The sequence below is a fragment of the Melanaphis sacchari genome, unplaced genomic scaffold, assembly GCF_002803265.2.
Source record: "Melanaphis sacchari strain LSU unplaced genomic scaffold, SCAv2.0 Contig43_pilon_pilon, whole genome shotgun sequence".
Classification (NCBI taxonomy): Eukaryota; Metazoa; Arthropoda; class Insecta; order Hemiptera; family Aphididae; genus Melanaphis; species Melanaphis sacchari.
This window is the reverse complement of record NW_020271284.1, coordinates 839,651-911,739: the sequence shown is the minus strand read 5'-3', so window position 1 is coordinate 911,739 and position 72,089 is coordinate 839,651. Positions and strand designations below refer to the sequence as shown.

The 72,089-nt window shown below is 26.7% G+C and overlaps 4 protein-coding genes across 4 annotated transcripts in view; 2 read left to right on the top strand and 2 right to left on the bottom strand.

Annotated features, from left to right (window-relative positions):
* Window positions 1-4,451, bottom strand: part of LOC112597846 (protein PFF0380w-like) — a 5,560-nt gene extending 1,109 nt beyond the window's left edge. The window contains exons 1-7 of the mRNA XM_025344076.1: window positions 3,892-4,451; window positions 3,212-3,815; window positions 2,991-3,040; window positions 2,819-2,897; window positions 2,329-2,412; window positions 1,890-2,065; window positions 1,025-1,149 (exon numbers count right to left, since the gene is read on the bottom strand). Coding sequence (XP_025199861.1) covers window positions 1,025-1,149; window positions 1,890-2,065; window positions 2,329-2,412; window positions 2,819-2,897; window positions 2,991-3,040; window positions 3,212-3,815; window positions 3,892-3,910 — 1,137 coding nt within the window. The 5' untranslated portion in view covers window positions 3,911-4,451. The remainder of the gene's footprint in view (window positions 1-1,024; window positions 1,150-1,889; window positions 2,066-2,328; window positions 2,413-2,818; window positions 2,898-2,990; window positions 3,041-3,211; window positions 3,816-3,891) is intronic.
* Window positions 4,452-6,305: 1,854 nt separating this feature from the next.
* On the top strand, window positions 6,306-20,610 carry LOC112597845 (yemanuclein-like). Its single transcript, XM_025344075.1, has 20 exons — window positions 6,306-6,671; window positions 8,990-9,082; window positions 9,721-9,831; window positions 10,128-10,259; window positions 10,372-10,467; window positions 10,537-10,756; window positions 10,952-11,074; window positions 11,144-11,357; window positions 13,314-13,466; window positions 13,543-13,623; window positions 15,157-15,246; window positions 16,203-16,385; window positions 16,540-17,038; window positions 19,121-19,270; window positions 19,353-19,514; window positions 19,583-19,909; window positions 19,985-20,124; window positions 20,184-20,238; window positions 20,326-20,410; window positions 20,469-20,610. The coding sequence occupies exons 1-20, from the start codon at window positions 6,429-6,431 to the stop codon at window positions 20,480-20,482; spliced, it is 3,171 nt and encodes a 1,056-aa protein (XP_025199860.1). The 5' UTR covers window positions 6,306-6,428; the 3' UTR covers window positions 20,483-20,610.
* A 74-nt stretch (window positions 20,611-20,684) lies between these two features.
* On the bottom strand, window positions 20,685-29,075 carry LOC112597844 (gamma-tubulin complex component 2-like). The gene is made up of 16 exons (XM_025344074.1): window positions 28,870-29,075; window positions 28,628-28,789; window positions 28,367-28,517; window positions 27,624-27,780; window positions 27,415-27,543; window positions 26,956-27,110; window positions 26,167-26,295; window positions 25,923-26,099; window positions 25,678-25,837; window positions 24,974-25,151; window positions 24,657-24,910; window positions 24,096-24,267; window positions 23,155-23,332; window positions 22,957-23,100; window positions 20,909-21,066; window positions 20,685-20,789 (listed from the first exon to the last, which is right to left on the bottom strand). Exons 1-16 carry the CDS (start codon window positions 28,914-28,916, stop codon window positions 20,726-20,728), a joined length of 2,415 nt encoding a protein of 804 aa, XP_025199859.1. The 5' UTR covers window positions 28,917-29,075; the 3' UTR covers window positions 20,685-20,725.
* Window positions 29,076-38,635: 9,560 nt separating this feature from the next.
* On the top strand, window positions 38,636-63,989 carry LOC112597674 (GAS2-like protein pickled eggs). The gene is made up of 9 exons (XM_025343822.1): window positions 38,636-39,186; window positions 44,277-44,447; window positions 50,436-50,714; window positions 50,785-51,009; window positions 53,756-53,863; window positions 53,982-54,075; window positions 54,477-54,567; window positions 57,140-58,119; window positions 63,056-63,989. The coding sequence occupies exons 2-9, from the start codon at window positions 44,277-44,279 to the stop codon at window positions 63,529-63,531; spliced, it is 2,424 nt and encodes an 807-aa protein (XP_025199607.1). The 5' UTR covers window positions 38,636-39,186; the 3' UTR covers window positions 63,532-63,989.
* Window positions 63,990-72,089: the final 8,100 nt, after the last annotated feature.

Here is a 72,089-nt window from a genome sequence, read left to right as displayed (position 1 = left end):
AAAACAAATTAATTAATTCTCAATAGTCAAGGTAAAGAGATATATACATGTGCTTTAAAAGTGCTTTACAAATATGAAATATAATTTCATATTACTTACAAAATATGTTTATCAAGGTCAGCTATTTTTTTAATTTTTAGTTAATAGTTAATCCTGCAGTTAACTGGAAATAAAATCAAAAATAACCAAAATCAGATTGACTTTTTAAAAAATTAATAAAAGCCTAGATTTTTGGATGACATATTCTTATTTCATATAGAATCATCTATTATAGTTTATAAAAGGCAATGAGTATAGGATTTAAGATATGATAAAGCAGTTTGATCTAACATAATATCAATGTATGCATGGTGAACTTAGGAATTTGAAGTAAAATTATTAGAATGTACACAATTTTGTGGCTATAGCAAAATGTTCTCTTTGCATAACAATTTATCCTATTTCATATTTTATAAGCAAAAAATAATAATTTAAATTTATATATTACATAATATTTTATGCAAAAACTATTTTAATTAATGCTTCAGATATATTAAAAATATGTTGTAAATAATTATCATATGGATTCTACTTCACATTTTATATTATTAATAAGACTGATAACTCTACACGGGATACATATAAATTTAAAATACCCATAAAAAAAAATCCTGACTATACACCTGACATTTTGGTAAAAATCTTAAATAACAATTAAGGCAATATAAAAGAACTATAGGTACTTAATTAAAATCAGTTTGATCAACAAATAATTTTTTACTGAAAAACCTCCAAATAAACATATTCTGTATTTTAATCAATATGAGAAAAAAATTTGTAACATTATATACTCATTTAAACAATGAATGTGGTCACAGTATTTATAATGCTGTATTGATGGTAAATCACTTAATATGAGCTTCTTGGAGTAAATGTATCCATTAAGTTTCATTCTCATATTAAATATACACTATATAACTATGTCAAAATTAGATGAATGGTAAAGATTTAAGTAATAACTAATTAAAACTTAAAATTGATTTACCTTATCATCAAATACTTCTTTGTTGAATAATTTAAATAATACTGATACTAAATCATCTTTATTTTTTTTAAACTTTAGTTTATACTTCATAGCTTCAGGATCACATTTCATAGAACCAGTAAAACCTGAAATATTATACTAAATTAGAAAAAAATGATATTATACATTCATTAAATAAAATAAAGTTTTTCTATGTGATAATATTGTTACCAAAAGTATAAATTTTCATCTAAACAAAGCATATACCTAATTAGGTCTAGAATGAAAAATTATTCTATTAATTATAATATCTTTACTAATATTAGGTATTTATTATTTTTATAACATCAATTGTTGATTTAAACTTTTAATATTTAACTAAGTTTTCCTTATTGGTAATAATAAAAATTAAAAAATTAATGTTATCTTCTGTTTTAAAATAATAAATATATAATTTCTTTATTGTACTTCTACTTTAAGATTAAAAAGTCGGGAAAACATAACAATAAAAATGCTTTAGCAACTTACTTAAAATATGAAAAGAACAAAAATAATTCAGTTATATTCACAGTGATGATCACTTTTTTAAACATTCAAATTAACTGAACTAAAATCAAATTAAAATATTCATTATCATAAAAAAAAAAAAACCAAAAGTTGAATTTAGACTGCCTTATATAATTTAATGTACATTGATTGATAAACTCACATTGATAATCTATATTAAAATAATAAATGAAATATAGATCTCTTTATTGATATATAAGATATAATTTTACATTTTTATAATCTTAGATAGTAAATTAATTTTAACATCTAACGATTATTATTTTTATTTTTAATGTATAATTAAAATTATATGGTTAAATTTTCCAGAAATACTTACACGATAGAGAACTCAAAAATGATAGTGTTGCTTCTATATTAGATTTAATTGGTATTTTAGATTGTAGATTTTGGTAAGCATCATTTTTTTTTGTATTACTATTTTCTTTGAATGTTTTTCCTTTAATAATTTTGAAATTATTCAATTGTTTTTTATCTGCACAAGGTTTTAAAATCCTACAAAAGGAAAAAAAAATATTCAATTATTTTATAGAAACCCTATTTAGTCTTCATTTATTATTATTCTTAATTTTATAAAATGAAATAATTGATTTATAGATCAATGATTACAATTTTATTTTTAAATTTAAAATAGGCTTATTTAAATTTCTATATTCAAGATTTAATAATTTTCTTATAATGGTTAAAGCTTTAGCTCCTACTTATAAGAATAATAATATTAATTAGCATCTACCTATTTAATAATATTATTTACTTACTTATCATTTATTCGACTTGTAGAGGGATTGATAATATTTAATTGATCAGGTACTTCATTTATATCATTGGATAAACTGAAATTTCTATAAAAAACACAGTATATTATATTTAAATATATTCATATCATAAAATTAAATTTTTTAAAGAAGTTATTTTCAGTATATTAATGTAAAAATAATAATACAAATTTGCAAAATAAAAAACACAATAAATATTAGGTTAGATAAAATTCTTGGGGTATTTTAGTTGTTTTTTTTTTTTTTAAATTTCAAATAAAGTGTATAATTAATTTAAATGTACTTGGAAGATTCTAATCTAGTAAATGATAAACAAGTATTAAAAAAATATTTTCAGACTAGAAAAAGGGAATTTTATTAATGAATAGTTTTGTATAACATATTCTTGTTACATTAGACTCATTCTGCAAGAATCTATACAATTCTAAGTTCTAATACATAAAATATACGCATAATATTAAATGAAACATACTCTAATATTATTGAAGCATCATCCACTTTATTTTGAATATTGTATTCTTGATGTTTTTTCAGAACGCCAAAAGGTGATGCTAAAATGAATATATACGATAAGTATAAAATAAATATAGTCAGAATATTTTTAAATTGTAATATCTAATAAAATAAAAACCATTATTACTTACAATAATTAATTTCATTGAAATTTTTGCTTGAGATATTTTTACTGAGAGATCTAAAATAATTTATTTTTTATGTAATAGATAGTTTAAATAATAATCATGTATAATTTTACAAACTATTTTAAATTGAAAAATGTTATTTTTGGTTTGATTTTAATTTGTTAGTTTTGTGAAATAAACTATAGTATAAGGTAATTACATTAATCAAATTGTATAACACTTACTGATTAAGATCATCATCGATTTCATTGTTCAAATACTTTGTTTTTGAATTCTTAAGTACACCATCAATGCATCGCCATTCTTTACCATATATGCGGTCTAATAGTTTAGCAGATTCTGAGAGATGATTGCTTTGAATATGGTTTTTTACTGGTGTAATATAATTATTTTTAAATTTATACAAATTATCATGTATGTCATTTCTATTTTTGCATTTAAATGTAGTAACACTATCTTCTGTACCAGATAAATTATCTTCAACGGGATTAGAATGTAAACTTGTGAATGATTTAAAACTATCATTTGAACTAGAACTGATATTATAAACAGATAAATCATAATTTATACATTTTTTTAATTCTATGTTTGATTCTTTCGAAATATCAATGTGATCAATATAAATATTATGATCGATTTTTTGATTAGAATTAATTTTTGTTTTAGATCTGGGTTGAAATGTATCAAATAATTCTAAACTAGAATCAGAAAAATTATCATTTTCTTTGTCAGACATATTTTTTATTGATGTCTTAATTCCACTCGAGTTTTCATTAACTAATTTATCTTCTTTTTTTTTATTCAATTTTGGCTTGGTGTTTAATCGTACTGGAGAAAGAAATTAAAGAATTATTTAAAACATACAAACAATTATTTTAGTAGAGCATGTAGAGCAGGTACTTACTTTTAGCAGATTTTTCCATGTTGAAATATTTTGTAAGACTAGGCAAGTTGGTTTCTTTTATGACTATTACAAATTAATCAGATTTAAATGTTATGACTAAAAATTACTACAAGATACTATAAAAAATATAGTTATTAAGTACTTTAAAAATAAAAAAATTTAAATTGAATAGCTAATAGTATTGATTATATTTTCTCATTATTAAGCATTAAGGATAATTAAATGGCTTCTTAGTCATGCATTGATTTAAAGAAAATAATTTTTAAAACCAGTCGAGTATCAAGTGTCAACTAATTAAAACTAAGAACTAAGAAGTCAAGACTGAAGACAGACAAGATAGTAGAGATACAAGTGTTGTATACGTTTTGTAGTATACTACAATACCTCAATACTATATTTAGCAAGCAAAAGCAAATAAATTTGCCCGTAGGTACTATAGGATTATAGTGAAATTAGTGAACAGTGAAAACTGAATACTGGATAATAGATATTATAGTGAAGTGAATACTGAATAAGTGAGTATAGTATACTATAAGTGATTGACCTAATCTGTACTTTTATTATAAAAAAAAAAAACCGTTAAAAATATTCATATTCCATGTTAATGTTGGTTACACTGCGTTAACAGTCACACATAAAACTACGTTGTATTATCACAGAATATTCTGTGATATTATTTATATTGTAATAATTTTGTACAATTTACTAACAATTTACTTGTTATCTATACTCTATAGTGTTATCATACACGATACATAATATGAGTATAAGACTATTAAGACTTGAGAATTTGAGATTGTACAATTAACTGTTCATTTTTATTTTTTATAACAGATTACAGTTTTGTGTTTAAAAAAATGAAAAATATTAAATGCGGACTACTGTAATAATGTCTGTTAGATGAATAGCAGGATTACTAAATTCTAAAACTGCAGGCTGTTGTTATTAGTTAATATTTATTATATTGGTGAGTGGTGGTAGATAATACTATAATATTGTTCTTATATTCTAAGCTTTACGTCTAAATACCTATTGTATATGCCAAAAAATATAAATTATAATATTTAAACTTATAGATAGAACTCTATCTAAAATTATGCTAATGTTTGATGCCAAGGCTTCAGAAAACAGAATAAATAAAATAGACGCGGGGTTTGTAAAATAGATTAATGTATTTATCTGTCTTATAAATTCACAGGACAGATGATGCTATTGTTGTCAATAGGTCTGAGTTATAATCACAGTCTTATAGATTCTAATATTCTTTGATATTTCATATAGTTGTTTATTTCGATCCATATAAAATTTTAAATTACAGTCTTCAAATGGCACAGTATAGATTTAAAAATATACAAAAAATATTTCTTGATTAAGTATTGTAATTATAGGTATCTACATTAATTATAATTACACTAGGCAGTGGCCTATTTACGGAAGGAGATGAGAAATATATCTCCCCCCTTGATTTTTTTTTAGTATTTTTTAGTTTTTTAAATGATAAATAAATAAATGATTCATTATTTAATATATTATATGATAAAATTATAAGGTTTATGTACCTACTATGTTTAGATATAATATATATTATGTGTGTAGTTATAATAAATTGATAGTATCTTCATGTATTTCGAGTGAAGAGAGAAAAAATATTTCAGTCATATCCCCCCCTTTAAATAAATCCTAAATACGTCACTGATACTAGGTATATAATGTTAGTGCAGAGCTATACTTTCAGGGACGCTGTTTGATTGATTTAGAAATTAAAAGTAAACGTATACCTAGGTACGTTATAATTTTAAATTACTTATAAAGTCATAAAATAGAACATTTATTAAATTAAATCTAATAAGCTTTTGAATAGCTAAAAATGTAAATATTCATTTGGCTTAAATCCTGAATACTTATATATATCAATATAATAAAGTGATCAACATCGTTGAATATATTCATTCTGAAAGTTAGGTAAAATATCTCACCACAAATTGCAATTTATTTTAATATTATGCTCATCAATTGTTAATGTTTATTTTTCGCGGATTTTTTTTAGTTTCTAGCTATATCTATAATTTAGTTCAATATTATTATTTTAATTGATACTTAAAGATTTAGAAATTAATATCTTTTAGTCTTTTCTAAAATTATATACTATATTAGATATAAATAATGATCCAAATGTATTGATGCCCAACAGCCATTTTTTAAAACCATTTGGCTATGTTTTATAGATACTATGTGAATATTGAAAAGCGATTGAATGATCTATAATCTCGTAGGAGCTTACGATTATTTTATTAAAATTGTTCATAATGTTTAGTATAAGTTTTAAATTTTAAATACGTATAATGCATAACATAGGTAATATAAATTATAATGCACCCTGTTCTCTTAAAGGTTTGAAAAATCACAAAAGCGCGGGGTTGTGTGATCGGTCGGACTATAGAACTCGAACTGGACATTTGGTGTCACTGGTTACGGTTCATACCGTTGCTCCGTGTCCGTATTCCCCGTTTTCAGTTTGTGATTGTCGCCGATCATGTATGGTAGTTTTGCGCTTTCGTGAAACATGTGCTGTTCGCTTAACGTTGGCCGACCGTCAATGTTGTTATTATTGTGCATCCGTCTATCTGATTATAATGTCAAATACGCTTACTGTTGAGAAAAAATCGGAAACCAAATCCAATCCTCAGGACTCGCCCACTATCCGGATACAAGTCGAATTGTTCGAACCCACTGACAACAGATATCCTGTGTTCAATTATCAGAAGTTACTCGTTGAAGAGGTAAGTACAACGAAGTCAAGACTATACGTGTTAACAATACACACATATATATTCCACACACATTGATACACACACACACACACGCGTAAGTACACGCACTAACATTTGCGTATCATCAGCGTATGTTTGCAAATTGAAATAACGAGTCGATTATGTGTTTATGAGTGCACTAATAATTATTGCATTATTATCACACGATAATAATAAATCACGACATGCATTAGCATACACATGTATTAATTACAATACTGGGATTACCGATTTATCAATCGGACTTGCGATTGTATTAATGTTTGTCGGCCCCTATTGTCACGATAATGGAGAAGCGTCTTTATATCCTCTATTTACAATTATGAAGCCGATGTACCCATGAATTACTGATTTTACACATTAGTCAACTTTTTGATCAGTAGTTGGTAATGTCTATGCATCATGTAGGTATCTTGTACTTGAATCCCTGTTCTCAAAGTCCTCATATTTATATAATGCTATTACAAGTTTTGGAAAAAGTTGTACCTACTTTGAGGTAGCCGTGATATTTTCTCTTCTTTTAGAATGTACATTTATTTCTTAATAATATTGATCTGTATATTGAATAGAATTTAAATTGACTACCAAAATGTCTAAATTTTTTTTTTATTCAGAACTTCCAAAAAAAAAAAAACGTCTAAATCAAAGCATCACTTTATCATCTATTGTCTTTAAATGTTTTATTTATTGTTAATATTGTATTTTTGTCTTTGATATTTGATGTATTTCTGAAATTTCTATTTGGTATTATAAAGAAAAAACTAAAAACAATAATGTTTTGCCAATGATAATAATATACTATTTTATTTTTAATATTATACTTAAATATTTATTATTTAAATTTTTTTTTTTTAAATTTTGAAGAATTAAATAAATTATTTGTGTTTATAAGATTTATTTTTGCTCTTAAACATTGAATAAAAATATATTTTTATTCATTTTAAGAAAATATAAACAATAAAGCAGAAACGGCTTAGCTCACTGTAATATTGGAAAATTTGAGTGATTTGATTTTTATCATTATAATTATCCTTTCTCAAATTGTGTTTACAATAACTTACAAATACAAATTTTTGTCAGCCTTGAAGTATTTTTCTAGCCAATATCTGAATGGCAGAATGGATTCCTTTAAAAACAATGTCATGGGATTGTATACTTATTACCTATCTAAGGGCAGAAAGCAGATTTGCATAAAATATTTAATGTAAATTGATACTTATAGAATGTATCTAGGTAATTATGTAGTATCATGTTAATAAAATGATCATTAAAAATATTAATGGCATATAGAAAATTACTATTTAAACTAAATTTGCACTAGAAATAAAAATAATAGAATTTTAGTAACATTTTCGATTAATATTAATTGTTTCTGAGACTTGGGTAATAAATTCTTCCTAGATTCTTAAACTTAAAACTGTTGTATTATATATTATTATTTTAATTTTTATACTTATTGATACCCAATACAAAATATAACTGCCTTAGATTATACTCCCATATCATAACTAAAGATTATGAAGTACCTAATTATGTTCAAGATAATTTTTTGCATTAATTTCATTGATTATGTGCTTTATGTAAATTCATAGTTAGGTAAATTTCAACTTTTTAATTTATATGTTAATCTTTATTGGATATCTACATATATTTTATATTTATGTATCATAATATATTTTATATTATTTAATAATTTAATTAATAATCCTTAAAATTTAACAAATTTAACTATTTTTAATAGCCTATTGTTTACAAATAAAATGATAAATAAATTAATAATTTAATAATTAATAATAAATGAATTACAGTGATTTTATTTACATAGATTTCAGATGTATACTAATATATTTATTTTGTTATTAATTGTTAGGGCAATTTTCTTCTGTCTATCAGTGTGGCCACGCATTCAAATGATTAATAAAAATATTTAATCATTAAATGATTTGGTAGTGGTTATGATATTATTCAACCCTACATGATACGGTATGGTGAGAATTTAGCTTGATGGTAATGTGTGTAATTTAAATTTACATTTAATAAACTGCAAAATTAAAGTAAATAATGGTTTTAAACTTATTTTGATACCTTATTTCATATTATAAAGCTAATAACAATATTAATAGACTGCAGTGTAAACAATAAATTATTTAAATATATTGGAAAATGACATGTGCAATGCAATGTGAACAATTAGAAAGTTACATAACATAGTAAAAACAATATCCTGTGTTATTGTTTATTATTAGTAGTATAAATATTTTATAGTTTTTCCTTGTATTTTGTTACAGAATAAACGTCGAAAAAGGGATCAGCAATCTTATACTCTTGAAGAAAATGACGAATCTATAAAACAATTGGCTGACAGTTATGAACAAAAATATGTAGGTTCCTATAATTGAATGTTTTGTTAAATATTAAATTATAACTTATAAATAATTAATAGTTAAATTTCAGTTTTTAATTACTAGGGTTGCCAGATTTTAAAATCATCAAATTGGAACATCATAATATTGAATAACCTTAATTTTTTCTTTTTTTTATTTCTTTTTTTTTTTTTAGTCTCAAAAAAATGTCAATAAAATTTAGATAATGGTATTATATATACATTATTATTCTATACTTTGTTATTAAATAATACAATATTAAAGTTATTTTTTCTTGGCTCTCATTAACCGGGACAAAAATTATTAACCGGCTAAGACACCAAAACGAATGACAAAAAATAAAACAAATTTAAGATCATTAGCTTAAACATTAATATCATTAAAACTATTTTACTTCTGTATATGCTTTATATTAGTTACCTTTATTTTCCTATAGTAACATTTTGATTCATTATACAGTAAAAAAGTATTAATGAGTTTTGAAAATATTTTCAATGATTATTACTACCAATACAATCTTTAAATAAATAATGAAAAAAAATCTGATAATATTTATTGTAATTTATATTGAAATTCATTATAATTTTAACAAATTATGTTTGTAACGATAATTATGTTTATTTTATCTTTAACAGGGGTTTAGTGGTGTTAAGAAAAAGAAAAAGAAAAAAACTGCCTTCTATAACTATTCTGAACTTGCAACTGGTTATGATGAAAATGATTCATTTATTGATAATGATGAAATTGTAAGTATCATAATATATACCAAATAAAATATTTTTATTATAAATAAACATAATATTAGGTACATTAATAATACTTATATTTGTTTGAAACACCTATCAAAAAGATAATTAATAATTTTACCTTCGATATAATAATTGTGTAATTAATTATTATTTTTATTAAATCATACACTATTTAACACAAACCATTTGAGTAATAAAATTAGAGTATAATTTTATAATCTATTAAAGTAATTGATTTACATTTTATTGATGTATTTTTTTTTTTTTAATATATAACTTATTTATAAATATAGTTTGATGAAGTCATGCCAAAAGATATTGAAACAGAACATGGTGGTTATTATGTAAATTCTGGTTCTTTAGAATTAAAGAAAGTTTGTATGTCTGAAGATTCTGAAGAAATAAAATCTAGTCAACCTCGTAAGGTATAGTATAGTAGTATATTGCAAGTACATTCTATAATTATTGTTATGTTATTTAAAAAAGGTTTTATATTTTGAGAGTTGAAGTATAAATTTTGTTTTTAAATATTTTTAGCATTTTATAAATACTGTATTAGAAGATAGTGATGAAAAATTGCCAAATTTTGCTGTTTCAAGTAATTCAGAAAAAAATTCGCTAACTGAAACTAAGGTATTTTTATGAATTATTATTTGTTTATTGTAAAAATTAATCTTAATATTTCAATATTATATTTTAAAGATTTCTGATACATCTGATGATTCGTCTTGTTCTGACAAAGAAAAAAAATCTACAAAACCTGTATGTATACCGAAACATCCAGTGAATGGTAAAGTCAAACGAAGACAGTCAATTGATTCTGATAGTGCTGGTTCTATTATTCCAACTAAAAAGAAGAAGATCAGTACAGTTAAATCATTGATACAAGAAAAAAAAATTCAGATACCAGAGTGCAAACCAAGTATTTTATTTTTTATAACCATCAGATATTTTAAAATAGTATATTCTTGTTACCTTATATCATTTCATTTTATAAAATGTGTTACATTAATTATTAGTTATATTATAATTTATAAATATCAGATTAGAAGAATACACAGAATAATGTAAAATTAGTTTCAATTACTTTTAAACCTTTTTAATCATTTTTTTTTAGGCTGTTCAAAAGATACTCTACCTTTATCTTCTGACGAAGCACCTGTTACAGAAAATAATAGTTCTATTCATGATACAATTGAATCTGTCATACACGCTTGTTCCAAACCTTCAAATGTACCATGTCAGTATATATAAATATTTATATTTGTTTATTTTAACAATTAAATAATTTAAATATTATCAATTTCAGTGAGTTTAGAAAATGATACTGTTAAAAGTACTCGGAATGTAATAAATTCACCTATCAGTATTGATGTACCAGTATCTAATGGTATTAATAATGCCGTAGAAGAACTTCCTAAAATTATACTTGAAATTATTGAATCAATTAAGACTGAAGCTCAAATAGCAATTCGAAATAATTTAAACGGTTTTTCAGAAAAAATTAATTTAGATCTATTAAGGTATAATAAATTTACTATTTATTTTTTTAGTTTAACAAATTAAGTTATTAAATTATTTAGGAGTTGGTTTGAAATGTAGATTAAAAATAAAGATATATATTCGTTAAGTTATTAGTGACTATTAAACAATTAGTACATTATTTGGACTATATAAAAATGCTTACTTTATCTTTAATATTACAACATTGGAATTTAATTAAAATAGCATAAACTTTTACACATACTATATCACACTATTACTGCACGAATAACAAAAAATGCATATATTATGTTACATATGATAATAATAATCTTTTTATATAATTTCTTCAATTCTTTAATCATAAGAATAATTTTTATATCTTAAAAGTTAAAATTAATTTATAAATAACTTGTAAAATTTGCAGATACAAGTATTTCATATTATTATAGTTAGTGTTACTAAATTGTCAGTAAACATTGCATCATTTTAAAGTTGAAAATTTAATAGTAGCAATTTTTTTTTCATTTTTTTTTTTAGCTTAAGTTATAAAATTCTATTACAGACAATTATGTTTTGACCCGCCTTTATATTACTTAGTCAAGGCAAAAAAGTATTTTAATGAATTGTCCAAAAACAATGCAGTGTGCATAGACTGGTTTAGTTATCACATTGCCATATTGTCTGTATTGCCTGTGATAAAAACATTTTTAATTGGTTTTTGATTTTTATGTACTACACTTTTAAATGTTATCACAAGCTTTTTGATGAGGTATGTCTGGTTTACAATTTAAAACCTTACCTTTCTCAACTGATTACTTGCTAATCAAATCTTATCTCTCCAATCGTTACTTCCATGTTAAAGTTGGTTTGTTATACTCGGGTATATTAAGATTAGTGCAGGTGTTCTACAGGGGAGTTTCTTCTTTCCTATATTAAACAATATCTATGCTGCCAATCAATCCACCTCACCAATCACAACAGTTGTTGAGTTTACAGACAACAAGGTTATTATTTATATTTGTAAAAAATTGTTATATCACCTCCTTTAAACTTCAAAACCAATTTGTTTACTTCATCGTTTAGTTCAAAAATCAACCAGTTCAAATCACTTTACACTACATTCCCTCTTTGTATTTGTCCCTATCCTGTAATGTATCTAGATAATATTCAAATTCCTACATTTTAATTGACTAAATACTTAGTATAATAATTATGGACCACTGGCTCATTTGATTATACCACATAAAAACATTAATGTTGAAAATTCAAATGTTTCAAAATAATATCTTTCGTAAAATCACCAATTTATTACCTTATATCTTAAACTTAAAATAACTTACCAATCTAAAAATCAAAACTGCCCATGAAGAAGCAGTACCCTTTATAAAAGATTTCATTCCAGACTCCAATCTCATATCAACTACCTCATGTCTAATCTTGCCACTCTCACAATTTCTGGGAATCCTTCAAGATAGTTTAAAAGGTACCGAGTAGGTTGAGACCTACTGAAAGTTTAATGATTAAAAATTTAAATTAATAAAAAGTAAATAAATAACATTGGGATAGTGTTATTACATGTTCTTATTGTTCCTTAAGGAACAGATTGCTTATATCTTATATAAATAATAATAATAAAAACTTAAATAAAAAATTTTTTTTACAATAATACATTTTATTATTTTTTTACTATAAATTATATATCAAGCAATTTTCATAACAAAATTAAATTGATTTATTAAAATTTTTTAATATTATTTAATATGCTACTAATGCATAATATAGTTATTTTTTACTTTTATAATACATTTCAGTTATATTTTTTATATTAGGATGAATTTATCAATTTTAAAATTTAAATGTAAGAATATTATGTAGGGCCCTCAGTTTATATATGTATAATAATTAAAGTAAGTTGTGGAAATTTTTAAATTATGAAGAAAAAAAATATTCTAAAATTGGACATAATTAAATCATTTTTTATTGATGTGTTTTAGTCTTGAATGTCATAAAGAAATAATCTCATTTAATACACAACCTATTTATGCAACCTTAGCTGAGCATATGTTATGTGATAAAGAAAAAGTTATAAAACAAGTAAATCAGTTGGTTGAATTTGAGGAAGAAAAAATTACTGAGCCAATTAAAAGGTAAGTATTCAGAATATTTGTATATTTTTAAAATAATTTTAGATTATTTCATATAAATTATACTTGACATGTTTAGGTTAAAGGATGCAATTAAAAAAATAATACCATCAGTTATTGAACAATATGATCTTGATTGTAATAAAATTTTAGGTCAAAGGTATGTACATTTTTTTCAATTTTATTAAATATTTTAAGTTTTAATAAATCATAAGAAGTAATGTTAATATCTATTGGATTGTTGTAAAAAGCAAAAGTTTACTAAAAAATGAACTTTTTCCACACAAACAAATACTTTAATCTATCTGATGGTTATAGTGTTAAAAAAGTTTGAAATTATATGTATGAATGTATCAATACTATTTGCCTAATATATAAAATATTAGCTGGTAGGGGGTTTACTCCTGTGTTGTCTTATAAAACAATTTGGTAAATCTTATTAACGAAAATGGTAAGAACAGTTCATTAATGATGAGTGATCATTAGTCACTTTCAGTTACTAATACCCCATACCCTTTGTTACATCATATGGCATAAACATTTTTAAATTAAGATGTTCTTGCATTTACAATATATTGGATAATATATGCTATCGAAGCAAAGATCTATCATGATAATGTTGCTAATTAATATTTCAGTAGTAATATAGATAAGAGGCATGGACAAAAAATAATGTATTTTGATATGACTGGCATGAATGTAATTTCAGATTTAAGAAAAATGTGGTCCTTGACAACAGCTTGTATGGCACAAACTGAAATAGCTTTTGTTACACCCTTTTCACACTAAACTATTTCTGTATTATTGAAATAATAAAAAGTATTATGATTCAGAACACTTTAGAAAACCAAACATCTTGTGTTAAATTATTTTAATGTTTTTTTGATATAAAATTTCTTTTTCACTTTTAATTATATGTGTATTATAATTTGATATTTTCAAAACGTTTTTATATTAATTATAAATAAAATTCATTTTGTAGAATTAATTTCTTTAAATTTGAAACAATTTTACTCGTGATTAAATAAATTTTCATAATATAAATATCTAAAACGGGCTGGTTCTCATTAATGTATAGTTAAAAACTTTATTAAAATATATTAATAACTACACTGTTATTTTATGTATAACATTTTGTTGATTATCTAAAGTTACAACTAATAATGCAGAATGCTATTCAGCAAATTTTCTGTTGGAAATGTGACTAAGTACCTTATACTATATTACATTTAACACAGTAAATTTAAATAGCCAAATATTATTTGTTATTATTTTATTTTTATGAATTTTTTTTTTTTTTTTTTTTGCTATTTATTTCAATGTTTTATTTATAGTATAAGTATAATTTATAATAATTAATTTAATAAAAGCATAAAATAAATTTTAAATTCATTAATTTTTGATATTAGTTATTGGTTTCTCATTCAATATCTTTTTATAGTTAATATGTTATAAATTAATGCATTACTATAAATTACTATCAAAAAGCTTTATTAAATTAGTTTTAATATTATAGTTTGCTGTGTGTTAAATTCTTATTGTAAGATAATTTAAGATTGAATATAAAATAAAATATTACAATATTTTATAGCTTTATTATGAGACATAATTTTTTTTTTTTTCTTAATCATTTATTTTATGTATTATATATTATAAAATTATATTAAATTTGCTTTTATTCTAAATTTTTCAGGACTGTTAATGGAACTTCTAATGATGGATTAAAATCAAAACCTGGACCTAAACGACCACGTCGTAAATTTCCTTGGAATGAAGAGTTTAGGTAATTTTTATGTTATTATAATATTAATATCATAGATAATTTTTTATCATTTTTGATATCGATATTGAATTTATATATTGAGACATCAGCAATAACTTATGAATGATTGTGTTATTGAAAATATAATTAAAATTATTTTTATTTTTTCTATCAAGTATATTAATAAATACTTTAAAAATCAGTAAAGTTCTAGTGAAAATAACCATTTTTTAAGAACCTAAATATTTAATTTTAATCATACAACATGTAAACAATATGGTTTTTATGTCAAAGTAATTAGAATTGTTTGTGTATTTAACTTTTAAATAAAATGTGTGATAAATTAGTGCCTTTTTTGGTATAAGAAATAATATATAATGAAACTCTAGTAACAAAAGTTTTATTTTTTCAATGTCAATGTTCTGTTACATACCAAAAATATTAAAATAATATTGATATTAAAAATTTATTCACACTTATTAATAATTTATTTATTTCTAATAATCATTTTTAATATGTTACTCACTTAAACTTATTGACTTCTTGATAGCTATAAATAAACTTTAATGTTTTACGTGATATTTTTTAAACCATATTTTCTGTTACGACACCATTGTGTAGTTATATAAATCATTACTTTAGTATTGTCAGTACCTAAAATATATAAATTTAGACATGTGTTAGCCCACGGGCTAATTCCCCAAAATAATTAATTAGCCGTTGTTTAACTAAAAGTCATTGAACCAGAATTATATTTTTGGCCGTAGAATAGACTTGTTTGTATCTATTAATTAAGCTCTAAATTTTCAATTAAATAGTAAATTATAAAAGAAAAATGTGTACAGAAATTTAGACTCTCAATTAGATATTCTTTGGTTGTAATAATATATCTAATTAATACATAAAAATTATGAATACTTATTAATTATTTATACTATGTCAATTTATTAACAATATTATTTAATTAATTAATTTAGATCATTAGTGAGAGAAATAATTAATATCCGAAAAACTACCTATTCTAAAATCAGAAGATCCCATTCAATAGATGATTTTATTTCTCAATTCATAAATAATCAAATAAAACCATTATGGCCGATTGGGTGGATGAAGTCTACCAATATTTTAAAAGAACTCAAAGTAAAAGAAAAGGACTCTAGGTAATGTTTTAATTTTTTATTCATACTTTTGATAATATAATATTTGTATCTTTTTGTTCTTTATTTTATCTATTTACTTAATTTATTTTTTAATTTTAAATTTAGTAATTAAATTATGAAAAGTAATTTGAAAAAAAAAATAATTTTTTTGCAGACCTAAATTACCAAAAAAACAACCATTACATAATAGTCCAATTAAATTACTAAGTGCTATTAAATTGGCTTCTGAACATAAAGTTTCTAATTCTGCCATGAACAAATTACATAAATGGAATAAACAAAAATCTTCAAAAATAACCAACTTTAAAACAGAAACAACTACTAAATCAACTAGTCAAACTCCATCTTCAACGCCATCTACAACATCTGCTTTAAAACAATTTTATAGTCCTCCTCACACAGTAGCTATTAGTACTTTAAGTAATGATGCATGTCCTTATCAAGCTACCATTACAACTACATCTATTAATGGCTGTAAACAAAAAGAATCTGAAAACAACAGTGTTATTGTAGAAACAAAAGCATCTAATGGAGATGTATTAGATTTATCACCAATTAAATCCAGTCCAATGTCATATGCATCTAATAAATTAAAAGATGTTTCTGAGATGTGCAATAACACTTCACAAGATAATAACAGCCCTACAAAAACGGTAAGAATGAATAATGTTTGAATATGTTAAAGTTTTTTATCCGCTGAAACAAAAATATTATTTTAAATAAAATTTCTATTTTTTATTTTTTTTATTTTTTTTTTTATATATATAATTTATATTTATATTTTTTGATACATTTGTTATGGCTTAATAAAATAATATGTTCAAATTACAATTAATTTTATAAATTTTAAATTAATCAATAGTATTACATTTTTGTTTTATGAATGCTTTTGATCAATTTACAAAACTATTAATATAATAATGTACATATTGGCTATAGTTATTTTCCTTATTTCACACTTATTTATTATATTCTGTTTTATGCATGTAACAGGCTATAAATAGTCACATAGTAACACATGGTTTTTTATTGACTTGGTTTTGCACTACAAGGTGTTTGTTAATGGTTTGTTATTAATATTTTGTACTATGTTAACATTCATATTTTTTATACAGTTTTCTGGTGATTATAATTTTTTATTAATAATCCATGGTTGTAAAAATGAAGGATTGATTTTATCTGTGTTTATTAAGTATATTTTATTGATTGTAATGAAAATAGTAACATGATAATCTGAGTTACTTATATAACTAACATTTATTGAGTCTATTAAGTAAAATGAAAAGAGACAATTTAAGTTTGATTACGAGTATAAGTGTTTATTAATATTTCAATGTATTTTGGTTAACACATTATTAATTATTTTTAAATTACTTGATAACTTACCTCTTTATTATCTCAGAAAGCCTACTTATAATTTACACTAAGAAAGGGGCAATGCACAATTTCCCTCGAAAGATAATAAAAGTAGAAGTAATCAAAGGTTAAAAAAATAGGTTCAAAAATGTATACCACTGAGGTCATCCCTATACAAAATAACTTAATGTATATAACTTGTTCACTTAAACAATTTTTATACAAATATATAAAACATTGTTATGTTATACATGTAATAAAATTAATTTTTATAAAAAAGTAATTAATAGACTGGATTTATTCTCTACTTTTAATTAACGAGGTTGATTGATTCATACATGGTTAGTAGATAATATATAAGTATCTTTAATGTTACCTATGCTCCTATCTCTAATCTATTATTTAATATTATTCAGTTATAATTATAGGAAAAAAATGTGACAGTAACCCTTTTGACAGCAATCAATTCAAATATATGTAAAGTATCACCTAAAGTCAAAATATACTTTTTGCAGAAAGGTTGAAAATAAATTTATTTAAGTAAACACAATATAGTGAATTATATAGTTAATTTTATTGATATCATTTTTGATAAAGTTAAATCAAAATATAATTAGATGAATTAAAGAGAGGTTCATTGTTATATACTTTAATGAGGTATATTTTATGAAGTATATTGACTTAAATTTATTATATTATAAATTTGGTAAATGGCACTTGATTTTTATTTGATGCTTAATGATTAATAATTAATAAATGATATAGATATGGATTGTTTAATCTAATATTTTGATGGTAATGGTATTATGGCTTTTTCCTGGTTTGTGTTCAAATTAGTTATATCTATAAATTATATTTCCATTGATAACTTAAAAATAATTATTTAAATTGACTTACGCATTATGGTAAACTATTATTTTATACTAGAATGATCTTTATCTATGATAGCTGTTAATGCAATATTAATGAATTTGTCATATCAATTCCTAAGCTCTTAAATGTTGATATTTTATAACTGCAGTGTTATATATTGCCAATGGCACCCACAGTTAGAATTTTAGATGGTAATAGATTGGCTTATTAGTTATTTGAACTAGTATAATTAAGGAGTTGTTTATAGACATTCGTGGGTATTAAATAATAAGAAAATTATAAATTGAAATAACATAACTATAATTCTTATATTTATTTTAAATTTACAAATAATGTTAAATTAACAAAATAATATATACTGAAGATAGATTTTTTTTTTATAATAAATATGAATATTTTAGTCTATTATATCTAGTGACTTGCAATTTTTAAGTAAACTTCACTTAGTTTTTTATATAATATTCAAATAAAATCAAGTTTGGTCAATACTTTGAACATGTTTGCAGGATTTGCAAATTAATCCAAAGCACATGATTCATCAGCCAATTTCACGAAAACAAAGATTGCTGCAGGAATTGCATAATAAACCTTCGCCTGACCAACAAAGGTTATCAACCCATAATTTTACTGTTGATCGACAGAGCACAAAACCAAAAGTTGGTTTGCATACACATATATTGTATATTATGTGTTAATTAAACAAAAAAATTAATTTTTATTATGTATTTTTTAATTAAGGATGACAATTCAATTTCGTCAACAAATAAATTAGACTGTATAAAAGTTGATGATAAGTCAACTGCTAAGGATATGTTAAGTCAAATAATCAATGAATCTTTAATGGACAATACATCACCTTTACCCTCACAATTTACAACTAATAGTAGTTTTTATAAAATTGTATGTAAATAATAGTTAATTTTCTTACTATTATTTTGATAATTAATTTATCGTACTTTGGTATTCAGAAAGATGAGACTAAATCGTCAACCTCAGTCGTAGTTAAACAAGATATCAAAAATGATTATTCAGATTGGCCACATAGTGACCGAAACACAGCATCTAAAACTCCATCAAGCCATCGATCATCCAGTGCTGAACTTGCAGAAAAAGAAGCACAAGAAGTTATTAGAGACTTGTTAGTTTTAAATCAACTATCTTGTTCATCACGGACTACTAGTGATAATACTTTTAAAAAACATTCATCTATGTATACTTCTCATTCACCGAACACACTGGTTAGTTCACCAATAGGAGTCATCCATCATCCAGCTTTTAGAAATTCATACACTACAGTATGTATTGGTTAATTTGCATAATTCAAAAATGATTTCGGTTTAAGTAAAAAAATGTGCATTGTTTTTTCTTAGTCAAGCAGTACAACGAGTAAATCAACTTATGGGACAACAATAGGCATTCCAAAAATGAATATTGGTCTAAAAGATGAATTTCTTAAGCACATGGTGAAAACTGAAGAACCCACTTCGCGATTAACTACAGAAAGTTTTCAGTAATTAATTATTGTTATTAGTCATAGGAAGTTTGTTTTTTAATTGATCGCTTTTACAGAAAACATGGTATACCACACTATGGTCTTATACAAAGTAATGCTCAAATGTCCGATGTAAGTCGATTTATTATTGACATATTTAATTACACATCTAAAACTCCAATAAGCTAAGTTAATGTTTATAAATATAAATCATTTCAGAACTTATTTCAGCAACAATTCTTTTCAACATTGAATACAAAATCGAATAAAGATAATATGAGTCATAATTCAATAACGTACAATAGTAAGTTATTTAGTATGAGTAATAATTAATTTGCACTAATTAAAATATTAAATTTCAGGTAAAAACGAATAAAGTAAATATATTTTATATGTACTAATATAGTACAATACTATAAAGATATTTGATACAGTCATAAATATCTTGAGTTCACTATCTAAGATTAATATTTTTGTTTTTATTTAAATAATTAGTATTATATTAAACTAGTAGTATTATAATTATTGAGGATAGACCTCGTGATTAATGTAAAAAAAATAATAATAATAATAATATGTATTTTAAAATGTACATTAGGTATATTTAAAAAATAAATGTTCATGTATATAATATTGTATCATCCATATTTATTTGCTCAGTGTACATTCCATTAAAGTCCATCCTAAACATAATAAGGACAAAATAATGTTAGTACATTTTTGTTAACTATATTTTATAACCTATTTTTATATATATATATAGGTCTTGTCATAAGTTAAATTTTTTATTGTATTTTCTTACCTGTACAAAAAATTGTAAATAATATTACCGCTATCTAAACGGCTCATTTTTCTTATACATTTTAAGAGGTCTATCATTGCAGCTGTAAATTTGTTTTCTAATATTTGTATACTTTTTTCAAAATCGAGTTTCAGGTGATTAAGATGACTTTTGGATAACTAAACAATATAAATTAATTATTTAAATTTTAAACATGTTTGATATAAAACAATTAATGATTAATAATTAACATAAAACACCAAGCTAAATTTAAGTACAAAAATAATAATAAATAAATAAATTAAAGATGATTTTATTACAAATTTATCACAGTTCAAAAGTTTTATATATAACAATAAATGTTAAGATTCTTGAATAACAATTAGTTTATATTTAAATAACAGTAATAGCCTTTAACATAAAAATGTTAGAAATAAGTAATCACATCTATATGTAAAAGTGATTGATAGTGTTGAGACATTTTTTTATCCGAGAAGTTTTTATGAGTTATAAAGTTACTAAATAATTAAAAATAATAAAATGTAAGCTTAAAAATATACTTTAATGTATGTAGAAAGAAATAAAAATTGATAAAGTATTAATAAATTTTTTTTTTACACTAATAAAGAACTCATTCTTAAAAGTATTAATTAGACAACTTATTTCTGTAACTGTTCAACGACTAAACAGACATTGAGTATTGTTAAAACATATTCTAACAACCACAAATTTATTTTAGCTCGATATGGTACAACTAAGAAATGATGCTTTTGTTATTTGTATATATATATTATGCCATACGGGTATTATAACTTGCTATAAAATTGTATAATTAACTAAGTCTGTATCTATCAAGCTGGTAACTAACGAGATTTAAATAAAATCTATCACAAATGCATAGTATGTAGTACTAATTTTTAAAGGAATGTTTCCTGGTAAGACTTAAGACATAATAGTAGTGTTAAGACATAGGTAGTGCAATGGTAAAGACATGGCAATAAATCTGTGCATGGCAACATTTTTAAAGATATAATTATAGGTAATTTCTATAAAAATATATAAGTAAATAATTATAAAACTGAATTCCAAAAGTAATCACAAATCTACAAATCTAATTTATTTTGCTTTGAAAAAATGTTGTAATTTAACATTAATTGTTAACAATTTTAGTGACGACTAATTATAAAAGTAATGGATTTTAGTTTTACTGATAAGATGCAATTATTATAAAAATGGCCTATACTGAGATTAATACAATATTTGCAATTTTTTAACATGGAAAAAAAATGATAAAGAAATTTTAAATGAAAAGGCTAAAAAACAAAATGGTAGTAATTGGTACAATGAAGATTTAGAACCTGATTTTGAAATCAATGAATATTTTCCATAAAAAGATAAAAATATCTTTAATTCCTATATAAAGCATTAACAAGAACAAAATTGAAAAATATATTTCCAAGTGTTAAAATAGGATTGAAGCTTCTTGTTTTAATACAATACTTAAATGCTATTGGAAATTATTTGTTTTCATTTCAAAGAAAGTGAAATACTAAATAGGAAAATTACAATATCTAATTAAAAATTTCATTGTAGGAATTTATGGCTATAAAAAATTTTATTTTACAAAAATAAATAAATATTGTCAATGTATAATAATTATTATTATGTAATAATTTAATGATAGGTGAAAGGGCATAAGTGTGACTAGAACTTAAATTATTTAAGCTTTTATATTCAAAATTAACTTTAATAGATTAAAAAAGGTTAGTTCTCATTTTGAAAAATAAGTTAGTACTGCAGAACATTCCTTAAGTAAAAATCTAAGCATTTGTTAAATTTTTGAAATAATTTAGGAACATACTTGTACTTAGTCAATTGGAAAAATAATTTTCATGAATTAATATCCAACATATATATAAAGGAGGTTAAGCTTTCCTAAATTTCTACCTAGTTGTACTTATGTAAAAGGATAGTAATGAGCAACTGAAAAATTTCCCTCAGGTATATTCTTTAACACAGTACTGATAATAATACAGAGTTGCCAATGATCAATATAAAATTTAACTTACTAAAATATAATCACTGAATTCGGTACATAGTTCCAATAAATATCGACTACTTTTCATTAGGTCTGGATTGGTAACCATACAATTTTTTAAACAAAGGTTTAAAAATTTTTGTTGTTCATCTAATAACTCGTCAACATTTTTCACCTAGATAAACAACACTATTAATATATAGTAAACAGTTTTATGAAACATAAGTACTTTATATTGAATAGCAGATGTAAAAGCTTGCCACTGTGTTTCAATTACTTCTTCAAACATATAATATTCAAGGTTTTGAACAAATAACAACATGTTTTGCCTCAAGTTAAAAGCTTTCTTGTAGGTTGTTGCTGAAGTACTGGGTATCTTTTTTAAATGTTTGTCACATAACCATACTCTATATTGTCGAAAAAATATTAATTAACAAAGATTTGGCTTTATTGATGCAAAACCCAGACTTGTCACCCCAGCACATGCAAGAATGAAAAAATAAATTATAATACAAATTAAGATAAAAGACCACAGATGTGAAGCTTCTGATATTATACAGGTATATAATTATATAAATTAAAAATTCTGAAGCATACGTTTAATTAATTCTTCAGAAATGACTGCAGGGAAGTATTCCATAAGTTTATCAAGCACAATATAATTAAAACAGTTTTATTATTTATTATTACTATTGGTTTAAAAAAAAATTTTTGTTTTTTATAAAATAACTTAAAATACATGTTAACTGCTTAAGAAAATTATGACAATTTTACATATTTAACCATTTTTCTTAGCAGTTTACTCAATGTGCAAAGTACCCTCCACGTGTTAAAATTTTTTTGACTTTTTTAAACAAATATTTACTATACACAATACGTACATTCAAATTCTTATCGATTTCCTTTAAACATTAAATTAAAAACTGAAAAAATAAGTTATGACACTTGTTATTAAATATGCAATAAATAATTGCATTAAAATTATTCGTTTTGAATAAACATTACAAAACATATTAGGATAATGAATTTTCATCATTCATTCAGCATCAAAAATAAATTTTACCAGAAATTGACTATGCAAACATTAAAAACTTCAATTTTTTCTTAGTCAATTTATAAACCTATAATATGACATCAATATTCTGTATTAAATATTAATAATTCACTTACTTAAGTAGTTGCCGTTCAACATTTTTGCATAACAATAACAATCTAAATAATATTTGATAATTTGATATAACTGTTTCATTAAATATTAGAGAAACTGGCCATTGTGTTGTTAATCCCAAACAGAATGATTGTATTCCCAATAAATTTGAAGATGGTTGAAAATTTGTATAATCTATTCAAAATATAAATACAAATAAATGTATATTACATTTTGTAATTATTTATTGAATATAATATGAAAGTATTCAGCTAGTTTGTTTCCAATAATAAATTATTTTCTAGAATTTTAGCTACAAATTATTTTGGATTTATTTTTGAAAATTACATTTTAATAAACAATATTTATTTTAACTTAAACTAAATAAAAGATAAATATCCTATATTGTATGCATAATTTTTATAAAAATTAAATATAATTAATTTTCATTCAAGATTAGGTTAAGTTAGGTTTAAAAAATTAGAAATTTATAATGAAATTAGATATTTTACATTTTTTAACTATTTAGAACCTACCTTAATGATTACACATATTAATATATAAACAAATATTTTTTATTTTACCTTTTTCTTTTTCAGTTTGAATAGCAAGTATTTTAAATATTTGAAAACTCAATGGATCTTTTTTTAATTCCATTTTAATGTCATCTTTGTATTGATCTACACACCCAACATTTACTCGTAAACAAATATCTAACAATGATTCCAATCGATTGTAAACAATATCATCTGTTGGTTTTTTCAATTCTTCATCACATACATCTAACAGATGTACTACAAAATCTCCTTGTTCTAGTAGAAAGTAGCGTTTAATTGATCTGAAATAATAATTATTGTTTTTTTTTCAGTGATACAGTATTAATTTTAAAATTATTGTTTACTTTAATCTGTTCATAAGGTCATAATCAATTAGTAGTACATTTAATAGACTACTACTTGCAAACATATAAGCATTATTTATAGTTTTGAGATAATTTGTTGAATCGGAACACCACATGGAATATACTAGTTTTTCATTATTGGTTGATGTATAAATCAAATTTGATTTATTTGGAATGTCTATGATAAAAAAAAAAAAATTAAAATTAATTTGTCATGTTAGTAAAATAATTAACCTATCAGTAGACTTATAAGCTTATAAGCATTTATTCGTAATATGATTAAATGTGTATCAATGTAGCCCTCATTTTTCCAATATTTACTATTAAAATTATAAATCAACCTCTAAGAATTTTGCTATAAATAATTTATTAGTAATAAATGTTAGGTACATTACTTAGTCAAAACTTATTGTAAATCAAAAATAAAATATTAATCTTTAATATGAAAATTAAAAAATATATATGTTACAATTAGATTAAGTTATAGTATGAACATACCGCTTACTTTATCAAAACTGATAAATTCAATTTATTGTCATTTAAACACAAAACTATAGATTGGGTTATTTAATTTATAGAAGAATTTTCAAATAAGATTACACAAGAAATAAGAGTTCACAAAAATTAAAAATTTAAATGAAACCATTGATAACTAAACTATTAATAGAATTAGCACTGAGTCTCCTGATGGGTAAATAACTTACTACAGTGATAAAGTGCATTTAAGTATTTTCCAGTTCGTAAGATAATTTCTTTAAACTTTTCCAAGTAAGATGGAACATATTCATTTCTAACTGTATAACATCTATTCCAATATTTCTCCGTGTCATCACTTAATACTAGGTTGCCACATTTAATCATAAACTAAAACAAAACAAAATTAAAAATTCAAATATGTATCAATAATATAATATAATAATAAATAACAATAATAAAAACTAGTAAATACCTCATCACAAGGGTCAAATACTTGTCCTTTAAAAATCCATTTTTCTAATGATTGGAAAAATGGAATAGTTGATACTTCAACCATTCCTGCCATAAGTTTTTTAAGTGATTCATCAATATAACATTGAGTCATTTCTTCGTGTAACAATGATAAAGTTTGACCACCTTTTTTCTTTTCCTAACATTCACAAGTAAATATTAAAATAAACATAATTATTTCCAAAATGTTAAGATTTAATAAATACTTGTGTTATCATTGATACAATACGGGCTACAAACTCCATTTTGTAAACATGAGCCTGGGCTGCAAATGATAATGATTGTAAACCAAGTTCTCCAGACTTGTGTTGGTTTTCAAGACATATTATAAAATTCTATAAAAATAATAATAGTACAAATGTATATATTCTAGTTAATATTTCTTAAGTCTTAAGTAAATTTTATATTATATTCTTAAACATTTTTATCAATAGAGTTCAGAAGTTATTGCATTTGCATATTAATTAGGGGGGCTATTTAATTTATTGTTAAATAAGCTAAAAATTAATTTTACGATAGTACAAAAAAAATAAAAATATATTAAAAGTTTATAGCGCGTATTTTTGCATATTAAGTGATTTTGTAGTTCTAAAGAGCATATTTTTGAATTTCATCTTTTTTTAAAATCATATTTGATAGTTAATAATATGTTTATAGTAAAATTTGAAAATTTTACAATAAAAAAAAATACTTTATAATGTATATTTATATTGAGGGTTTTCACTAAGTATTAGTATATTGTTTTTCAAATCTCTTGTTGATATACAATTTCCTGTTTTTTATTAATAAATATTTAGAACAAATTATAAAATATAAAAATACTTTATAATAAAATAGTTGTAATTGTAAAAGTTATGAGAAAAAAAAATAAAAGTACATATTTTAACTATTATAAGCACAAAATAGCAAGCATATTTAGTACTTTTTTAAGTGCATTTAGTTCTGATCCCTAGTTATCAAGTATATTTAATAAAATTGTCATTAAAAATATTTACCAAATAATCACGAATAAATTTGCTTATATAGCAAGCTAAAGCTTGATTAACATATCCATTATGGCTCTGACGATTTTCTTCACTATATCGGCAAATAATGGTATAAGCTGATACTAATCTAAGTATTTTTGGCACTATACATTTGAACTGTGGATCTAAGTAGAAAATTAAACAAATTAGCATTTAATTCCAAGTAAATAACATAAATACTGTTTACAGTGATTAATAAAAGTATATTATGATATATTAAAAAATAGAATTAATACTAGTAAAAACTTGTATTATTAACATATACAATATATACATAAAGAAATATGTATTTATAGTGTTTTATTATAAAAACTTATTTAATTTATGATTTACATTTTTTAGATATTTTATTTTTACTATTATAATACAAAGGCTCCTGAAATTAATTACTAAGTTTAGACTGCAATTGTTATTAACTTATTAACAAACCTATGGTCTCATTAATATTGAAAGTAAGCGGTATCTCAAGATTGTTTGGATTAATAAATTTTGTATGGAATCCTTGAAGACAAGACAGAATATCACCAACTAATTCATGTTCTTCTGGATTTGTGGTATCTATAAGAAACAATACAATTAAAGCAATACTTAAATATGGTTATTGAATATATTTTAAATAAGTCAATTAATAATCATACTGTAACATGTCATAGGTATATTAAAGTAATCTAGGGCTTGATATTTTCTCAAATTTTTCCAAAGTGGAGTTGTTTTGCAAACACTTTTTTTCAAGATTACTTTCTTTTCTTTTATTTCTTTTTTCATTTGTCTTTGTTTTTGAAATTCATTTCTTTTCTATGAAAAAATATTTTAAATACAAAGGTTATTATAAATATTTTTATATTGTCTACACAAGGGGTCTCCAACTTTTACTATAACAAGTCAAATTTGAAATAAAAAATTAATTAAAAACAATGAAAACTAAAATATTATTAGGTTAGAGATCCCTAGCCTAGATTATTAATGTAGGAATAGAGATTTCAAAAATAAGAGTTATTTTATTGTGCTATCTTTATATTTAATTGTCAATTGCCAGATGCTATACCTAACATTTTGTTAATTTGAGTACAAACATTAATATTATAATTTATTTGATTTATATTATAGAACAGATAAATATAAATAATTATCTTGACAATATATTATACTTAATATTTGTTTTAAGAGATAATTTTCTGATAAAAAAAATTATAAATCATCTAGAAAATATGAATAATTAGTTTTAAAATTAAATAAATAATATATAGGAATACAATATATATATACACATACATATTGTATATGTATATCAGTCTAATTTTTGATTCTTATATTAGTTAATTTTATTCTTAATTGTTTATTTTCAAGTAATAATACTAAATATAATTACTAAAGTACATACCTCAATTTCATCTTTATAATATTGAACAACTTCTGAGCAATTTGTATCCTTCTCATATTCTTTATATCTCTTTTCCATAAATACTGTTAATTTTTTGTCTTCTCTTATTTCTTGAATCAATTCCATAAATTTATTTGCCAATTTATTTTTACTGAAAAAAAAAAGTCATAGTCATTAATTAATTCTCTGTAATAATAAATAATATAATTAGTTTAATGTTTTTCCAAACTTTTGTAACTAAAAACTATAATATATACTAACTCAATGCTCTGTACTTTTTCTTTTAATTTTACTGGATTTTCAGAATGAAGCAACAGTTTCCGTAATGTATGCTCTTTTGAATGTTCAAGTGGAATTTGTTGAGAATCATAGCGATTCCATGTTTCCAATTTATCAAGTATATCATCAACAGTACTAGTCGATCTAGACAAATAGTAATGCATAAAGAGATGCTACATTTTACCTATATAATATAACGATAAACATGAAATTAATAAAATTACTTGAAACTCGTGATTAATTCTTCGATAGGTATTCTTGCACGGTCCATAGTTTTATGTAAAAGTTTTGTTATGAAATTTTAAATTAGAATAGTTTTAAACATTATTTTGTGAGTTTTTCATTCTTTGATATCTAAATCATTTTAACGGAAATGTGAAAAACGGAATTATATAAACATAGATAATATTTTTATTTTATAAAATGTATAGAATGATTAGAATGTATAGGACAAGTTTAACAAGATATTATCAAGTGACAAGTATTGTTGGGCATGTTGATAAGTAATTGGAGTATACAATATTTGCACCGGAGTGTATTTTGTCCATTACCAGTTGTTGTATAGAACAGTATGGAAGCAATACTCTAGGGCGGCCAATGTTTATACGCTTAAAATTCTTAACGGTCTTGAAATGGTTCGTAACTTCTTGTTTTACCGCCAAGCTTACAACATCCTTTTGTTGTCGCGACTAATCATACAAAATATTATGTATTTACAATAAATATGTGATAATATGATAACAGTATTAAGTATACATAATACTTGATTTTAAAATAACATCAATTTTTTTTCGTTTTTTATTTTTTTATACGATACAAATATTGAATTTATGATGGGTAGACGGATCACGGGATAGTATATCCGTCGTTATGACGGCCGACACTGAATTTATATGAAATATGAAATAATAAATAATTTATCTCAAATTAATTTCTAAACAACAATTTAGGTTTCTAGAAAAATATTCTGAGCTGTCCTTTAAAATAGTGCCATTAATATTTAAACCTACAATATCATCCTACAAAATATTTTAATTATATTACATTAATATTATTTAATAAAAGTAACAGTACCTAATTTAATATTTATGTATTTGATCAGATAAGTATTGGAAAGATGAGGTAGTATTTTACACGAGTAATATATGCTAATATTGTCCAAAAATCAATCATTATTGCTCAACAGTCAACAGTTCAATTTTCACATTTTTATCGTTTTTTGCAAATAAATAATATTTATTAATAGTTAATTCATATTTTTTTGTTGGTATATCAGTATTTGTATGATACACTGATACGTTATTATTACTGCAGGTATGCAGTAAAATTATTGTACAATATTGAAGTAAAAATTTTAAGTCTACACGCATGCCCTTTAATTACTAAATTATCCAGGATTGATAACGTTTTGACAATTCTGAAATCTCACAGAATATCCGGGACCAGAGACAAGTATTTTATTTATTATTGTTAAATCTAAAGATTACTATTTAATGATGAATGGTTGTAACATATTGTAATTGTGTAATCCATCAGAAACAAATTTTAATGTAAATTTTATGTAATAAACTTTAATAAAATTTTATTATTAATACATGTTACGTAATAGTCGTTCAAGTCGTTGTGCAATATAGGTATTAAGAATATATTCATGTATTGGCTAACAGAAATAAATTTAAAGTCAGATTAGCTATTATTATAACTATAACACAAATAACAATATACACTAAACAATTCTTCAAATAAATAATTTATCGATAATTAAGATTATTTTGTTTTATCAACTTTGAATAAAATGAGTACATAATACTTATTTTTAATGATTATTATTCATCATAATCTTTACAGGTATACAAAAGGCTATAAAATCGCCAGAATTTAATTTCCAGGTAATCTGACAAAAGTCATATGGTCAGTTACTATTGCTATAGTTGGTCAGTATACCTACATTGTAGTATGTTCATATTTTTGGTAAATTCAATAATCTTAATGAAAATAATTACAGCTAACCAAGTAGGTAAGTATATTCATTATTTTCGAAAATTGAATACTCATGTTTGATTTATAAATTAACAATTATCAAAATATTGTTTTAGATTTTGCGTAACGTATACCGTAACTCTAGATATGTTATTGCAAATGGGAAGTTTAATGAACAATCTCAAAAAACGCTTTTAAGTCTATAGGTTTATTTTAATGTTTTAAAATATCATTGTCTCGTTGAAAATCTGTTTTAATGCTTTTTTTATAATTATCTGATACACAAAAGGAATTTCATAACTTAGCAATAAAATTTAGTCGAGAAGAAATTATACCTTTTGCTGCTGAATATGATAGAACTGGTCAGTACCCTTGGGATATAATAAAAAAAGCTCATTCCATTGGACTTTTCAATCACCATATTCCTGAATATTGTAGTAATTATTAGAACTAAATATTCCTAAGGCAACTTTCTTGTTACTTAGTACTATTAAGAGATCTTCTGGTAACAAAATTCGACCGTAAAATTATGCTTTCGTATTCACATTTTCCTCAACTCTTGTTAGACATAAAAACATTATTCTTTCACCAAAATAAACTTGAAAAACTCTTTTAGACAACTGCGTTCCAAATTTTTGATTTTTTTTCTTAAACCGTTTATATTTTCATTTGAAATTTTTAATAAGTCATGTAAAATAAATAAAAATAAGCATTGACTTTTTTATTTAGATTTAGCCGATTCGGGACTATATGTATAATACGAACATTTGGATATTTTAATAGCTGATTTTATTATTTATTAATTTATTATATTAGTATCTATGTTATAGATTAACTATTGATTTCATGAATTGACATGGTTATTTATTATATTTCAAGGACTAAACCGATTATAATTTGTTCGATGTGTGTACTCAATATCTACAGAAAAATTAATAAAAAATAACCTTACAACCTTTGTGGTTCGTGTAATCGCACTATTTTTTGTCATAAATTACGATATTAAACTGTAAAAAACAACAAAGATAAGTAAAAATTAAATTATACAATTTTTAATTGATTTAATAGGTACACTAAAAATAGATTTTTTGAATAAAATTCGAGTCGGTACCTTTTATATCAAGAATATTATACATTTACATGTTATTTTTGATAATCAGAAATTGTTTAATACCTAATTACTAATTATCAAACCACGGTATACCGATATTCTTGAATTCTGAAAATAACGGATACCGATAATTAAATAGCACTGGTAAAAAATGGTAGTATGAAAATCAACCCAAATTCAGTGTGACTTACTGACTTTGATAGCTATTTTTAAAAATATAATTTAAAAAAAAACCGATTATTGGAAAGAAAAAAAAAAATTTGGGATGTTGATTTAAAAAGAATTTGAGGTAATGAAATTATCTTGAGATTTGTACCATAGATATTAAAAAATAATATGCGTAAAAGAATAATAAAAATATCAACACAATTTATATTAGTCATTCCAATTTATGGTATACGAGCTATAATACATTGTATATAATATTTACTCCAATAACTTATAGATTACGCGTTATACGTTATGTTATGCATTAATACCCATCAATACATACTAGATATATATATCGAAACTTTTCAAAATCTCAGTATATAAAATCTACTGGAAGTAATAATTTCTATCCAATACACACCAACTTTTAGTAATCTTTATCCTTTTCGTCAAATTGCCATAAAAATATTTTTCTTAAAAAAAAATATTATACTTAATAGCTAATATAAAGTAATTATAAACACGTTCTACACAATCAAATTTTGAAAATTCGGAGATGGATAGTAATCAATAATCTTTGTATTTGAAATTTATATACGTTGTACGAACTTAAAAACCAAACGAAAAATCGAATATATGTATCATTTTATTTACCTTATAGGTAAATTAACACAATAGAGACATTTTTTACTTTTACTCTTTTTTTAGAACAATTACTTCACTTTTCTTTTTTAGTTTCACGTAAGTTTGTGATCGTACTAAATTATTTTGGATAGGTACACAGTGTACACTATTATGAATGTAACTGTATTTATAGAAATTATAAACTATAATAGAACATTACTTTTAAAACATACCATTTATAAGGAGTTTTGTATAGGCAATAATAAGATCCGTACGTGATGGCCGTGTATCCATAATAAATAATTAAATTATAATTATTTATATGTATTGTTTGTAAAGATAATTTATAATATGATTTACAAATATGGTTAAATGTTGGTATGCGACGTATAAATGTATATTATTTAATTTTTAAATTCATTTATTTTTATTTTATTATTCCCATCATTTATTTATTTCATATAGCGTACTAAAAACCCATATCACATTAAAATTATCATAAAATAATATCTCAAATAAAAAGATTAAAATAACTTTAAAAGTTATAAGTGTGTATCCATTATTTTGAATTTTGATCCATTCAATAGTTTTGACAGTAACGTTGTGGATACTTCAGGCAAATAATGTTTTTGGAAAATTTATTTTTTTTTGGTTTCCTATAAGACATTCAATTACACAAAAGATTATTTTTATACTTGATTACTTGACACTTTTATTTATGCTAAAGGTGTTCATACTATCTCTCTTGTCGTATCTTAATACAATTCACTATAAACTATGTACGTTTTTTGGTAGACACATAATTTCCTTTAAAATTTGACAGAAGTTAGCTATTATCAGTTTTGATGAAGTGAATTCGATAATAAACTTCTTAAAATTATTTATCCAAAGAAACATTATTAATTGTTGAATATACACAAATCTATACTTAATTTTAACATTTTTAAACTAAAATTTTATGTTGAATTTTGTTTAAAAATTATTAATAGACTAGTGGAAGACAAGACAAGAAAACCAAACTCGTTTATAAAAAAAAATATCAATTAGTATGATAATACGTTAGAATGAAAATACGAAATGTTTAAATAGATCTTTTTAGAATGAAAAATAAGTCAATTTCGGATGCCCTATTAAATTTAGTATTAACTATTAACTATTACGACTTAAGAGGTTATGAATAATTTAAAATTCTAAGTTGTTAGTGTATTTTAATATGTTAATATCTGGATTTAAAATTAAATTATAGAAGCAATCTACGAAATTCACCAAATAACATTATTACGTAAAAATTTTAAAGTAGCATATAGGAGTTGAATAAGTTCTCCAGAATGTATAATTGGCTATGTTATGTGTTTGAAGAAAAAGACAGCGCATGCGAGTGTAGCGAATTTAACTCAATATATCAATTAAATGTGCCGTCGCCTGATGTTATATACTTATAAGTTATAACTAACAAATATTAAAGGTCAAAACACTCAAAGTTATCACAATATTTCCATGACTATAAAATTAATAATTATATACACCAAATATAAATGTGTTCAAAATAATAGTATAATTATTATTATTAATTATTACCATATTCAAATTCAAATACCATTATAAGAAAAATAAATGTTTTATCTCATGATTGATAATGAAAGGTCAATACATCATATTCATATATGGACCAGGTGACGGGTGTTTTCTGTGAATAATTAAGTATAATGAATAGTCAAATAATATGTCGTGTATGTTACCTTACCTAACCTAAAAAATTTGGGGAGCCGAAAATCCAATTAGAATATAATCTATTGGCGGACCAATCTTTGGCAGACGAATCATAGAACAGTCAGAACTATTTGAAATTTAAATTTCAAGAAAATGTAATCGTTTGACGTTCCAGAGTTACAATATTTTAAATTTTAACAGAACCAAGTATAGGTAACGTTGCAGTTCTAATTATTCAATGATCAGCTTATATATATAAAAAAAAACATTCTATATTATGTTTAACTGCAATAGGTAGGTATGACGAGTGGATCTGATGTATACATGTACCGTTATACCATTGCTCTAACATAATATCGTATTAATGGACGATCGGTGCGCGGCTAAAAGAGAACGAGTAAATTTGTAATTTTTTCAATCATCGCGCTATCGGCTGGAAGTAAAAAAAAAATGTCCTGCACAGTAAAACATACCAAAATAATTGCTTCTTATACTTTTTTTTTCTCTTAAATTTTTAATAACACACAAGTTGTTGTGGTTTTTTTCTTTTTGAACCGCGCTCGGTATCGTTTGCAGTTTTTCCGCCGGTGCGTTTCTTTTGGGCCGCGTCGGTTGCGTGCGTGTCATTTACCGCACGCGAATGCGTCGTGCGTGTACGCGCGTTTTGTATTCGCTCCGTTACGCACATCACCGACGGTCGTCCGCCGCTTATATTATATTCGTTGCCTTGCGCCAGGTTTGCGCGTTTGCTCGAATTCGCCCGATCGCGGATCGTATGTCGTCCGTCCGTTTAGCGCGTGCGAAGGCTACAATATTACAATATCGTAGCGCATGTTTTGTCACGCGTATACCTACTACCGCGTGTAGTAGGTAGGTATACCTATGACGACGACTAAATACTTTTTTTGGCGAAAACGGAACAAAAAAATTATCATAAACAAAATTACTGCAATACTAATATATTGTATATAGATCAAAAAACGAAATTAATTGTAACTACACAATTGTTAATAAGTATCATTTTTATCGTAAATAAATACTTTTTTTTTTTTTTTTAATTTAATAATCAAAAAGAAAATTATTACGTTCACTAGTTAGTTTATATACTAAAATATTTGTTGTTGGAACAAATTTATTTTAATAAGTCGGACGGTGACTTCAGGAACGAGTAAGATCCTGGACAAATCTAGTTTTAGAGTATTTAGATATGTCGTATAGAAACATAATAGGTCGATCAACAGATATTAATTTTCGTTGTATTTTCTTTGTTCATCATCTGAAAACGGGATATTTCGGTGTCCCGAAGATTCCCCGGGAGAACAACGGGATGGAAACACGAAAAACGGGAACGTCCCGTTCAAAACGAGGCTTTTAGCTTTAGGTACCTTATACCGGGCTATACCTAACGCCATGCGTGGTATCGCGTTTCGTGTCTGGTCTGTTGGGCACGCTTTACTCGTGGATTTTCGGCGTACACCGCCGAAACGCCGACCGTCCATCATTGTATGATGATATTTGGAGACATGATATTATCGTGTAACGGCGTGCATAACGTATCGATGTCGCGGCAGTTCATTGTCGTCCGCGTCTTTTTTTTCATTGTTTAATCGTACGCGTGATTTATCGATTATTCGATTAAGACGTCATGGACGTTGATTGCACGTGATCAACGTCATTAGACGTTATTTATCTGATCCATACTCGTAATGTGATGACTAGGTCACTGGAACGTCGGTACGTGTCACGGACCACAGTTTAAGATTTTCTACGGATTTATCTTATGCAGTGGTATCCGTTAACGGTCAACGTTATCAGAAAGTCCATTATTATCAATATTAATAATATATGAAGTATGAACAGCACAGTCTACGTGCTTAATATTTTAGTATTTAGTTCATACATACACACATTTATTCTATAATTTAATAACCTACACTTTTCCATCACATAAATTCATTGGATAGCTAATTATAATATATTTTTAATTCTATAAAAGAAATTATTTGATTACAACAACTTTGCAATGCTAGATCACTACGATATTGCCTAATCGTATAGTGATACCTTTGGTACACTTTCCATTTTCCAATAAATTCTCCAGATATTGTAGAATGATTTTCACCAAAAAAATCTGTAATCACTGTAGCCTCTCTATGTGATTTTTATTTAGTGTGAGAAGAAGGAGAAGTGTAATATTTTTAAAATTAGGTTTTTCCACGGGAATGGTGTGCTTTATATTTGTAAAAAATAAAAATTTCGAAAAAGTTAATTTTTAAAATTGGTATGGGGGCTGGAGAGTGCGGTTGCTGATTATTACTATGTATTTTTCATTTTACGTAATTTTACAATGGAAGGATTACCGTACAAATTCCATAACTAATCTTGTCTGTTCATGTGCATGGTGTTCATTAAATGTGTAAAAAATAAAAATAAAAAACCTTAATTTTTATTAATATATCTATCTGAAATTCATATTTTTGATTTTGCAGAGGAAGGATGAGGCATTAATTAATAACTAATACATAATAACAACTTTAATATTATAAATGTGATAGGTTACCTAAGAACAAAAAAATTACATCGAGAGGAATCTAAAAGTTATAGCCTTGGCGGCTTGGCTCTTCCATTACCTTCCTAACCTTCTAATAAAAAATAACACAAACATACTCAAAAGGTAAGAAAACTGCTGTAGCGACACATAATAATAATCTATATTTGGTTTTGGATATCATTGTATATACGTAATATATAATTATATAGCTAATAATTTACTAGTTTTAATTGTAATTAATTTTGTTATTTTAGGTCTTTCGTTTAATACATCACCAATCACATTTATATTTGAAATATTATAGTCGATTCACCATTAGTAACAATTTTACTGGATTTAAGATGAATTTATAACCTAGTAACAAGTGGGTTTAATTTTTTCGATAAAGTGGAAAATATGTTTTTGGAATTAATTACCGAAAAACCTATGGATTCAAGAGTTACTAAATTTAGTGACTATTTGGTCAATATCTATATGTGTATTGACTATAATTTTACTTTTCAAATCACACTCTGGGCAGCTTCAGACAAACAATAATGTTTAGAGAACGAATAGTGGAAGTGAAGCTTTCAATTATAAATTCAAAGCTGAGAATCGATTGCCAAATTCCAACACAATTGAAATTCAAAGTATATGGAAAATATTCAGATTGATACATATTCAAAAATTAATTCAATAAATTTGGAAACTATAAAAACCATTGAAAGTATTAGTCAGAAATTGACTAAAAATAAAATGAAACAGTATTTGCAAAAAAAAAAAATTGATTCGCTGACATTTGGAAAATTTGTTTTATACAAATGTGAATCAGTGTATAACTAATTATTAATATATTATTTTTAATCGTTAAATGTGTATTATCAATATTGTAATTATTATCAATATTTAAAACACAATAGTTGTATTTCCCGACCGTTACTAGGATTTGGATTTTTACGTGTTTCGATTCCAACCGCAACTCGGTATCATCCCAAATTCGTGCTCTCTACAAAGGGGTTTTATCGATTCTGTCCGGTATTTGTCTATATTGATTCCACCGAAAAATTTGTTTATGTTGATTATATAAAGTATATTTTTTAATTAACAGAGCAGGTTACAGTAAAAACATTTCAAAAAATAATTTATTGTCGTCCACAACGAAAAATTTAATACAAGTATAAAGTAGCAATGTACCTACATGTAATAAAACATATTAATATAAATGTAAATGTAAGCGTTTCACATTTTGCTATTATTAAAGTAAAATAATTTACAAAATATATTCGGCGGATTAATAGCCAGCGAAATCAATATAGGTAAAAAAATTTGGCGGAGTCGACGTGCGGCGCAATCGATAGATTGTTCACAGGTAAAAAGGTCATTTCGGCGCAATCGATATACGCCCCCAACGTATTGTCCTCACATCGTAATTTATAACTATTATTAAGTTTGATTTTAGTACCCCCGCGTAACATAATAATAATATCTGTAAAGTTGCGCCGATAGATCGTCGCGTATTCGTGTAAGATAATAATAATAATAATAATAATAACATGATCATTGATCAGCACGATCTAAACCGCCAACTAACCATCCCACCACCCACCGACCGAGACGACACGAGCACACGCGGGCCCGTCTTCGCACCACGTGAGATCGACGGCGGCGGCGTACGTCACATAATATTTAACACGACCGGTACGCCACACGGCTATTATTGTTGTTATTGTTAAAATATTATAATAAATCGGCGCGCGCAGACGGATGTCGCGTCCGTGTGCGCCCGCGCGCGCGTGTGTGTGTGCCTATTGCCTACCGAAGTACCGACTGCTACGGGCGCGTCTCTAGGCCCGGAGATTGGGGTAGGGTTGCCGCCGCCGCGGTCACCGATACCCCCCCCCCCAGCCGGCCGAGAGTTTTTGGATGGAAGGTGTGCGCGCGAAGATAATCCAACGTGGCCGAGCACCAGACCCGACGCGCGGCAGTTACAAATGCGATACCGGTCTGCACACCGCTCCGCTCCGTGACTCGCTGACGATTTTCAGCAATAATTTCATCATATCATTATTTTATATTGTTTTATTACGCTTCCACCGAGATCGTAACAATAATATCGTTTTATTTATTTCCGTGTCTACATCTCGAAATAATATAATTATTATATAGCGTATAGTGTTTTTCGTTATTTATATCGTATCGCCGTGTTTTTTTTTTTTTTTTTATATTATACCTAATATAAAATTTATTAATTTTAATTTTAATACCGTTGTTTTATATATTAGTATCGTTGTATGCGAATGACAGCCGATAGTATAATGGCTAGCTCGAAACCTTATAATATCAAATATTTTTCCGTTGCCAGAGTTTCGTTCAAATTTTCAAATTTCTGATTTGTGGACCCGATCGTGGTGATTCCGTCGTCCAACAGATACCGAGGTTTGTAATTTATTTTTCGAACAATTAATAAACACAAGAAACATTATACAATGTGATAATACTATGATATTGTTTTATATGTAATATATTATCTGTTCAGAGTCGATATATCATACACGAAACGACTTTCGAACAGTATCTATGATAATATGTGGAACGCGTATTTGTAATTTCGATAATAATTATTTTCGAATATGGCTCTGGCCTCTGGGTGTTGTAATTTTTTTTGTATGTTATATTATTCTAGATGACTGGAAGTACATATACGATAAATTTATGTATACTCTTTACATATTATAATAATTTAGATAAAGGATTACTGTTATAATAATCGTATTGAATTGCTTATTGGTGTAGTTATATGTATATGTATCGTCGACCCTCAAATAATGAAACACATAAGGAAATATCCTTGTCCACCCTAATAATTAAAGTAGTCTGGACAGCCAGTATAACTGTCGAGTATTGCCAACTACGGATCAGCATTGTGTAGTTTATGATAATATAGTCGTGTGTTGGTCAATATAATGTTCCACAGTATATTAAATGCAATTATAGCAATACGTGTAAACGTGTATGTGTTGTGTGTATGCGACGGTCACAGGCCAAAAATGGAATTACGATTACTAGTGTAAAACTGTGATTTTTAAGGTTTTTATATTTTGGTTTCGTGTTATCATGACGTTAGAGTTTTCAGCCAAATGTTATATATGTGCAGCACTCTCGCACTCCCTTTGCCGGCTGCGGCCCACAATCGATTGCGCCAAATACAATGCGCAAAAATGTCCCAAGGTTCGTCGCTTTTGCCACCGTAGGGCAGGAACATCAATAAAATGCCGTGCTTTTATAATATTGGTTTGAGGTGCTCATAATTAAATAATATGTACGCAATCTTACAGCAATCGTGTTGTATAACTTGTAAATGCATTGAGAATTGAGAGAAATACAGTCATTACTTATATTTAAGATTTAGTAGAATAAATAATATAACATAATAGTACCTAATAATTAGAGTCCTCATTTTAAAACCATTATACATTTTCTAATAATCTTATTTTTTACTTCCGCCTTATCGGTTTTAAATTAATATTAAACATTAACAATGAATTATGTGTTTAATATATAGTTTTGTTGTGTTAGAAAATAATTAAACCTATCATACTAAAAATATCATTTATAATATTGTATGTCATTTAATTCATGCAAAACATATAATAAATTATTTAATGACAGCTTATGTTTGATGAACATTGTACTATAGACTATATGGATAAGTCAGATAAATATAAACTATTAAGCTATTTTAATAAAATATAATTTTCAATTTATTTTAATTAACTACTAACTGCAGTATGTTAATGCAATATAATGATGTATGATACAATTATTTATAAAATTATTCTATACATATATTTATATATTTTTGTTTTATTTTAAAATGACTAAGTAATATGTAAAATATATTATTAATGGTTATTAGGTAATGTGTACACTAGCTATATACGAATAAATAAAATAACTTTGATTTTAGCAAGTTTTTAATCATTAAAGGTAAATTTTATAACAGTATTATACTTACATACCTACCCAAAATAAAATTCTAAATGTAAAAAATGATTATTAATTATTAAGTGTAAAATGTTATGGTTTCGATAATTGAGGAAAATTACTTTTATAGTATTTCCCTTAAAAAAAATTAATTTAAGTTTCCACTTACCTATTTTGAAATAATGTGATTTACAGGAAAGATATTTTTTTAGAAAAGTAATTTGTTTCTGTCAATCATAAATAAACTAAGAGTTACATGATTACATATCTAAATAATTTTGTAAATGTATATTTACCTAATATTATATTAATAAATATAAGCATATCATTTTACGATTTTCTTAATAGTTTTCGAGCAACACGGATGTTGAAAATATCACCAGTTATCCATAATTTAAAGCATATTTTTTTTAAACAGATTTTAATGGGTTTTAACTTAAAATAGTTATTTAAATGCGATAATTACAGTAATTTATTTTAGTATTTAATGATAAATAAATAATTATTAAAGATTTAAAATTTAAAAATACTTGTTATATTAATATTATATTGACCACCAGATAGCTACTAAATTTAAATAGAGATTTAAATTATAAAGATATAATTTAATGTATAAATTGTATACTGCAGTATACTGTATAGATTTAATGTCCTATAATTTAAGGAAATTTATAAAATGAATAAACTTATAAGTATTTTAAGTTAAGTTTTTCATTAAAATGCTTTATATTTTGTAAATTTCATAATCTTTAAACTAATTTTACGATCTATGTCAGAAGTGTTTAAACTAGCGGCTACTGTAAAGTGCACCGCAATGCAATGTTGATCAGAGAAGCCGTGGCACAGAATAAAACAAATAATAATTATAATAATGTCGGCGATTAATATCTTATTTTATTCTAAATATAAAATATTTAATTTTAGTGTTATATGCATTGTATAACATTTGTTATCAGGCAATTATTGACGCATTTACAATAATATATCTACCTATATTAAAATAAATAAACACATTTACATATATTTGAATATAATCATTTTTGGTAATTTATAATTTAGGAGCTACTAAAATGTTGTAAAGAAGTAAAAAATCCGAGGCATGAAAAAGTTTGAATATCTCTGGTTTACGTTGATATAAATGTAATTATTAAAATAAATAATTACTTTATTTACAGAACACTTCAACTCAGTACTATATTCTATATAGCACTCATTAATGTTACTAAGATTTTTTTATGAGTTAGTAGTATAAGTGCATATGTTCATTTTCACACGTGAAACATTATACTTAACATGTGAAGAATATATGTTTTGTTGGTTCACATCATTTTTAAATACGTTTTAAAAACTTACAGTGTTTTATTTAATTAATATTTATTATGTGTTTTAAATTTATATTAGGTATTTAAAGTTATAAAATGAAACAAATTAAATTGATGCCATCTTGTTAAACGTTAAACAGTTATTATTGCTACAATGCTTCACAATAAATTTGTTTCAATATGAATGATTAGATTATTCCCCTCAGTAGGTATAATATTAAAATAACAGCTTAATTTGGAAGTGGTCCGTTATGAATAGTGTGGGCGACAATCATGCCACGTGCGTGCTCTTTTTTTTAGCCACACAAAATCCTGTTGTTATATCTAATTTCTTTGCGTCTTAAATAAGTAATTTTTAAACGTAGAATTTATTTTATAAACTAAAAATTATGTGTACAATAATTAATTATATTTTATGTTCTAGATCGTATAATTATTGTTATTTAATTATTTTTGATTGGTACATTCATTTTTGTATTATATAGAACTAACTTTTGACCTGAAAATAAGTTAAAATGTATTTTTCTATAGTGACTTAAAATTTTAATATAAGAATATTTTATGAGATAATATTAATATATTTTTATTTTATACATTTCGATAATTAGCAGAATGTGCTTATAAGTGTTATTGTTAAAACTATAATAGTAAATTAAAATTTTTCATTGAAGTTTATGAAATATCGTACACGCAGTTAGTATTCAAAAAAAAAAAAAATGTATTTATTAAATAGATTATAGTACCAATCATGAATAGTTGACTTTTTTTTTGTAATTTCCTATTAAATTTAAAAATTTAAATGTCACCCATTTCAATTTAATACATAATATAATAGTAACTATAGTATTATGATTCAATATTAAAAATTAAGTCACTTGAATTTTTTTTTTTTTTTAAGGGTTTTTCTATGATAATAATAGTTATTTATTAAAAGAAAAACTGTAATCAATTATAAAGTTACAACAATGGTATCCAGGTGTATGAACTCAGCATAGCGAATTATCCGTGATAATCAAAATGTGTTAATGTGTAGCATATTCCATATATACCGTATAGTTACAATGATTTTAATAAATAGTGAATGTTAATAGTGGAAAAAAATACGCAAAGAATAAACACACATACCGGTATCCATATTTAATTTGTACCATATGACATTTATTTATCTAGAATTCAAGACATTTATGTAGGAATACAATATAGAGTAGGTTAAAACTACAGGGTTTTTAAAGAATATTTTTTAAATGTAAAAAAAAATTGATTGATATTTGGTGTATTTATTCTTGATGTATCCATATATTTTGTTGGAAATTATTAATTGGTGAAAATATAAAAATTCGAAAATTTTTTTTTTTTGTACTTATCTTAAAATTGTTTTGATTTGGAAACATAATATTTACTTGGAAAATTATTTCATTTGGAAAGTATTTAATCGAAACCGTCGGAAAGAAATTATTTTGGAATTGTATTTATTTATTTGTAAATGTATTTTTGTGGAATAGTATTAGTTCATATACGATATATGTATTTATTCTTAAAAAATATTTGTTTACCCTGTTTGGAACCGTATACCAATAACTTAATTATGTAGATTTTCAACAAAAAATTTTTATAAAAATAATTTTCTGAGCAAACATAGAATTGTAACAAAATATTTAATATTGTTCAGTATATTATTATAGTTCAAACAAAAGTAAATGTTTCCAACAGAATATTATTTTGAATAAAATTACATTTCAGATTGAGTTTTTTTAACATAATATACATTTCAAATGACAAATGATTTACTATTACAAATAAAAATATATTTTAAATAATAATATTTATTTTAGATGGATTATTTTTCCACAAAAATACAATAAAATAAATATATTTTGCTTTCTGTATAATTGTATATAATTTTATCACATGCATTATAGATACATAATACGTATACTATGCATATTGAAGAATATAATGTATGATATTTTTAAAATGTATTATTATTTATTTATTGTGATGATATTTATTTGTGTAATTTTGTAAAATTTCAAAGTCTTTAAATGTTAATAATAAATAAATTCTTCAGAAGAATTAAATTCTACATACATTTTTTACAGGGTTACTGAATCATATTATAAGTTATGGTACAATACTTTTTCACAACCTGCAAAAATACTTCACTGATGTTCAGTATCAAATGTTTTTTGTATCGTAGTAATGTAAAATATTTTATTACAGATGGCATTATTAGTGGAATCACGGTCGTTTCGGCCGTTCAAGTCCAGTGAAGAATATCTTTACGCTATGAAAGAGGATTTAGCTGAATGGCTGAATGGGTTATATCCTGAGCTCTATATAAACGTAAATAATTTCATGGATAGACTTGATACCGGCGTGGCTTTGTGCAAGGTAAAGTTATATTTTATTTTTTTTATTAATCACAATTTAGCGTGGATTATGATGCATAAGTGGGATAATAAGATATAAATTAAAACACGAACTATGTGCTGTAATAAAATATTGTCGGGCCAGTTGTAATATACGTCAGTATCTACTAAATACATTTAATGTCTATATTCTAAATAACTCTATTCAATATATTTGTAAGCACTTACCTAACAAATTTTAATGTTTTGTCGAGACCAGAGTTGGAATGGACTTGGCATGGATCTTACAATGTCGAGATTTAATCTCTCTGGAAGATTCCGTTTAAAAAGGTCATTCCATTTTAACGACAAGTATTTTTAAACTCTGCGGCATTCTCTTTTTTAAGTTTACTTCTAGATTTAGAATAAATAACTAAATATTTCAACGTACCTACGTCAACAGAATATGGCAATATAATAAAATAAAATAATGTAATATGATTAACTCAATTCAACAAAGTAGAAGCGAACCAAAAGTGTTTTTTACCTACTAAAGTGCTACATTTTTTTTAACATAAAAAATATTTGAATATATAATAAATTTATCGTATGGTTGTGTTTATCAAAATAAATGTACTTACACAACCAAAATAATAACAATTAATCAAATAAAATTGTTAAGTATTATTATTATTACTTTTGGTTGACTTAGATGATTTTTTCAAAAAATTAAAAGTATAATTTGTTAATACTCTTTACTAAATAGTTTTTATTCACTTCTAAATTTAAGTAAGATTAATTAATTATTCAGTATAAACAACTTTTTTTTATCTTTTATGACATTGTATAGTATTATAAATAAATTGATGAGTTATGTATAATATAATTAAAAGAACACTGATGAATAGTGTTGTGTTAAGTATTTGTTTGGCTCTTTAAACGATCCTAATCTACCTAGGACAAAAAAACCCATCGATGACTGTAATAACTAATTATCAATGTGTATTAATTATGATCGAAATTTAATCATTAAATAATTTTCTTTACATCATCTAGTACTTTTTTTAGCATAATTAATTATAGTTAAAATAAATAAAAGTTTATTATAATATTTAGTCTACATATAAAAAATACAAATAAATATTTGAAAACATAGATAAATCATGTCCGACACATAATATAAAATTAATTTTCTTATTAATATTACATTAATATTTATTGCCAAATAATAATTGATAAATAGTTTTTCATCATTGTTCTTGTTATTTATTCGTCTCGATTAATCATAAGTTTAAACTATTTTAAGTGGTTATGATAAAGGGATATAGAGGAAATAACCACTTATTGACACTGAAATCTATTCAATGAATTCGCGGGTATAATTTTAAGGTAATCTGTAAATAAAGTTATTGTTTTTAAGATTATAATATTACGTGTCTATATATTAACCATTAATCTGCACGTATACTCAACTATTCGCCTATTTGTGTGCACATATATGGAATATTTAGTCAATTACTGACTACAATTATGCATCTAAGTGCTATTATAGGTACTTGGCTCGTTCTTATTCTAATAAATCGTATCGATTATGTTCACTGCATATTATAGGTAGGTATAGATAGTTTCTATTCCGCATACCGTTGAACGCGGTACGCGCCCGTACACTATTGTATTGCATGCGATTGCAGCACGATTTTCTCTTTCCTGTAGGAAATCACGTACAACGTGCTCCGTCCATTTATTGATGGTCTCCATTATATGTTTAAAACACCTTAATGTATTAACGGCATCTGAAAATAAAGAAAATTGACAAATAATCCATGTACCCGTTCAGTGTTGTATATTATGATCAAAATTCATAAAAATTTTTCCGCATTGAACTATACTTTGATCGACGAGATTTTAAGACATAGTTTCATGATTTGTTTTCTCTCGTGTATCATATTAGTATTATCAGTTTTAAAATCGTATAAATCTATCTTTATTTGTTGAAATAATGCATTATTTTGTTGACATAATCCACTGTTAGTTGCATACAATTTATTGATATATTATATTATATGTTCTCTTGATGATGTGTACGTGTACTATATTTGATGTTATCTCTAAAATAGGTCGTATTATGTACCACTATACAAGTCATTAGTATACTATATGTACCACCCAACCATATTTCATTGTTATAACATTTTAAATACTTTATGCCTAGGATAAAGATAGTATTTTATCGCGTTTTACATACATTACTTATTATTTTATAGTGGTTGTTATATCATTCGATGCTTATAACTTAGAAATTACATTTCCATAATATACTAACTAGATTGGATACTGCATCTAGCGATATCTGCATCATGTATCTACTAACAATATCTTAAAAAAATACTGGGAAAACTATGAAATCTATTAACATTTTTTTAAACTATAATTTTGTAATTTTTCATATCTTTTTATTTATTGTTAATAAATTAAAAATTTAGTTCATTTATTTTTCTACTTTTAAAAACAATCATTTAATTTAAAAACTATTAAACTTATAGTTTTTAGAAATATGTTTAAATTGTTATTCAAGTTTAAAATATTTTTTTTTTAGTTCTCATGATTATATAATTGTTTTTTCTTACGACGCATGACCGAACACCGGAAATGATATAAATTATAAGTTATTACTGATGAGTGTCGGTTTTCGTATCTCTCTTAGAACATAGATTTTTAATTATCATTTACCAACACATGTACAGTTTTATAATAATTCTATGTAAATACTATGGAAAAAGTGATAAAATATATATACATAAAAAACAAAAATTAATAAAACCTTATTCCAGCTAACGAACATTTTATCAACAAAATGATAATTATTACCACGTTACTCAATTTTTTTAAATTTATTCAACTAAATAATTATTATGTTTAGTAATCAGTTTTTATTTATTTCAATTACAATTTAATAATGATGTTAACTTTTTATTTAACGGTATTTGTGAATATAACAAGTATAATCTACGCGACAAATAAATCTACTGCGGGTGTTTTTCATGAAAATTACAAATGTTTTTTTCGGTTATATTAAATCGGGTCAAAATAAATGGTTATAGTATGTCAAACTAACATGTACTATGTACTAATGTATATGATGATTTGCAAATTATATTCAAGTGTAAAGGTCGAAAAGAAATCTGGTAAATAAACTATAATGTTTGAGAGATCAAAAACCGTAGAAAGTATATACATTTCAGATATTTGATATAGTATTATCTATTATCATAAATTACGTTAAATGATAAATGAAAAATTTTAGTTAGCCAATAAATATGATTTAATTATTTCATTTAAAACGTAATGATATTTAGCCAATAGCATTTTGAAAAACAAATTTTATAAATTGTTATTATCTTATAATTTAAATTAATTACAATTATAGGTATAATATATTTTGTTGAATTATATAATGGTATTATGGTTAATATGGTATTTTTAAATTATTATTTGTATTTTATTTTTATTTCTTACCAATTATTACCTTAGTCACATGTTAGTTATGTATTTACCTACAAATTTACTATTTATTCATAACGAATATAACGTCTTGTATAAACTAGTTTAATCCGAGTCTATATTTTCTACAAATGTAATTTATTTAAAAAGTTCGGTTTATGAATACTGAGTTATTGAAAAGTCTTAGTATATACTACTAATTTTATAAATGTCCATTAATCGGTACTCCACTGACCACTATATTTTTATAAATTAATGAAATCTTTATCTGCTTTAATTTATAGTAATTTACTTATTATTAATGTATAAGAACTTACATGATATTGATTATTTTATATGATTCCATCTATATAATATTTTATTGCAATAGGTTTTTTTTTTACATGACGTATTTTATATATTAATACAGTTAACTAATATTTTCTTTCTATATTATAGTTTATTTTTAGGTTTTTGGCAAAAACTATAATGTAAGAATTTGCTTATAGAAACGGTAATAATTAATGACAGGAAATAAATTATTTTGATTCGTTTTGGTTGTTGTGCAAGGAAGGACATTACACTGATTATTTTCAATCTATTAGAAAGCGTTATACCTATACCCAGGTTTCGATTGACCAAAGCAGATGAGAAATATTATATAGCTTGGGTGAAACGAAAACAATATGTTTATAGGGAAATAGAAAATGGTGATACTTTCAATGCAAGTTTCAGATTAAAATTTTTGCTACGTAAATGGCTACGGTTGATTATTTTGCAATTCGATTTGCTCTACATTGTCTTTTTTCACCGCCATTCTGAAATTGTATATATGTGAACGTTTTATTTAACTGAATATAAATAATATAATAATAGTGTAGTTTTTTAGTTTTGAAAAGAAATATCTGTCTATCAATAAGTTACTCTAGGATATTATAGTAGACACTAGACATACATATTATGTTAACATAATATCACGAATAATATTATACACTTGCTAAGCTGTATGTTGGTTTTGTATACTATATTTTAAATACATAATATTTATTGATAAATATACAATATTTTATTGTATAACAAATGTCTCTGAAATCTGTTATATGTCAAATAAAAAATTAAGAATTCTTATTCAACTTGCGTAGACTTTAATTTCTTCAAGGAAATCACACTATTAATATTTTTATTTTTTCGACTAAAATATTGGTGTTTAGTTAAATTTTCAGGTAATTTAAAAAGTACCTAACTACTTTATAAGGATATAGAGTTATCTTTTAAATGCTTATAAAAAAAATGTATGAATAATTAATGTTTAAACTACTAATTTATATTATTAGGATAATGATTTGTTATGGTTTATTATTAATGTATTGACTTATTTTATAATATAGAAAAAAATAATAATTTAAGTAAACAATTATTTATTGTAGTTATGGTTATAAAAATATTGCTCTGGTTAAAAGTTCACGAGTACTTAACGTTATATGTGGATTAAGGTACAAATAAGTGTAGAAGCCTTTTTAAGTTTAGCCTTGATTTAATAACAATAGACTGACCTAAATAAATCTCTCGTATTGAATATATTTGAATTTTCACTCGAAGTTAAATAATGTATAAAAAAAATATTAACATATTTTTAATTATTGTCTGATTCAATTAATAATCAATAAATTAGAAGAAATTAATAAATTGTAAGAAATTTGCATTTAGTATGCAGACTTGGAGGAAAAATATTTATATTAAGTATAGACGGTCTTTCTGAAATATGCTAGTGTTTACTTTGCGACCAAAATGCATTCAATATTCATTATCAGGTACATTGTCAACGTACACAATTGTTCCAATCTATTTTCTACTGAATTAAATAATTGATTGAGTACAATTACGGTTAACGCATTCAAATACATTATTGAATTGTTTTTGAATAATTTAGTAATAGGTGTCAAGTCTAGTTAACTCTGAATGTGTGTTTCGCACGGTTTATTGTATTTAACTGTACTATCTTGTTTATACTCTGTTGAATACTTGTATGGATGACGTATCAATATTCAATATATTACAGTGAATGCTAACAAACGATCGGTTGTAGCAAAGTATTATTATTTTAATAATCAGCCTTGACATGCAAAAAACTGGAACATGGTTAGACTCATCTAAAATTTCGGTATTTTTTTTAATTTAAAATCTACTACGTAGGTGTTAGCTTAAAAATAATAATTTGATTATCTGATTGACGGAAAATTATAGACAACTGCGTAGTATTGTTTATTTTTACTTTAACGTATATATTATACATATTTTTTTTTTATAATTATAGCTGTTGACTTCTTAAAAAAATGAACAAAGTACTTATAGATACTCATTAAAAATATAATATCATTGCTATTCTAAAAAATAATAAATACCCATGTTCAAAGCTATCTAATTTTAATTTTTAGCAATGCTTAATACAAATGACAATTAAGATATAAAATACATTATTATAAGTTATCGGTAAGCATGTTAATTAATTTAAATACAACCTTTAACAAGATATTTTATTTTATTTTTGTAGCATTCAAACTGTGTAAGAAACTATGCAGAGGAACACGTGAATCGAAGACAAGCGGCTGGGAAATCTAATATTAGCGGCATTGCGAGCCTAGTTCTTCAATTACCACCAGTGCGATACTTACCCGGCGCTAAAGGTGGTACATTTTTTGCTAGAGACAATGTTTCCAATTTCATCAATTGGTGCAGAAACGGACTTGGCGTATTTGAGTGTCTGTTGTTTGAAACCGATGATCTAATAATGCGAAAAAATGAAAAACACGTGATCTTATGTTTATTAGAGGTAAAATTGTATTACACAAAATATTTAAAGAAAAAACAATAAAAAAATAATGGTTGAATTCTTTTTCTAGGTCGCTAGACGTGGTGCCAGAGTTGGTGTACCAGCTCCGATGTTAGTACAAATGGAAAGACAGATTGATCGGGAAATCGCAGCAGATAAAAAGTATGCTCAATTTTCACAAGGAACTGATTTTAATGATGGCGATGATACTGATTTGAGTGACGGCGAAGACCTAACCGAATATGCGCCATTGCCTCAAATTGTAACTAACGATTTAAAAAGCTTAGATGAAATGGTAAGTGTGATAATTGAAATATTTAATTAATAATGAACAATGTTTAATGATAGAAATGTAGATTGGTGTTGTTTATATTATAATACTGAATTGAATTCGTTATTACTTTCCAACTAACAAGTTGTTACCTCATAGATAAACTATTTAAATTATATGTTTTTACATTATATAATATCTAATTACATTCTACCATTTATCCATATAAAAATAAACTTAAGTATGATTAATCTTAATATTAGAAAACGATTCTTCAATTTATTTTACATGTAAAAAGTACTACAACGCGAATTCATGATAACATTAATGCATTATTAATATAATATGTAGGTAACCACAAATTTTATCCATTCTACGTGTTAGAGTTAATATTTCATTACTTTTTAATTTTTTATTAAGAGTAGTACTTACTGTAATGATATGATAAAACCACAGTTAGGAAGTAAAATTTTTGTAGTATTGAACGTATTATAAATTAATTGAGAAATATAATTTAATGTTATACGGTTTATCTGAAAGTGTAGTTGCCTACTTGCCTTAATTGTGCAAATGGTATAATAAGTAACGGAATTATGTTGTGAATTATAGTGGTAATCATAATTTACTAAATTAACCAAATATTGGACTAAAAGAAAGGTACTTATGTATAAAACAATAATTATTTTATAATATGTAGAAAGAATGAAAGAAATTTTTATATTAGAAACAAGTAAATATTTCTAGAATTATGACATAAATACAGTTTATATACAACGTTTGAAAGAATAAGTTTACATAAAAGTGCGTATGGATATATATATATATTAGGGCATTGAATATTTGCATAAAATTGCAACCAATAGTACTTCAATGTACAAAGTATTTTATGATTGCTTAATATTCTTGGATTAAACATAAAGCCTTACGCCTATATGAAATACATTAATTATTAAACTATCATTATAAAAAATATAACCATTGTTTATAGAATTGAAATTATTTTTACTTTGAATAAACTTGATATTTTTGTACTTATTGAACACAATCAATTATTTCGAAATAACTTCATAATATTTCCTTTATTTTATGTGAAATAGAATTGTTTTGTTGACATTTATATTTTGTAATGATCGTATTTAGTTACAACTAAATTGACACAATAAAAACATAACTATTTTTACATTTCGTATTCAAAACAAATGTATTACATTTTGGTATTTTTGTACAATTAATCAATTCACACGTATTCACCTTAATATATGTATTTAATATAATAGTGGAACAATAATTATTTTAGCATCGAAAATCAGTGTCCAATAAGCAATAACATTGTTTTATATTTTGTTTTGTTTATCAAAATGATGTTCGTATGAAAATTGTAATCCTTTATCGGCATGAATGCGGCACATAACCTTGATTTTTAATAGACAAAAAGAAAACGTCGTGACACTGCGAATTAGTGAAAACAAAGCGTTAAGAAGTTGCCGACCTTAGCCACCGGTGCAGCGTACCCGGGGCACAACTCGTGCGAACACAGTGGATTGTGATTGATACAACATCACATACATCGGGCCCAACTTAATTAAAATTTAGTACAATGACATGAGAATAAATTCAGTGCAATGCGCAGTTATAACGTTAATTAATTTAAAAAATATATAAGTCGGCATCGCAGCAGAAAGCTCAATGGAAACATGAATACATTGTGCATTTGTGCACAATATTGCGTGGAATTATTGATCCTAACGAAATGTTTGGATGTTGCTTAAATTGTATGATTAGATAAAACCAATGTAGTATATCATGTGAATATATACGTAATATTATATACATATATATAAAACGCTAATACTGTAAAACCAGTTATTTCGGTAAACACTTCGTGGGTTGATAATCATTATTGTATAATATAATATTCATATAGCTAAATTCTATTATTTTCTATTATAGTTTTATCTCACGATCAATGTTTTAATATTATGTTCTTATTATTTGATTTACGATTACGAGAGAACAAATTATAGTTCAAGTTAATACGTTATCTTAAAATTATTGCTGGTCATAATGAATACTAAATACGTTGAACATATTAATAGTTATAATATTGTATATATAAATATAATATGTCTGTTTTATTATGTTTATCTCATTTTAAATAATTTAACATATTTTTTTTTTTTTTTTTTCAATATTTTATTATAATGGTAAAAAATTCATTGTAAATAGGTTACATTACAAAGCCTGAAATTAATATGGCAACATATTTACTTTTTTTTAAATAATAATTTCAGAATTTCATAGTTTATTTGCAATGTAGGTTAAAACTTGAAATGTAGCCAATGTAGGAATTGAAAATATTATTCAGTTTATTAAAATCTGATATTTTTTAAAAAGATAATAGAAAATAAACGAAATTACATATTTTTTTTATTATTGAAATGGACTAAAATAAGTATATCAAAATTCAACTGGAAAAAATTGTATTATAATTGCTAGTTTGATTTGTTTAAGTACTATTATTACTCTAATATTTTTGGCCACTGATATGAAATTGAATTCTCGAATTGTAGTTGAGTACTTTCTAATATGAACAATAATATTAATCATATACTAGTTTGCTATGAAACATGGCACATACATGTATCTTCAAGTGCCAAATAAAAATTACCGCGTTCGACGTGATTGCCATGCCCACAAAATCTCATCTCTTATTATTTTTTTTTTTATATATTAGCCTAACGTACGCGTAACCTTATTTTTATTTCGTTAGGTACGGGATCTTGTGGAGAGATGCAAGTGTCCGACCCAGTTCCCGATGATTAGAGTGTCCGAAGGCAAATACCGTATTGGTGATACTAAAGTCTTGATATTTGTCAGGGTAAGTACTTATGATTTGTATATTTTAAATCGTTTCTCTAAAATACTTTTGTACATTCAACTGGTATATTATACTGTTCTATTTGGTGTGCGTGCATAATAATATCATCCTTATATAGATACTGAGGAGTCACGTTATGGTCAGAGTGGGCGGAGGTTGGGACACACTGTCTCATTACTTGGACAAACACGACCCGTGCCGATGCAAAACTGGTAAGTCACATTATACCTAAGCGAAAAAACAAATATAATATGTAATGGGAGGAAAAACATTTTTTGTCCGTAAAACAACACACCGTAAAGTCGTACGTTATTATGCCCGCATTTATAATAATAGTATATACCTACGTATTGGCGTACAGTTTATGGGCGGCAGCGAATAAAATAATACCTTTCCTGCAAGGTCAACATTAATAAAGTATTGGTGTAGGCTATTTGTCGTGCAATTGATTCTTGCGTAAAATGTCCCACTGGACATACCGTATTGTGTTGTTGTAGCATCGTAGTTAGTTTTGGTCATGCGTGTGTTTGTTGTTTTATCGTTTTTAGCTTTTATTTTTTTTTATTTTTTTTTTTTATTATTGTTTTTTTTTTTTATTAATTTTCTTAAATAGCTCATCGAGCGCCGGTATCTGCGAAACTGACGGGTGTCAGGAGCGGCGGGCCCACGTTGGAATTATCGCACGCCCAAGTACACTACGAAAGGTCAGTACTTTGTTGTATTTTATTAGGTATATTATGTATGTTTGTTTAATACGTTTAGCATGTACCGAATAGGATTTGCATGCAGTGTATATTATTCATAGGCATGTACAATTTCGCATTTATAACGCGGGAAAAATAAAAAGATTTAATAATCCATTTGGTTTTTTTGTTTATAAACACATAAAAATCTTGTACTTTTTGTAAAACATTTTTTCCAATGGGAACATTAAATGTATCATAGAACTTAAAGTATACATGTACTCACATAATAAAATCAGTAAGATTTAAGCACTGACGAGTTTTAAAGTACAAGGTTATATATTATTATGACATCGCAGTGCAGTTAGAATGAATGGCATAATCTTATAATCAGATACGACAGTAATAAATAAACACCACACCTGCAATTATGACGGGAGGTTTTTTTATTTCGAATAACGGTATCAGTGTTATAATAATAGAATTTCTCGATTAGGATGACTGTGAATATAATGCATTAAACAGATATTAAGAATCCTCAGTTTAATAAAATATGAATTCATTATTTATTTTTTCTATTTTAAAAAAAAAAAATTGAAATTAGTAATCGTGACAGTTTAGTATATTAGTACCTACATCTATAGTTTATATACATATAATATGTATGATGAGCATACGGAATAATTTCAAACGATAATTGAGTTCAAAACATGTTTTAATTAAACTTAATCGGTGTACTTGATATAAGTTCTCAAGTATATTTTAATTGTATTTAGGTATACGAACACGTTTAGAAAACTTTTGAAATGCTTATTCGAGAACGCACTTTTATTAAATTGTAACTCCCTCTTTTTTCAATTCTAATTTAAATCCTAAGGAATTGGTGTAGAGTGTCTACTTATAACTAATCGATTTTTGTCATGTGATATAGTGCACTTAAAATTAAAGAGGAGAACGGTTTATCCATTGTATTGGTATTAAGTGTTTAATAATGTTACCTACTTACAGTTACCAGTTAACTGTTCATTTATATCATCTTCTACATGGGCGTGCACAGGGGGGGGGGGGTATAAATTCCTCCCATGAATACTCGACAAATATATAATATGTATTAACTATTGTTTATTTACATATAATTATAGTTATTTTATTTTCCAATTTTAGAGTTTTTTTTATATACTCGTAACAATTGATTTATTGATTAGGTATCATTTTTTCCTTATCTGTATTATTTGATATTGTTTATGGTAACTATTAACTATTATTATTCTAATACACAGATAAACAGATGCCGTCCTAGACCCTTAAAAATATTTCGCTTCTACCCCAAGAAAAAAAATTTATTTATTTCTCAAATTCATGAATTTACTTCTATGTTTTTTAAATATATGTATTAAATATTATACAATATTAATTTATGCAATTATATATATGCATAAAATATTCATATGATTTTTTTTTTCATTTCTTACAAAATTTTCCACCCTAGACCCGGGCTTCACAGGCCTAGGCGTAAATCCGGCCCTGATTCTAAGACCGTGGTTACTAAGATCATATACAATGGATAGATCCATGAGCCATAGCCTATAAATGACACATAATGTTGATGATGTACATGTTAGCGACGAGTCGCCAGTTATGTGGCCTTTACGTGCATGCTCTTGCAACTAGTCGCATATATAAATATGCGATATTTATTTCTACTGTTAAGTATTTAAAATAAATTGTCAATAGGTCCATATAGATTTTGATAGGGATTTGTACATGAGTAGTTAAATGTTTAGGTTGTTGTGTTTATTGTTAATAAGGAGTGTCTTCAGCATTCACAGCCTAATATTTAGCTACAGTCTTTTAGTTTGGTGTGCCCAGGTTAGACGGTTATCGAGTATTAGTCTGAGATATTTAATCGTAGGAGATAAAGGAACTTGGACATTATAAAGAGTTACAGCCGGAAATTGTGCTTGTTCAAGGGTGAAGGTTGTATGGCCTGATTTGGCTTGATAGATTTATGACTTACGAGTGTTAAGAGATGCTTTTGTTTTTGTATAGAGAATTCAAACAAAATACACATGAAATACCTAGTACTTTTTTTGGTGACATTATCCCAAAAATAATTTTATAAGAAAAAAATAAAACAATTAAACAACTATAATGTCAATCCAAAGTTATTTTTATTAAGTTGGAAAATTGGAGTTCGAAGCTTAAAAACAAATTATCATTTACATATAATATTTACGCAATATTATCACAAAATCAAAGGTGAACATTAATTAGTTAGTTTATTTTCTAATCAACTTATAAACTTAAGGAGTTTAATTGACAGCTAAAATAACTTAGCTTTTTGCACTTGATACTGGACACTTTTTTAATAAAATTGTGAATCATAAATTAAATTAAATTTTTAAACTGAATCAAGTTAATATTTACCTGACCTACATTATATTCACAGCCCTAAATACAACACTGTGTCCGTTTAGTCCTGCTGCAGTTCCGTACAACAATCGTACAAATAACACATAATATAATATAATATCATATACCTAATATTTATCATTTCCTCCGTATACATGTATTATGTGTGTAAAATCTATAGATCACCGCCGAGAACACGACGCTCGTCTACGTCCAGTACGGGGAGTAGCGGTAACGGCGGTTACTCCGGTGGCCTAAGTCTGACGTCCGGTGGTCTGGCCACGGCCAAGCGGGCGAGCCGCCGCCGAAGCAGATCGCCGTCGCCGCGGCCAACCGCCAAACTAAGCGCGCCCGTGGACGCGGGCCGCCGGAGCAGGAGCCCCACTCCCCGGCGGGCCGCCGACCACTTGACCGTTGGCAATGCGGCCTGCAGGTCCAGATCAGTGACGCCCAGCGGGAGACGTGCGCGACGGTCGGCGTCGCCTTCGTCCGGAACGGTTAACGGTGGCGGCGATCGTCTGCTGCATGTGCCCAACGGACAGCGACAGCCCAGCGACCGCAGCCGATCGCCGTCAGCCGCGCGGAAACAACGAAGCGGAGTGGACGACACGCCGACGCCGAAGATTTCGTTGAACTTCACGTCGGAACTAGCCGCCGAGTTGGGCGATCGTCTGCATCGATCGTCCAGGGAGTCGTCCGTGGACGTACAACCCGAGACCGGAAAAACGGACTGTGGCCGGAACAACGGCGAGGATGGCGACGACGACGATGACGACGATGACGATGTGACCGTGGACACGTCGTCCACGTGTCGGGTGTCGGATAATTTCCAAGGCACTGGACAGTACCACGTTCTCAACCCTACGCCCGTGACGGCCATCGACGAGAGGCGGCACTCGACCGTCAGAGAGGAGGAGTCCGTAGTAGACACGACGCCGTTCAGCCGCGTGTCGGACAGCTTGAGGGTGGCCCCGTATGATTGTCCATCTGCGGCGACGGGCCGGAAAAAGTCTCATTCGACCCGAGGGGACGTCGCGAAGAAGTCGGAACCGGTGGGCACGGATAGCGGCTCGGAAGTATCGGACGAGGGCTATAGGAGTCTAGGAGTGGTGGCTTCACCGCCATTCAACTCTAACGTGAAACACGTGCAGAAATCTAATGGTAAGCGTCATAATGTAATACGCAAAATATCGTTAAGATTTTCGTTCATATAGTAGAGGGAGCACTATGTGATAATAATATTTTTATATATAATAAACATCATATATTTGTCTAACCCGCACTAACTATTTCCATATTTTATCCATTTAAATTCAGTTATTAAAAATAGAAAAAAAAAAGAAAGATATATTATATATTTTGTCTACCTTAGTGTAGATTGTATACTTTCTACACTAGGTTTGATAATATACGTTATTCAGTCACAATTATCTGTTTATAATATCATTAGCATATATTAAAAATGTTTATAATAATATACGTATATTCTCGGATCGTTGACATTGGCATTGACATGATGTATGTCAGAGAAAATTCTATTTTAATAATGGCAATTTTATAAACCTACATATATAATGTATCTGCGAGTCTAAACGTACATACAAAAAAAGTTTTTTTTTTTTTTTTTGGTTTTTGATTGGCTCATTATGCTATAATATGCATATGGGTAGGTATCAGGTATCTATATAGATTGTAAATAATAAATAAATGTTGCGATGACCTTAACTTTATAAAATAAAACATACTTAATAAATTATAACGAAAATAATTCGGTATTGATATTCATCTTTATATAAAAGACATTCTATTTTTATCATATTTAATTTCGTGAGACAAATAAATAATATTTTAAATTATCAAATGTTAATTATTTTTTTTTTTTTAGTGTGTTTATTTTTAAACAAATAAAGTATAAATAATTTTCAGTTCAATAGAAACGACTTTTGACTTAGGATCACCACAAAGAATTAATTATAATAATATGTAATAATTAGTTTTGTAATATTACTATACAGGTAACATCCCACGCTTAGCCACAAGCGTTTTGTCACGATTGGTAATCTCGTTTTAATAAATTATAAATTATGCTGAAATACTAATTCTCATGGGTTTAGTAGTCGCACAATAAATGTGTAAATAAAAATTAGATTAGTATGTACATATTATACGTGTTTTGATAAAACTGCTTTGCATTTTGGTAGAATACTTTTTTAAGTTTCGTGCATGTTTTATTGAATTGCCGTGTATATTTTTATAGTTGTATACTTATAATTTATAACTATATTCTATAGTATATCTGATTGTGGTTAAAGTTTATGAATGTAATATTATGAGAGAACTCGTAGCCGACACGAACGCCAAAGGATTAAATCAGGTAGGATTGATTACAATAATATGTTGATGTAGTGGAGGTACATGATATAGCAATATATAATACATCTCCTTTCCTACAAGTAACATCGCAGTTTATATGCGGGAACATCAAACCATTGCAATAATAATTATCTTATCTGGACAACGTTATTCGCATTTTGTTGTGATTTCTCAATGCCGCTACATTATTTTTATTATTATTACTTTTATCATTATCTGTATTGGTATTTAGGTATGGTATTATTAAACCGATTGAGAAATGTCCAATGGTGAAGACCATTCATTTGGTCACTATGACACTATATGCATTAGTCTCGTCGCTGTTATCACTGTTGGCACGATATATATTTATGTATGGGTATAATAAATTATAACGCATACCTCTATCCATGTAAAATATATTATACACATTATATTATATGTTATATTTGAATGATTTACGCAAGTAAAATTTATAGCTTAACTAGAATTTCAAAACTACATGAAGTCCATAAATATTCCCTTCTCGAACGCTGTCTCCAGATTTAGTTGACCAATCCCTTATAGTATACATAACTGTCATGCAAACACCTTCCCACTATCCAGACTACTGTGTCGAAACCTTACGTAGTTCAACATGTTTTCAGTTGGCTGGCCCATACATCATCACGTAGGTATATTATATATTATATGCATACATATACGCTTATTCCAGCGAATAATTTAATCCACGCGCATTTAATGTTATTTCGCCCACATTTTGACACTTCTAGCCAAAACCACGTATGCGGTGCAGCGATTTGAGTTCAGATTTTTAAAAAAAAAAATTTCTCAGCCCGTCAAAATTGCCCACGCGCGTACTATACTTGTTTGATCGGATTGCACTCCGACTACGATGGAATAAGTTAAAACAGGAATGTCGGGTACCTTTACCTATAATCGCATCGTTTTTCTGAACTGGAATCGAAGGGTGCAGCTCGAAGCGGTGCCATTAGATTGGTATATACAATTACACATATTAAACGCATTATATTATTATTACATAGGTACTACGTAGGCACTGCGTTCGTTTTCGGACGATGGAGTATATTGAAGCGAAATAAACGTGATTTGATAACAGTGATTTTACTATACAATTTCTGTACGAAGAAAATAATTATTATTTTTTTTTTAATTTGTATAAATATTACCTCTTAAAATATATTTTACATAATAGTTTTAAAATAATAGAGAAATATTGGCATACCCGATGTTTTGTTTATAGTTGTTTTATTTTATTTTCGAAAGCGTGCGTTTAACGAAAAGTGGTTTAATTGTATTTGGGGAAAAACACGTAATGTTTAAGTAATAATAAGGCATGATGGTTGTTCAACATGACGTGATCTTGAAAATAAGAAAAAATAACTTTTACTTGTTAAATTGACAATGGAGAAAAAGAGGGAAACGAATGAAAAGCGTATCCAGTTTGTGGCTAAATATATAACAATATATAATGTAGTTTTTAAACAAACCATAAACGCAAATGATAAATAAAAAAATACAAAACAATAAATATAAATCGACGATAATACTATATTGTATACTGTAATGAATTACCCATGAGTATAATATAATGGCATATGGATTATAGTCGTTGTCACTTGTATACGAACTCATTTATCATTCTATGTCGGCTAAATTAGAGTGGTTAATGATTGTTTTTAATTTTAATTTAATATTTATTATATTTATCAGTTGAAAAAAAAAAAATGTTTTTTAAACATTTTAATATAACTGAGAACGATAAACATTTTTAGTCTAATGCCTCGATTGCTTCGGTTATAAACTTAATTATATCATATATGTAATCCTAATAATTACAAGGTTCACATATAAAAAAAAAGGCAAAATTTTCAAGGATGATGAGCATTTCGTGTTTAAATAATCACGCTGTAGTCAGAGCTGACGATAGGAACGGTTGATAGGATATCTGTACATGCAGTATAGCAACAAATAACGCAAAACGGAAATGCATCTCGAACTCGCGGTAAAATAACCATAGGTATAGGTACATCTCAGGTTCATTTTTTCAACTTGTATATGTTACACGCAACGATGGAAATACGAATAACCCATAGCGTATTAATTTTTGATTTATCTCGTGAGTTGACACCGTCAATTCTTCGATTCCCATCGTGTGGGGTGATGAAGAAGTATAATATACCTATATAGTCGTCTGAGCACGTATTTAACCTAACCTTACACTGACCTAACCCAACTCCATGGACATTTCTTGCGCGCATATACCGATTATAATTTAATGATTTCTTGTATAACGACGACTATATGTAAAGAATACTACGTCTGAAACGGATTGCAGAATGTTTTGGGCTCACGATTTGCAGAGACGGCCGAAATATGAATAGCCGCGGGGAAATTGAAATACGCCGAACGAGAGACGGAATAAAAAAAAAAAAACATATTTATGTTTATATTTTATAATTATTTATGTTATACCTACGCCAGCCGAGCACATAATACAACGTACACACATAATATTATTATTATATGACTTAACCGTCCACACTGTCAGACACGCCTATACATTTTTTAACATACATTATAACTTATAAGACATATTACGTGCGCCATAATCGTCACCGCGAACGCGTCTACACGACGTCACGCTAAACCGGCGCGCACATTCGCGATTATCGTCATCAGTATGTTATTATACTAGCCCGCGGGACATAACGCTATGGCTTATTATTATTATTATTATTATTATTATTATGTAACAAGTAAACAATGGTGCGATTTTACGTGCATAATATCGCCGACGGTTCTTTGTAAAAAGTCTCAGTTCCGTAAAAATTTAAAACTGTTGATTAAAACAAAAAAAAAGTAAGTTATTGTTGCGGTTATATGAAATGTAGGTAGATATCCTAATTCCCAGGTTAATTGAGTTCGTCGAGATTGAATCTGTCAGACGATTTCGATCAACAGAATAATAGGTGAATCTTGAAATCTTTACGCGATGAAAAATGTAGTTGCATACCAATTTTATTGGACAACGATTAAAATGATATTTATCGAAGATAATAGCTAATAATAAATATCAAAAATTTAATATGGTTGATTGTAAGTAAAATAATCATTTTTTTTTTTTTTTATATAAATCAAATAATTACATTTACAAGAGAAATACATATACACATTAATGATTTATATATCTCCAGTGAGAAGTGAGAATTGCTTATGACGGTGATAGAGAGTTATGTAGTTATATTACATTTTTAAATAATCATTATTAATAAAATACTAATAATAGTTTACAATTATGCTACAAGCTATAATAATAATACACATAATATTAGGTACACAACCTTTGTTGTGGAGGAGTATTGAAGATAAAATAATTCGAAATACTCATAAGTTTTACCTCATTATAGAGTGCGTTGAAGGAGAGGGGTAGAAATGCTATTTCAGTCCCCCTCGTCTAATGGTTTAAAAATAAAATAAAGGGTGTACAGCGGGAAAGTCACGACCTGATACCACCACTTAGCATTAGTGGTTATTGGCTGTTCAGCATTTGCGTCTGCCGTCCGGTGTTTATATATTGTATATTTATTGTGATATAAGTTTACCTCAAGCACGCGCCTACCGCGTGTATTTCTCACGTATATAATAAATTGTTAAAACCTAATCTAACCACAAGTAACCCGTCGCCGAATAGTTTGTCATTGTTACGCATTTTTGATTGCAGGCACGCCACCGGTAACGCGTGTGACGCGGCCGCCTCGCAGCCGTTCGGCGGGTGGCAAAGAGACGCCCAGCCCGCAACAGTCGCCGTTCCGCCGGAACCGTTCTACCACCCAATCGTCGAGACAGCAGCAACATCATCCTGCACCGGCGGTCGGCCGGTCGCAGACACCCACGCTCAGCCGCAGGTCACCCGCATCGTACGCGGACGGTGCCGCGGCGGCGGGTCAACACCAACCTCCGTTTTCGTCGTCGTCGTCGCCGGCCACCCCGTTGCTGGGCCGGAACAACACGTGGAACGCGACCGGCGGCCGGCACTGGACGTCCAAACAGCGACCGCAACTGTCGGCCGACACGTTTTGCCAACAGGTGGCCGACATCATCAACCGGTTCGCGGTGATGGCGCCGAGTCCCCGGAAGGACTCCAAACCCGATTCGCCGATCGTCACTCGGATACCGGCGCCCGTCCAAAGGACTTGATCGTCAATCACCGCCGCCGCCGCCGTCGTCGTCGTCGTCGTCGATGTCGACGAGTCTCCGCGAGGTCTAGTCGTCACGGGAGACACGCGGTGGAGGGGATAACTCTCGTTTAAAAATAGATAATAAATAATAATCCGCATAGTTTTGTTTTTTCGCCCCCCCCCCACGATTTGGGCGGTTGCCGACCCGATGGTCGTGGCAAATAACATGTTTTAATGTTTTCGTACTCGTGTCGTTGTGACGTCTATCGCGGTACACTGCGGACACGCATTAATAAGATATTATAAGTCTGTTTATTGGGAACGACGGCGCAACGATGCGACGACGTATGATATTTATATATTTATGTGTTTTAAAACATTTTAAAATTGTTATCGCAATACGCTCGTCTTAAGTGTATTTGTTTAATTTTTTTTTTTTTTTTGCGATCGGATTATATTATATTATTATTATTATTATTATTGTCGCGCGCGTATAATATTATAATATATTTATTATTTATTGTGACGTTATTATATTAGGTGCGTAAATTAAATATTATAATTTCGTTGTTATGTGTTTGTTGACAATTGCAGACGGGGAAGACAATATTATGCTTTTCTCGCGTGAACGAATGGTGCTAAAAACCGACCTTAATTAGTGTTATGATTATAATATTATACAATATGACTCAGTCATGTACGATAATATTGCAATAATATTATTACCCCAGGTTAGCGCAGTGGCAACCCATATTTTTTTTCAAACGGACGGTAACGTAAAAATACCGTGTTTCTCCCGATGAAATGATTCAAATATTCTTAAAATAAAGTTCAAGGGTGAATTTGATATACGAGTACACGATCCCTTAACCTCCCTTTCTCTTTTGAACGCCACTGTGTTAACTTGTATATTAGTTATCATTATTATTATTATTATTATAATTGTAAAATTTATGAATAACGTATCTTGTCTATATGCTTTTATACATCTATATTACCGCTAATTGTACGATTTTTTGCTAGAACACGATCTTCATATTTATATATGTATATGAATGTATAATAAAAAGTATATACATAGATATGGGGTAAATTTACAATGATTAAATATTATGTTTTGTATTATATAGATCAATAATTTTGTGTAACATCTATACGCGCAGGTATATAAGGATATGTACTATATTATTGTTATACATAGCTATGTAAAATTATGAAATTGTGTACTCACGTTAAATATATTTCTACATTATCCTGCCGTATAGACACACATCGTATTATGTAATATTATATCATATAGAAAATTTTATATATATATACTAGACACAGTGCATTATATTCTAAATTAGTTAAATATATACTAACAAAATTGTTGAGGAAATTTTTGTGTCTGTTTTGTTTTATTATCGTTAAGTGATTTTCAACTTATGTACGGTAAATGATTGTTTTTCCTTGCATGAATTATATGAAAAGCACAAGATTTACAAGGAAAGGGGGACCTAAAAAACATGTAAAAGACGATTTTATGATATCTGGAAACGCTAATATGCAGTATACACCTATAACTGCGTATTATCTACATGTTCGATTATTATTACCCACTCGTTCCTTGTCACGGTTATATTTTATAGTTTGTTGTCGAGCGGCGGCATAGACGACTGCCATTTTTTGTTGTCGTTATGCTGGCCAACGTCGCTGCTGTACAACCAGTTTTTTATGTACATAATCAGATACCATATTATAAACCTACAATCGCTGTACAGCTCGGATGAGCGTGTTTTTTATTATTATTAATATTATATACACGGTTAGGTAATATGTGTGTTGTTAGTGTTTTTTTTTTCAATCACGAAAATACGTTAAAAACCAATTTTCGCGTGTTTGCATAAAAATATATAATATGGCTAGGTACTACGCAGACGTCCTATATTATTATTTACAAATATTTTGTAACGTGTACGACCATATAAAAATATAATATTGTAATCTCGCGCGTTCTAAACGATTCGATCGCGACGATGGTCCAAAATTATACGTTCGTGTATTATACTAATGCATATGCGTGCGTTAACAATAGTAACTATATCGTAAAATATACAATCACGACGATGTACACACGTCGAACGGCGACGCGTTGGTCCTTCACAGCAGCCGACGTGCGCGTGGAGAGGGCAACAATCGAATGACGACTAAATTTAAGACATATTATTATGCTCCTCGTCCGTACGTTAACTATATTATTATTATTATTATTATTATCATCATCATCATCGTCGTCGTCGTTGTGTGCGTACGACAAGCCAGACCTAACGAACATTAATGGACGTTTTTCGTCGTGCTCCTCTCGCGAGGTTAGAAACGATCCGCGGCCGGGAATACGTCATGCACATATAGTTATAATTGCGCAATTATTCCGTTTTTTTTTTCTGTTTAAAAACCATTCGGAGATTTATGTGTACTCGCGTTAATTAACACGCGACGATAACACTTAAAGTGAGTAATGCCGTCGCCGTGGTCCGAGCACTCGTGCCGGTGGGTAGATGGGTGGTCGTTTCACGCGTCGATTATATTATTGTGTATATTATATTATAATATATTATCTTATATTCTGTCTACGACACTGCAAGGTTTTTCGTTTAATTTTATTCTTTTTACAATATATGTAATGAATGACCGTTCTCGTTTTTTTTCTCATTTTTACTCTCTCGCCGTCACCAAAACTCGACGTCTTTGAAGTACATTTTAATTAAGTCCATCGATCATTACGTCTTGATGAATCTTTATGATAAACTATTGTGGTCGTTTAAAGAATCACATCCTAAATTATATAATATTATAATAAGTACGTTCGGTGACGACAACGGGTCGAGCACTCGTCGTTTGACGCGTTTAATGGACATACTTCATATTGTACATCATTATATCGAACGGTTTATTAGACGTAAAGCACTTATTATTTAAATAAGCTAATAACGTTTTTGTAGATATTTCTTTTACACGATTTTGAATTTTAAAAAATATTTATTTTTTTTTTAATGATAACATGCATTTTAAATTCCTTATTCCAAATTTGAATATTTTTTGGAGTACTTCGATAGTTATATAAAAACCGAATTTTGGATGAGTAAGGAAATATGCAAAGTTTTGATAAGAGAATTGGTGTGGTACAGGTGTTGAGGTGTAGATACTCCATTCATCTATATGTTAACACTTATAAAGTAAAAGTTATAACTATTTTGACTAATACTGCAATATTTATCTGATATTTGAATTTTATAGATTAAAATACTACAAAAAATATTTTGCTTCTGAGAAAGAAAGTAAAAATTTAAAAGAATAAAACACTTAAAAAAAACTATAGCTGTATAAAATAGAAAGAACATTATTTTTTTTCAAAAATGTTGTTTTGTAACAACTGAAAATGATGCACAAGAAAATATATTTTCAAATGTTTTCTGAAATAGTGATATTAAATAGACCACCTCGTATATAAAAATATAATATTTTATTAAGATAATTCTGTAATAGGTACTTTGAATGCCGATTGCGCTCATGGCGATTCAAACGATTAGAAAATAAATATTTATTAAATGTTTTTTTTGAATCATGATGATTGTGTCGCGATACAGATAAAAAGAATTCAGTTTTTGGTCGATCATATCAGCCAAAAAATTTAAATTAAGCATTTTCTTATTATGTAGTATGAATGAAAAATATTTTAATATAGTAATCTCAAATATTAGTTGATATTTTAGAGCGATTTTAGTCTCCGAATATTAGAAATATGTAGTTATCGATCTTCGATGTATACATAGTAAAGTAAATAATAGTTTATTATAAAACAAAATATTACGTTTAATAATATATTATTAAGTTTTCGTGGTAAATATTTATTTTCTATTGAAGTATGTATTGGATATTTTAATTTGCGTTAACCTTATGTTTTTTTATTTATCGAATTATTATTTTTTATTTTATTTAATCAAAACCCTTTTTTTGGGTTATAAGCAGTTGTAGCGTTGTGAAAAAAATCCTAATCAATTGCTTTTTGTATGCGACGGTCGCGAACACCACAGGAAATAATATATCTTGTAAGTTACAATATACCTACTTAACCACTTCTATGGTCCTTGTATAGTAATATATTCAATATAGCTAGTTGTATAAAATGGTTTAGTTTATACAAAAATCAAACCCACGACAGTTTTTCATTTTGAAACGTTTACTCACATAATATATTAACATTTCGTATTTTTTTTTATTATCGTCATTTATTGTAATATTCAGAATACATTATTATTTTTACGAGTTATGCACATGCGATCGACGGGCACACATGCTCACACAAATACATTTATTATGTATACACTATTTTATACGAATGCGAGCAGAAATTTTATTGTTGTCATTCGTCATAATACACGATCGATAATAATAGGCAGGTAATCGTCACTACCGGTTTTAAAGTAGACTTGCTAATTTAAGAATGAAAACGTTTATAAATATTATTTCACATGATATCTGTATTGTTCATAGTATAGTATCGTAGAACGTGTTTACGTATATAATCAATAACTATTATATCGTAGATAATGATGTTGTCTCTGTGATGACTCAGTGTTATTCGACGACAAATACGGTGGCCAATAAATGATAATAAAAGCAATATATTATAATATTATATTGTACACATAATCATAGCGGACTTGAACCTCTGAGGCGATTATCGAAAATTTTGTCTCGTACAATTCAAACATACGACATCATAATTCATAATAATTCTTTACATATATTACTATAATAACACAGCACAACACCTCATAAACACTGTTATTACGACTGACTACTCAGACCTTGTTGTCCCATATCCGGCCACGCGTTTGTTTTTATTTTGCAGCCGATATGGTCATAGATTCGTTCTATGCACGATATCTATTTAATAGCTGTTATTATTGTAACGCGTTCAAAGTCACTATATAAGATTTGTATATAATACAACGTCTACACTTGCAGCAGGGGCGATAGCTACACGTCGGGACGAAAACGGCCGAGCCAGTTGAAATGAATATAACGTGAAGCTATTTAAACGCATTATGTAAATTTCTATTCGTTTGTATACACCAGTACGCCTGTTTTTAACACGTTTAAATACTTAAACGTCTCTCTTTCTTCTCTATATGTCACTCCCTCTCTTTTTCGTTTTCTATCTTTCTCTTGCCCTCTGTCTCATTCTTGCTCCCCCACAAACGTAGGCACATACTCATCTTAACTTAATAGCGACGAAGACAAACTTGTCGAAAACGTTCTATGTACATATTGTAAGGGACGCTATATTACTACTGTAGAACACTGGTGTGTTCTTGCGTAAAAAAAAATACAGAAGATTAGTTGGTGCTTTTTTTTTTTTTTCGTCTATTTGTAGGAGATTGGATATTTTACATATATTTTACGATGGACACATTCTATGAGAGAATAAAAATTCGCGAGGAAAATCAATTCTATTCAAATAGTTTCAGTTTTATTTCATCGCCTGTGACTACAAAAAATTATATTCATACCTATTTTTATCGTTGCATATTTTGTTATATTCTGTATTTTCCATCATATATTATAAAATGTATATAATTTTTAATATTTTTATACTAATATTTATGAATCATATGTATGTACCATTTAGATTACCTATATTATAATCATTGACATTTAATATAGGTATAATACGTCATGGACGTTATCTTCATTACTCACGTGTATGGAAAGGAGACAGAAGTCCCAATCATGCCGTTCGTCAAGAATTAAAATTTTATTTTTATACGTATCCAAAGTATCGTTTTAATATGACTCTATTTATGGAGAAAAAAAATCTGGTTTCGTTGACCATGATTACAAACGTAGTATTCAATAGGTATTGTTCAACCTTCATTTTTATCTCCAAACAGGAACTATATGTAATATATAATCTTAAATACATTATATACTAGTAAAATATTGTTTCGACATTTTGATGATTTTTTTTGATTTAATTTACATATGATTATTTCACTATACATAATCGTTGACGCCATTAAACGATACATCAAGTAGTTTAGTAGGAGGAGTTCAATAGTCGATAGCTGTAACGTTTTAATTTATACTGTGCAGTTTAAAACGATATGAAAAACTGTTATAAATTATCATATATTTACAGATATTCTATTCACTATAGGTTTAATATGAATTATATACAGGATGAGTGGATGATTTCTTTTGGAAACCTTCATGTATCAAAAAAAAAAAAAAAAAAAATTCGAAAGAGTAGTTTTTAAGTTATTTAACTTTGAGTACTAAAAATATTAGTTCCGTGGTAATGGGTTTGGAAGATATGGGGGGGGGGGGCTATAGTAAATTGAACATTTTACTAATTTAACATTCATTTATCAATACGTATAATTTTGTAAAATTGGTCCTTGTATAATAAATTCTAGATCTAATATTGCATCTATTTTATATTTTTGTAAAACCATTTTTAAGGACTATTATCTTTAGTACAAACATTTTAATAACTGAAAAATTACTTGTTTGAATTTTAAATTATATACATAAAAATGTTCAACAAAAGTATTCATTTGATAATTTGTAATAAAAGAAAGGGAAATTATATGAAAAAGAAGTTTATATCGGCACAAAATACACCATTAGCAGTATAAACAATAAAATTACAAAAATTTAAAAATATGATCAATAAATATATTTCAAAATTCCAAAAGTTAGAATTAGATCAAAAGGTTAATCAATTCACTACTAAATGAAAAATGAAGGTAAGCATGTTTGTTGAATTATTCTATATACTGATTTCAGATTTTCTTCAGTGTATCATGTTAAAATTATTATTTTACAACTGGGAAAAGTAAAATAGTTTCGATAAACGAATAGGCATGTAATTAATACAATTATTGTTAGGAGAATTTCCGTAGAGTAAACCATCCCCTCTTCCAAGGCAGAAGGGCGTAAAAACCTCATGTGTTTAGGTATTAAAGTATTTCATAATAGTAATATTTATCAGCTGAACAAATGGCGTTCACAAGTGTTTTGGACAGTAAGCTATTTCATTGCCCGTACGTTAATATTTTCGTGATAGGTACCTAACTTTTTTTTTTTTATTGAATCGTAGCACGGGAGGGATAGGTACCTCTACCTAAATACATTTAATAAAATACAGTCTGATAAATAGTACAAGTTGGGAACTATTGGTAGCGAAAAACAATAAGGAACCGAAATATACTTCATACGTGCTGCACGTGCAACCTCTCCCCATGAGAATGCCCCTGAACCGAATTTCTCAAAATATATATCATTATATGTTTTCCATGAAATTTACCACAGAGTGAATTGCGCGCGTCTTATGCAATAAAAAATAAAATGTTACGGCAGAAATGTTTACACTCAAAATGACTTACGTGCACAAGAATATATTTTAATTCATAAAATATATATAGTCAATAGCGTGTAATGATATTTTTTTCAGATTGTGATCATTTTTGTTGATAAAATAGATATCACGAACGAAATGATACAATTAAATACACGAAATAAGGTCAAATAATTGTAACAACATTTTCCGAATTAACGATTCAAATTACGAAAAATATCTACATCAAGGTTTTTTTTATTTTATTATAAGTAATCTGAGTTTTTATAATACATTTTATAGATAAAAATTTAAAAGAGGCCAACGAATAAAATGTCGAAGAATCTCGGGCCTAGTAAAGCAAAAATTAAAATTTAATCAATCACATAAAACTTTATATTTTAACCTTATAATATATGAACATGAACGCATAATATACGTACGTGCAGAACCACTGAATCGAGTGATTGGAAATTCGTGTTACTGAACTTCTAGAAACGGCATACGGTTCCTAAGTGAATTATTCATTTTGTTACCTACTGGCTACTGCGGTTCGTAAAATAGAATAATATAAATCCTACAAACTTATACTACTATAATAGTAATATACTAATATTTAGAGCGACATTTACTCGTTTTTTTTTTTTTTTTTTTGTTTTTTACAACAAGTAGTAGCTTTATGTACTTATATATATTATATTATTATTATTATTTACGTCGTCTACCTATGACGAGTGTATGTACATATAATATATGTATTATGTATGCCTATAGTATAATACTCGACTTCGTTAAAACGTCCGGAAACGGAAGATGAGAGAGAGAGAGAGAGAGTATACTTTCTGACGGGAAATAACTTATTTACTTATACGCAGGCGAGCCTGCAGATAACTGTAACGCCGCTCCGGGAGTGTCGGCCAAAAGAACTTGACTAGAATTTTCAGTAGTTTTCGCGCGGTTGCCATACAATAAATGTGTGAATTATACCGGCAGAGTTCCTGTATTCTCTTATTTTCCCCGCATCAGACATATTAGGATGGAATGGAAATAGGCGTTGGCCCACTCTGTACCTACATACATACATACAGTGTAGTTTAATACTATATAGTTTGACCGGTTTGGCGACGTTTTTGCACTCATTTATTGTTTGTAAGACTCTAGCCCCGCCGCCGATACGGCTGCAGTCTAAT

Excerpts from the sequence above, each read along its gene's own strand:
- LOC112597845 (XM_025344075.1), top strand. The coding sequence starts at position 6,429 with ATGGTAGTTTTGCGCTTTCGTGAAACATGTGCTGTTCGCTTAACGTTG. Across the intron at positions 16,386-16,539 it reads GTAAAAGAAAAGGACTCTAG|ACCTAAATTACCAAAAAAAC; the intron begins GTAATGTTTTAA and ends ATTTTTTTGCAG. Across the intron at positions 17,039-19,120 it reads ATAACAGCCCTACAAAAACG|GATTTGCAAATTAATCCAAA; the intron begins GTAAGAATGAAT and ends ACATGTTTGCAG.
- LOC112597844 (XM_025344074.1), bottom strand. The coding sequence starts at position 28,916 with ATGGACCGTGCAAGAATACCTATCGAAGAATTAATCACGAGTTTCAA. Across the intron at positions 27,544-27,623 it reads TATACCTATGACATGTTACA|ATACCACAAATCCAGAAGAA; the intron begins GTATGATTATTA and ends TGTTTCTTATAG. Across the intron at positions 26,100-26,166 it reads TTGTATCAATGATAACACAA|GAAAAGAAAAAAGGTGGTCA; the intron begins GTATTTATTAAA and ends TGTGAATGTTAG.
- LOC112597674 (XM_025343822.1), top strand. The coding sequence starts at position 44,277 with ATGGCATTATTAGTGGAATCACGGTCGTTTCGGCCGTTCAAGTCCAGT. Across the intron at positions 54,076-54,476 it reads CCCGTGCCGATGCAAAACTG|CTCATCGAGCGCCGGTATCT; the intron begins GTAAGTCACATT and ends TTTCTTAAATAG. Across the intron at positions 54,568-57,139 it reads GCCCAAGTACACTACGAAAG|ATCACCGCCGAGAACACGAC; the intron begins GTCAGTACTTTG and ends TAAAATCTATAG.